We start from the raw sequence: 68,792 nt of genomic DNA on the forward strand, positions 1-68,792 counted from the left end.
TGTCAATGACCTTCTCGTCATCAGTCAAACGTGACAACCACCTGTGTCCGCCCGCCATAGCGACATGCGACAATACATGTCGGCAACAGACAAGGCATCAGTATCAGGCACTTGATACAGATGAACAGCGAAATGGAGGATCTACACACACAATTACAAGCTGGACCTGCCATTTATAAATCGCTAATGTCAGCCACTGGGACTGATCGAGGGAGAGACTGATTTATGGCCGTCGCGTGCTCTGAGGTAGTTAAACCACACCCCGGGGACTGTTTATCTGGTTGGACATTTTATTTGCAGTTTGGAAGAATTAATTGTTCACTAAATATATGACTCACTGCAATCGCTTCAAATTTCGTGTGATGTTTAGCCCCTCGTGACACCTTTGATCCCCCATTTTAAGTAATCCGTTGAGTGAGGGTGAGTGAGTTACGTTTTACGCCGCATTTTGGAATATTCACGCAATAACACGATGGAGGTCACCAGAGTTTAACGTCTCACTCAGCATTATTTCAACTCTATGACGGTGGCCTGTAAATAATCGAGTCTGGGCCAGACAATCCAGTGATTGACATCATGACGATCGATCTATACAATATGACATGCATCAACCATGTCAGCGAGCCTGACCACCCGATCCCGTTAGTCGCCTCTTACGACAAGCATAGTCGCCTTTTACTGCCATCATGGGTTGCTGAAGGCCTATTCTAACCCGGATCTTCACAGGTTGAGAACACCAGAAATGGACTTAACGCTTTGTACTCATGTGGGAAATCGAACCCTTTCCTTTGGCGTGATGAGAGAACGCTTTAACCTGTAGGCTACCCTACATTTCAGAGTTTGTTGACGAGAGACATAGATGTGCTTTACGCATTATCAGACTTGACATTATTAGATGAATATTCTACCAAACATACACCGTCTGTTTGGACGAATAACTTCGAATTGTTGAAAAAAAAGACCAATCCTGTTTACTTGAAATCGAAAGGTCGTTAAAGACGAAATAACTTTTTCATCCCAATAGGATCAATATCAGTACTGATGCTTTTTACTCGAACTATGAATAACTCGACATATATTAACGGCCCCATGACATCGAGTTTTAATATTTCGTGTTCATGAACAAAGAACACATTGAAGGAACTGTATAGCAGTGTTTTGCCAGTGTTTCCTGAATAATAGTTCATTTAATCAGTTAAAATGGGTCTTTTCGAAGTTGTACTCTGTCGACGATAGTCGGAGATCATAGACAAGACGTTATTCACACATGCCATAGCTGAACGCGTCGACACCAACAGAACATGTCCAGATACAACCACGTGTCTAACTTGACTTCGCTACAAATCAAGATGAGCTACGAGACACCTTGGAACATATGATCCCGTAATAGTGTGACTTATTTGACAGAAATTTCTCTTTTCAAAGAACCACTTATACTCATGGCTGTCCTCCGAATGTCCCTTCTGGCAACCTTTGACCTCCAAAGGGGTCGTCTAAGGTCGTCCGCCTGTTGGAGTGTGGTTAAATGGGTTATGGCTGAACAAGAACGCAGTGCAATGTTGGGTGGTGAGACGTATCTCAGCTCATTTTTCTTCTTTTTAAGTAGAGGACTTAATTTATTATGCCCGAGCATAAGGTGGACTGTGAACTATACTTGAAACGTGATTAAATATATTGCCTTGCTTAGGCCTGCGGAGATATTACCCTTGCATGAAATTGATATTAATATTATATTAATTACAACAGTAATATGTATTATATTATATGTAGGCGAAACAATTACAGTATAAGAAAATGGGTGATAATGATAAAAATCTTTGAGATAATAAAAATTCATGACGATCAAATTGCATGTTGCCTCAGATAAGTCGGTTAATATTGCGAAACGAGTGACTTTGTAACGGAAACGCCCGAGTTGATCCGAGTGGCACCTAAATATAGACCAGGAACATGTCAGTTACACAAGACAGAACACTTTATCTTCGCATTTCCTGAATAATGTCACTTTTTCATCCCCATGTGACGAATTTAAACCCCAAAAGGATGTTTGTGTGATGTCACGAAGCCTATTAACATAGTAAGGTTATAATATCGACTGCGTGTTTTTGGTTTAGTTTTGTTTGTTTGTTTGTTGTTTAACGCCGCACTCAGCAATATTTACAGCTATATGACGGCGGTCTGTAAGTAATCGAGTTTGGACCAGGCATGCCGGTGATTGACATCATGAGCATCGATCCACGCAATTCGGATACGATATGCATCAACCAAGTCTGCGAGCCTGAACACCTGATCCCTTTAGTCACCTCTTACGACAAGCAGCGTCACCTTTTACGGCAAGCATGGGTTGCTGAAGACCTATTCTACCCCATATCTTCACGGGTTGAGAACACTAGAGGAGAACTCCTGAACATTGGCATGGAGCTGAGAACTGCTGACGAACCGAGGACCACAATCCACCCAATCTGGGATTCGAACCGAGATCAACGTATTTGTATTTTCCAAACTGAAAACCTATTCCCGATACCTCGGTGTCCGGTTTAATGGAGTTCTCGATTACACAGTATATACTTTTTCTGTTCCGCAATGTATGAAACTGTATTATGATGGTGAACTGGACAGAGGTTGTCCAATAATGGGTCTTCATTACCGTACTGATGGAAAATTAACAATTTGAAGGTCTAATTAACTAATATAGGATTCTACACAAAAAAGTAGAAATACAATTTGACTATGATCTGTCGTAAAATATAATACCTGTTGACAACATCCAGTTGCTAATGAAAACGAGATGTTTGTTTCAAGATATACATTGGGTTTTCTGTGACATATTTTATTCTATTTTCTGCACCTAACAACAGCTAATCATATGTGGTCGGATACAATATCTACTGGTGACGTCATAGAACGACCTCAAGTGACTTATATACACACGCACGTCCTTTTCAGACACACGACACGCTCTGCTTCTCAACTGGACCACATATCCGTCTTTATGGATGTAGTCATCAAATATCTGTTTGTAGTTGATTTAACTGAGCTGAATGTTTGTTAAAATACACGGAAACTGCAATACAACCATCCCAAAGAACACCACAATCCCGTTCAGTATGGAAATATTGTATTCAATGCTTCAAATAGGTTTGGGTAGAATATACCTTAGGGGGTCCGTTGAAATTTCAATGGATACAAACGTCATCGTTAAATGTCCTGACAGACCCTCTTAATGGTGTAAATGTTAACACATTGAAACAGATTTTGAGTTTGAAAGACGCATTAAACATGTCAAACGAATTAAGTTTATGAAACTATAGCACAACAAGGAGCAACACCAACAATCCAAGCGTTTTGAAAATATATGTTATATATCTCGTTTCACCCATGATAGTGATTGTTGATTTTCAGAGAATAAACGACATTTACAAGTGTTTACTACCACATAATTGAAGGAACTAAGGATTTTATAAGTCATCGAACTTTTGATCTGCTCCCTAGGTGATAAGTCTTTATCGTGCTTTACGTACTGGTGTCTTCAAACTTCGACGAGCCGAAACACGTTGTTGCGTCAAATAAAAAATATATTAACTATATTTACTCGGCTAATTATATATTAGAGTAAAGTTCAGTGGAAATGTACAACCGTTCTAATATAATAAATCACTGCAAGGAATAGGGTCGATCTTACACGAATGTTATCGATGGTGACAGCAGACGACGTGTCACGTGACAGACGTCATGAATATGCATCGTCTGTTCTGTCAATGTCCCGACGCAAGGTTGGGGAATTTCTAGTCCTTCAATGTCGGCTGTTGAGTATGCCTAGAAGAGTTTGGAAAGAAGTGAGCTGGACGAGTTTTCACAGTCTACGCTGGGCGACAACAAGTAATCATTTATTCATACAGGTAATGTAATTCAAAACACATTTCTATGGTAGCGTTTGTGACACTCCATGGCGGGAGAGACTCACGTGTGACGATGTCAATCATTTGAAATGTACATCACCACACGTGATGCTTATATTTATCGATGTATATAAGCGGTGTTGTTTGTCGACAGCAGTGAAAAACAGCAGAACTATTTTTTTACCATAAGAAACACCTTTTTGTAAGTAATGTCCCACTGTTCATTGTTTGAGGTTGTCATCGGTTGAATGACAGGGACATGATATCTGAGCACAAAAGAAAGCGTTGTTATGGCAACTTGAGTTGCAGGTATCACTTGACCTTTAAACCTAGGTTTGGGGAAGAATATTTGGGTGAGGTTGTTTGGGGGTGCGGAGAAGTCGGTTTAGTTGGATGAATGTGTTAAACATGAATGATAAACTTTAATCAATAGGGCGCCGCACATTCGTAACTATACCATGAACAAGTACAACTGTGCGGATTGCTACAAATATAACCCACACAGACCGTGTATTTAATGAGAGTAACTAGTGCGATAACATAGATTAATCGCTTGACCTTTAAACACGCTCATTTTAAAAACAACGTTTAACATGAATGGAAGTTAAGTTCAATTGCATCGAATTTTTTTAGCGGCAGTGGCCTATATTTTGTTAACAAACTGGATTAAAACTTCCATTGAGACGAATTTCTATAGTTTAACTGGCAGCTGTCACTATCGTATATAAGCCGCAGTCAAGCTGAAACTACAGTAAAATCAAATTAACAAATACTGCTGTACTATTTCTTGTTGGGGTGCGAGGGATAGTGTGTGGAGTGGGGTCCAGCCCAGCCCTTTCCCGGGGGTAAATAGCCCGTCCGTTTGTATGATTCTCCTCTCATCCAAGGCCCCTTTGTCTGTCTAACAGTGTGCTGTGTGCATGTCGCCTGTACCTGTCGTTATTTAGGCTTCTTGGTGAACTTCGGCATGGGATTGGTAGGGGTCGTATTTCGTGGGAGATGTCTCGAGGTCACTGTGTGTTCTTCCGCCTCTGTTGTATGTGTGTTTGTGTTCGTTCTGTATTCTGTCACTCTCTTCTTTCAAATTGGTCTGTCCTTTTTTGCCTTTTCTTTACGATCTTGTCTTTTTCTCTATCTGGGATAGTGGCCCGCCCCAACGGACCTTCAATCACAGAGCGCAATGTAACGCGCGCGCACACACACACACACACACACACACACACCCCAACTCCTATCCTCTACACCATCATCCCACCCACCGCTACACATACGACTACTCTTGTCATTGTCATTAGAAACTGTCATCGTCTTTATGTATCGTGTGCTTTCCTCTTGGATAAAGATGACGGCCGAGATCTATTCTCCCTCTGTGGTCCATTCACATCTTGCTGACATCTATTCATAATGCGAGAAATTCTCTACGTCATAGGCCATTCCAAAGACAAATCGGGGGGACCGTATCAAAACCCCAACGAGCAATATCAATCACGAAAGTTTTACACTGTTTGTTTTTCCAGTGATAAATGCTCAGGTATATTGGTCCCGATCGATAGCGTATCGAATGGTGATCACACACAAGTATGTCGTCTAGGACAGGCAGATAGAGGTCTCATTAACATTGGAAAACCATTCATCCATTTCAATAGCTGTTGACCTTAAGAGGTCAGATTTCGTGAGCCATTCACAACTTCAACACCGGCCCGCTAAGAATGTAATGTCGGCAAGTTGTGACTGATAACGCGAACCCTTGAAAATCGAATCTCAGGAAAATGATGAATTGAAACAAGAATTCGAGAATTGTTGCACTGATATCGAGGTTCCAGCCGAATGTTTGTTTTTTTATTTCCATGTGAATAATGTATGTAATAAGACCTAGTGGTTAAAGGGTATGGTTGTCTCTACGAAGTCCCAAAATGTGAAGTCCATTATTTGCTACTTAACGCGGCGTAAAACCAGTTTCACTCACGCACTCAACCACTCACAGACAAAGCTTCTACTTTAGCCCAAAGGCATGTACCAATTAATTACCCCGTTGAGATAACTTCCTATGTGGGTCTGGGTCAAAACAGTGCCAGTACCCCGTACATGCAGAACGAGCCAGCTATATACTGATGTGTACTGATCGTGTACTGATCGTGTCTCATCGTACCCCGAAGATCGTTGGTCACGGTACTAATAACATTTGCATCTCCGGCGCGATTTCTCAAAGGTCACCGTGATATCGAATTTCGATCGAATGTTGATTTCAGCGGCGTAAAATGTCATTCATGAATGTTACAGATATCATCATACAATTTCCTAATGACTTCTGAAATTGCACATGTCTAAACACGCGTAAATCAGAGGGGTGGGGTGCAGGTCCCCACACACCCTCCCCTCCCCACACCCCATTTGTTTTGTAGGTTGTTGAAGGTTGTCACATTATCTGAAAGGTGACTTTTGATATTTTGGATAAAAATGCTGGATCTTCCCTTGGTTTTCATACGAATTTTGGGTTTGTTGACCGCTGAAGCAAATTCTATTGACAACTGACATCTGTTCGGATCCATCTGTTTCAAATCGAAACAATCTCATTCCCGAATGTCAAGATTGCATTCTGAAATCAGTGAATGTCTGAACTCGGTAGACGTCCAACACACCTGTTGAATGTTATAAGCTGGCGAATGACCAACTGGAATGTGGGCTATTGCTTGAAGTCAACCAATGAAATGCTTCTGTTCGGATCACGTGAGAGCGAATTACCACCCACAAGAATGCCAAACATCAAGCTGGATTGAGTCGGACCGAATCAGACTGGTGTGAAATATTTTAGTAATCTCCAAGTAATACACCGATCATGTGTTCAGTGATCAATATGATAAATTTTTTTTTACAATATAACACTATACGGTTTGATAACATTCGGAACACACCGCTACGATCATGGTAGACAGGATTCTTGTACTATTCGGAAACAAGCACCGAGTGTCCTTCCGCTGGGACATTTCAACTGATTCCTGGCAAGAGCCTGTTTGGCTACTTTGCTATCACGTTGGATCAGATTCCCTCCCTGCTCAGTGAGATCGTTGCCCACGTGGTGGGAAGACGGGAACAGTTAAGCCGTGGAAAGTTATATGGTTGAAGGGTGGGATTCTGGACCACAGGCTTGCACTACCGGTGTGGATGAGGGGTTAACGGACGAACTCTGGCGCCATGCATTGCTTGAATGTTGTTATTCCTCGTCATTCACGGCTCTGTATTCCTGATGCGTTAGTAGTTGATAGTAAAAAATAATCACATGGTTCTAAATTCTACCAGAAGCAATGTATATGCACTAATATATGCATATTGTTGATACGAATGATAGATCACTGTAAAATTATCATATATACTGTATACATTCCGATAAGCACACATACACAAATCATAATGCCAATACGAATAGGTGAGTATGGTTTTACGCAGCTTTTTTCATACGAATGGAAGAATCATGGTACAATAACAATTGCATTAATCATCATCATAAGTACAATGATTGTGCTATAATAATAATAATAATAATAATAATAATAATAATATAATAATAAATTAAATAATAATAATGGTGAGTGAGAGAATATGGTTTTACGTCGCTTTTTGCAATATTCCAGCAAAATCACGGCGGGGGACAACAGACAAGGGCTTAATACGTTGTGTCCCTTTCGGGAATCGGACCCGGTTCTTCCGGTAACTTATTATGATAACATATACAATGATAACAGCAGCATGATAGTGATGATGACGATATTCCACTGATGCCTGGGGTCGACATGACATACTAACAAGGCTTAACACCAATATACGGTATCCTATGCGCTATCTCCAGAATATGCTTGGCTGGCTGTAACGTTCCACGTTACTGGGTTAATTTTGTTCAAGAGCTCGAGTTACGTTTTTATGCTTTCTGAAAATAATGTGCGCAACATCTGGACTGTTTGTCGCCTCGGAGACTCGCCCGTAGTCCCCGATGTCGTGTCTACTAGGTCAGTCGTTCCACATGTCACCTGTCACTTTTTACCTGGTTAGATCGATATAGTGTACTGGCATACATGTTTAATTGTTCATACATGTGGAGATAGTGAGTGAGTGAGTGAGTGAGTGAGTATGGTTTTACGCCGCTTTTAGCAATATTCCAGCAATATCACGGCGGGGGACACCAGAAATGGGCTTCACACATTGTACCCATGTCGGGAATCGAACCCGGGTCTTCAGCGTGACGAGCGAACGCTTTAACCACTAGGCTACCCGACCGCCCTACAAGTGGAGATAAGGTAGTGATGTCTTCAGCAATATTCCAGCTACCGTATTTGACGTAATAAGCGCTCATGGAGATATTTGCTAATATATTAGCTAGTGCAGAATCCCAATTAGCACCCCTTCCAATTGATCAATGTACACAAGACTTATTTATTCGTGTATAAAGCGCACTCGTGTGTTTTATGCACCCTTAATTATGGACAATTAAATTCTGGAAAAATATATCTGTCGTATGTAAACATTTCAGGCTGTCAGCATAAACCACAATATTTACGATTTTTCAACTCTGTTTTTTTTTCTTCACCAAAATAATATTCTAATAAGAGCCCCCTATTTCTAATTTTTAGAGCCCATGGCGCTTATTACGTCGAATATCAGGGCGGTAAATTATCGAGTCTTGGACAGAACCAGTGGTAGATAGCATGAGCAACGGTTCGCGTCATGTTACAATGTTTTGTTTGTTGTTTAACGCCGAACCCAGCAACATTCCAGCTATATGACGGCTGTCTTTAAATAATTCTTCACCAGACTTGCCAGTCATTGGCATCATGAGCGTCGATCTACGCACTTGGGATACGATGGCTTGCATCAATCAACTCTGTGAGCCTGACCCCCTGATCCCGTTAGTCGACTCTTACGACAGGCATGGGTTGGTGAAGACCAATTCTAAGCCTGATCTTCACGGGTCTCAGTTTACAATGACACTGTCAGTCAGGTCACGCGTCCTCAGGGGAAACCGCGGTGCACGTCTAAGGCGTCTAAGGCGCCGCGATTCGCTGTCCCGAACGCCAGAAACCTATGATTGTTGGTTCGAATCCCGGTTCGCCCCGATTATGTTTTTATGTTTGTCAGTACCATACCAGTGCTCGTGTGTTTTATCGAAGTGGTAAACGTCTGAGACCTGCATCACTTCGGGCTTTCCTTCCACATTAAGCTGACACGCCGCGATATAACTGGAATACTGTTCACTCACTCACTCACTCACCCACTCAGGGGAAATCTATTTCAGAGATCCTATGGTCAGTCCATGGGGCATTACACATGAATAGACATTAAAGGTTAATAAAACTTATGCTATTTGTTTGGCTAAGTATAAAAGTGTTTCTATGTCATAAAATAACAGCACACAACACAGAGAAAGAAGGCACCATTCCTACTGACAAGAGAGCAATAAAACAAATATTTAGTTTTGGCACCAACTGGGTCTGATTTTCGAAACACCTATGATATTTAACATGTAAGCTAAATGCATGAATCATTTGCCCTTCACAAAATCATTTATCGCTGTAGAAAGTGCCTCCAACTGGTACTTACGAACAACATTTCGAGTTAGCCTATAAGAGACTACGTGACGTATGTACAGTCAAAAGTTTAGAAATGATACATTATAGACAATTTAATATGTAAACCTGCGTAAAAATAGAGCATTGTTTGAAAAAAGATTAAACGATATAAATAAATAATTCCCCAAACTATTTGCATATACAACTGTAATTAATGTTTACACTATAAAATTCATGCAACAACATATACAAGCTCCATAAGTATCTGGAACTTTGCCAAGACCCTGTAATATTTCCAGCAAATATTTCCTACGGATCACATGAATTGAACATTTAGTTTCAGTAAATGACTATGACGAGTGAGTTAAACCTAACACTGTCAATAATACTTATAAATAGACCATCTCCCGCCCGAAACAACATGTGGTGAGGTTTGAAGGAGAAATAGACGCACGCCTATAGATCGTGTGTGTTATTATTGGGAAGGTTTCCGGGACAATCCTGTTTCGGCCACAAAGTCCAGAAGCGGCATGCACTATGCTGCCTCCTTGCCGCACACCATTCGGTGTCTGTGTTACGCTGTGGAATGGTGCAGTTGTAATTCCAACATTTCTGTTCACGATCACGTTAAGGGAGTCGTCGTTGAAGCAGGGTCTGTGACGACATGTGCCAAGTGAGGAAACATACTATACGTTGTGTGATTGATTCGCGGACGCTGTGTCCATTGAAACAGGTAATTACTGTATCTATCACCTGATCATTTATATGGTAATATTCAACAGCATGCGTGACTGTCTGTACAGTACCGGACAATTATAAGTGTCAGGAAATGTGCCGTGGAGTTCTCCGGTCAAACGCTTGTCGTGTTATCGCTATGCGTTTCTATCCCAACGATCAACGTAACGGCACAATCTATGGATATTGTATATAGCCTATTAACGGAGTACGTGTTATGAAACTGCTTATGAACTTAAACGGTCCATTAAGTTCAGCACCGTCCATGATGTTGCGAATCGTATAATGCAGACTGGTGGTTGAAGCGTTGTTTGTCGCGCCAAAAACCTGTGTTTGATTCTTCACATGGGGATATTTCTCAAACCCTTAGGTGTCAAATTCATCATGGGAGAGACACTAACCTGAGGATCGGGTGGTTAGGCAATGTTGATTAGTTGTCATCGTACCCCGATGGCGGAAATTGTTTCTTATGCTTTCCAGTCACTGGTTTGTGTGGTCAGAATCGATTGTTATCAAGCCGCCGTGACAAAGTCTATATTCACTCACTCACTCTCAGGAGTAATAGTATGGATGGAATCTCCAAGGCAACGATTAAGTGTATCAAATACGTTACTACTAAACGAAAGAGTTAGTGAGCTTTTAGCAATATTTCAGCAATATCACGGGGACTCATTTTGGGATTCGAACCCGGGTCTTCGGCGTGACGAGCGAACACCTTAACCACTAGGCTACCCCACAGCCCCACTAAACGAAAGAGTTTATCAAAACTCTAAATGTTAATAAAAACAACAAGACATCAAAGAAATAGATCAATAGTTTCGATACAGAAGAAGTGATGTGAATATGCGAACATATATGCACGAGAGGAGACACACACGCATACAGACAAGTGAGGTCGACCGTTTGTTGAGACTACCGAGGAAGTTGTATCTTGGGAAATAACGATTTACTTGATATATATAAACACTGGCATATGGAGTGTATTTCCATCACGTGGGCGTGTTTGCTCGACAAATGAAAGCAGCATTCAGCACACAGACACTGTTGCCAGGTTCTACTGCACGTGGCAGACGTGCTGGCTACCACGTCATTGAATAATGTGTACACTGCCGGAAAGAACAACTAGATTACATAGTTACTTCCCCTTTCAATCTAATATGGTTCTGACAGGTGTCTGTTATATATCATGTTTTGGTCTTCTAATTTAATGTTTCTCGCCATTATGTATTATAATTAGCAGTATTTCTTTCTATTTAAGTTTCTCTCTGTGCATTGGGCATGTTTCACATATCTATTAACAGCTTTCTGTTATCTCCTAGTATCTATAAATTACTAGAATCTTTCTGTTATCTCCGAGTATCTATAAATTACTAGAATCCTTATGTTATCTCCTAGTATCTATAAATTACTAGAATCTTTCTGTTATCTCCTAGTATCTATAAATTACTAGAATCTTTCCGTTATCTCCTAGTATCTATAAATTACTAAAATATTTCTGTTATCTCCTAGTATCTATAAATTACTAAAATATTTCTGTTATCTCCTCGTATCTATAAATTACTAGAATCTTTCTGTTATCTCCTAGTATTTATAAATTACTAGAATCTTTCTGTTATCTCCTAGTATCTAAAAATTACTAGAATCTTTCTGTTATCTCCTAGTATCTATAAATTACTAGAATCTTTCCGTTATCTCCTAGTATCTATAAATTACTAAAATCCTTCTGTTATTCACAGGATATGTCTTTTATCTACTAGCGTCTTTGCTTTATCTACAAGCTTCTTACTCGTATCTACTTGCTTCTTTCTATTATCTACTAGAATATTTATGTTTTTTGCTAGAATCGTCTCGTTGTAAACTTTCATATTTTTGTTATTTTAAAGAATCAAGCATCTTTTATATCTTCAGGATATTTCTATTACCCATAAGAATATTTCTGGTATGTACGAGCATATTTCAAGTATCTACGAGCAAGTTACCGTTATTTTCTAGATTCTATCATCTTTCTTTTAGCTACTTAAATGTTTCTACTCTAGAAAACCTTTCTATTTATCATCTACAAGCCTATTACTGATATCAACCAACATCTTTCTGTTATATTCTATTTTATTGTTCTTTTATCTTTCTGTTGTCTGCAAGAATCTCAATATCACCTAACATTTTCAAGTATCTTCCAGCATATTTCTAACACCGTTCTATTGTCTCTTTGTATCTTTCTTATCTGGGGTGCCCCAGTCATGAAGAGTTGCGTCCCTTTGGCTCGCCATGACTGTGGGTTCAAATCCCGGTTCGCCCCGATTATGTTTCAAGGTTTGTTAGGACCGTGTACGTAGGTTTTACGAGACCTGCATCACTTCGGGCTTTTCCCCCACATTAAGCTGACACTCCAGAATATATAATGTTCAAAGCGGCGTTGAACCCAACTCTCTCACTTATCCACTCACTGTTATCTACTAATTCTGTTATCTGTTGTGATCTTACTGTTATCTAATAATCTATATTTTTTATAATCTTACTGCGTTGAAAATTACCACACTTATTGTACATTCATTACTTCAAACGAGAGCATGTATTTATACATAGACTATTTATGAATAGATTTCCAACGTAAAGTAGGAAAATGGTGAAGAATAATTACTTTACGTCGAAAATCGATGATACATACTTTCTTTGTACAACAATGTATTTAAATCGAAACTGTCAAGTTCAATCTTATATTCTGCCTGTTCCACGTTCAGAACAAGATTATTCCGTACAATAAAATTTCTGTAAAATATGACAGGGGTAACTGACCCAGTCTTCGTAACACACAAAACGCCCTCTAAAGGGAGGGGAGGTCATGAAACAAACAGACAAAGACGATTTATGGCAGCCATCTTGAATTTTTCTACACCTGAAGTCACTGCACGTCAGACTTCGAGTCTTGCCACGCTACTTTTCAGACAGCTTTGACTCTAATCTGGTCGAGTGGACGAGCCTATAAATCAAACCATACCGTTAAAACAGCTTTTTGTAAACAATTCGAAGTTCATTTGGGAACAGGTTCGCTTCTACTGATACAACGTGTGAAGAGTGGCTCTCTCGGCGTTGACGAAAAGTTTTGCCACGTGGTGCGGGACAGGTTGATATGCGTTTTATATGTTTGAGTACCCCTTAATGCCATGTCTAGAAATTGCCTTGGGATATGCAGAACGTTAATAAATATCAAAGCCTTTTCAAGTGTTGAAAGCAGGCTAGACTCAGCCCCTAGTCCGATAGACCGTGTCAAGTGAAAATCCAGAGGTGCTACAATAAGTTGTTTTCTACCAAAATCTATTTTATATAAACAATTATCAGTTAGCACAATCAATTAACCTACTTCTAACAGTCAGTTGGAACAAAAATACTTTAATTCCGTCTAGTCTAGCTTGCGCTTTGTCCAGATTAGTTGTTTGTTATTTTCAGCCTCAGACCTATACCGTGTGTGTCGACGTTCGGGGACTTGGCCTAATTTGGGGGTGTCTGTTTCGGGCCGACAGCTTGAAAAGCACTATAAGCCAAATATTTTATCATATCGAATTCCTCCGATTTCCTGTGTTATATTTCGCAAACGTAAAGGGATGAAAATCAAAGCAACTTCAGTTGGTTTAACGGAATTATGTATAATTCGTATTACCGTAAAGTTTCTTTTCTGGACATAGTAACGCCAACTGAAATAAAAAAGCATTGATCGACCATGGAGAACAACTGTAATTTTGTTTTTATTTTTTGTTTTAGTTTTTAGTGAATGAGTGATTTAATTAAAATTACAGTTTGCTTGTTTGATTGTTTAACGCCGCACTAAGCAATATTCCAGCTCTTTGACGGCGGTCTGTAAATAATCAATTCTGGACCAAACAATCCAGTGATGGACATCATGAGCATCAATCTTTGCAATTGGGATACGATGACATGCATCAACCAAGTCAGCGAGCCTGACCACCCGATCTCACCTCTTACGACAATCATATTAAAACGACAGTAATTCATTTATATCACGGCATGTCAGCGTGGGAGAAATCCCAAGTGACCCCCATCGAATAAATTTACCACCTTGATGAAACCTACGAGCAGCGATACGGTGTTGACAAACCAAGGATTATAATCAGTTAAGCAAATTATAATCGTGGGAAACTAGTTTTACATACCAGTATATACCACTGCACAGATACACCAAACTGAATCAAGTAGGTCTCGAGATCCTACTTTATATATATTGCGCGGGCAGTTTCAAAGCCTCATCATTAAAGGTATAAAAGTACTATAATAGACCATAAACTCAAACGTTGGGTTGATATACCATCTCTTGACCGTAGCTCAGTCAATAAAAGTGTCAAACAATGGTGGTGTTGGGCCGTGCACTGGAAAGTTGTGTAGCTTCAGTCGGTTCTGTGTACGAGTGAGTGAGTGACGTCACATCGGCGTTATTTCATCGACGTTCTGAGTAAGAGGACATCGTTGCATGCTGGGCTAGCCATCTTCATTTAATTGAGATTTTCTCAACTCTGATAAATTGAACCGGTTTTACTTTGCTTTTGATTGAATTAGACTTTACGGTATGTCTTTACGAGGACATTATGATGTCAGTCCTTGAATTATCTGGTCTAGACCGACCGTCATATAGCTGGAATAATACAGAGTGCGGCATCAAACAACAGATAAACGAAAACCCTTTTTTTCTGGAACTAATTTGAATTACCACTCCTCGTGGATAATAATTGTCTCCGTTCATACGAGTATTCGGTTTACCGGTATTCGTTATATCAGTAGTATAGTTGTCCTTTTGAGAGAATGTCAGTAGTTTGTTATTCCCCGAGAAAATACTCCGTTAATACGAGTATTCCTTTTACCCGTATTCGTCATATCAGTAGTATAGTTGTCCTTGTGGGAGAATGTCATTAGTTTATTATTCCCCGAGAATATGCTCCGTTAATACGAGTATTCGTTTTACCCGTATTCGTTATATCAGTAATAAAGTTGTCCTTGTGGGAGAATGTCAGTAGTTTGTTATAACCCGAGAAAGTTCTGGGTGCACAATTACTGTAGGACGAGGTTATCCCTCACGTTGATCAGAGAGACAACCATACTGGTTCTGTTGTGTTGGAATACCTGCTTGGCCCCTTCCTTATGATGAGGTCATACGTAATGTATATGTTTACCAGATGACTGAAATCTCTGTGTACATAGTGCACGGATGCGAGGTCGTACTGAAACAGGATACATCTACGTCCGCATACTCGACTTGATCATTAAATCAGTACCGTGACAAGAAGGGGTGACAAGCTACGTAATACCTAGTTCAGTCAATTGTAACACTCGCAGTGACTCGACTATTTATCGTTGCAATGTTGCCCTGGGGTTGCAAGGTCGGGAATGTAATCTTCTGATACTTGCACATGTTTGCTGTTGCCTTTCTCAAAATCCGATTGGCAGTTTGAAGCAATATGACGTTGACAAAACTATGACGCAATGAACACTTATTTTTTATGCAATGGGTACAAGTGGCGGGTGCTATCGGTAGGGCAGGACATGCTCACACTGGAACACCTGGTGTTATCACTGATTATCAGTGATCCATTCATATAATGTTCACTGCTATTTTGCCTTCTACGCCCTTTGGAATCTGTTCCGTAGACTGGTTATTCCCAGGCGTTGCCGTTGCGTATTTTATGTCATTCAGTGTTCATGACGTTACAACTTCACAACAAAAAGATTTCGATGAAATCACTGTGACGGATATTTCAAAGTATCCACACACCAAGGACGATAACTCTTTAATTCCGCGTCACAAGCCAAAGGCCCTGGTAGGATTCCCCAAAAGGGTACCATGTGTGAAAGTCTGGTGTCCCCCGCCATTATATTGCTCAAATGTTGCAAAAAACGTCGTAAAATCACACTCACTCACTATCATTAATGTGAGAAAGTTGTTTCTCAAGATGAGTGTGAAGGCATGTTGAAATGAGTGTGTCTAGGTATGTTGCATTACCTGCCCGCACGAGTCTATAATATGTTCCTTTCTGAAAACCTCCTTGATATATACGTGTTCTGACTTGTCATGTTTTTATCGATGACAATTATACAAAAGTCATGTATTTCAACCCCAATATACAAATAACATTTCAAAATCGATTTTGTGATCATAAAAGCACAACGCTTCAACATAACGTATTATAATGAAACTAGATATTCTGTTGAAAATTACTTATGCAAAATTCGGCTTATATACATTTAATTGCTGTATAAAGAGGCATGTAACTGTCAGTTGATTTCAGTTGGCAAGATACAGACGAAGAGTCAAGACAACTTCGTTCTTGTTTTAGAAAGACTGGTACAACGGGTTTGTTACGCGTCAGATTCCTGCTTTAAAATGTTGACAGAGTGACGGAATTAACTTTTTTAACTCGTCAGACGATTTCCTTCAGATAACGGAAGTCGTCTGCTACAGACATCGCTGACTCACGGGGAATTATTTTCTTCCGGTCCTTGCGATGAATAATGAATAATACATGTGAATATGTCTGAGAAAGGTGGATCGGGGCTATATTATTTACTTCAAATATTAACTCGCGACATAGACATAGACATAGGCAACCTGGTGCGTTCTGGGGTCATCTTGTTGATGTCAATGATGTGACATTTGATTAGCACCTGTTGCTTCTAGCAGCAGAGTTGCGTTGTAACACGGGTAACACAGATATTAAACTATCCAGCAGCTACAGTAGTAGTAATAGTTGTGAAGGTAGTAGTAGTGGTAGTAGTTGTGTAGTAGTAGTGGTAGTGGTGGTGGTGGTGGTGGCAGTAGTAGTGTTGGTACCAGCAGTGTAGTAGTAGTAGATAGTGGTTGTATTAGCAGCAGCTAGTGTAGTAGTAGTAGTTGTGGCAGTAGTAGTGTTGGTACCAGCAGTGTAGTAGTAGTAGATAGTGGTTGTATTAGCAGCAGCTAGTGTAGTAGTAGTAGTTGTGGCAGTAGTAGTGTTGGTACCAGCAGTGTAGTAGTAGTAGTAGATAGTGGTTGTATTAGCAGCAGCTAGTGGTAGTGGTAGTGGTGGTGGCAGTAGTAGTGTTGGTACCAGCAGTGTAGTAGTAGTAGTAGTAGTAGTAGTAGTAGTAGTAGTAGTAGTAGTAGTAGTAGATAGTGGTTGTATTAGCAGCAGCTAGTGTAGTAGTAGTGGTTGTGGCAGTAGTAGTGTTGGTACCAGCAGTGTAGTAGTAGTAGTAGTGGTAGTAGTAGTAGTAGTAGTAGTAGATAGTGGTTGTATTAGCAGCAGCTAGTGTAGTAGTAGTGGTTGTGGCAGTAGTAGTGTTGGTACCAGCAGTGTAGTAGTAGTAGTAGTAGTAGTAGTAGTAGTAGTAGTAGTAGTAGATAGTGGTTGTATTAGCAGCAGCTAGTGTAGTAGTAGTGGTGGTGGCAGTAGTAGTGTTGGTACCAGCAGTGTAGTAGTAGTAGTAGTAGTAGTAGTAGTAGTAGTAGTAGTAGTAGTAGTAGTAGATAGTGGTTGTATTAGCAGCAGCTAGTGTAGTAGTAGTGGTGGTGGCAGTAGTAGTGTTGGTACCAGCAGTGTAGTAGTAGTAGTAGTAGTAGTAGTAGTAGTAGTAGTAGTAGTAGTAGATAGTGGTTGTATTAGCAGCAGCTAGTGTAGTAGTAGTGGTTGTGGCAGTAGTTGTGTTGGTACCAGCAGTGTAGTAGTAGTAGTAGGAGTAGTAGGAGTAGTAGGAGTAGTAGTAGTAGATAGTGGTTGTATTAGCAGCAGCTAGTGTAGTAGTAGTGGTTGTGGCAGTAGTAGTGTTGGTACCAGCAGTGTAGTAGTAGTAGTAGGAGTAGTAGGAGTAGTAGGAGTAGTAGTAGTAGATAGTGGTTGTATTAGCAGCAGCTAGTGTAGTAGTAGTGGTTGTGGCAGTAGTAGTGTTGGTACCAGCAGTGTAGTAGTAGTAGTAGTAGTAGTAGTAGTAGTAGTAGTAGTAGATAGTGGTTGTATTAGCAGCAGCTAGTGTAGTAGTAGTGGTGGTGGCAGTAGTAGTGTTGGTACCAGCAGTGTAGTAGTAGTAGTAGTAGTAGTAGTAGTAGTAGTAGTAGTAGTAGTAGATAGTGGTTGTATTAGCAGCAGCTAGTGTAGTAGTAGTGGTTGTGGCAGTAGTTGTGTTGGTACCAGCAGTGTAGTAGTAGTAGTAGGAGTAGTAGGAGTAGTAGGAGTAGTAGTAGTAGATAGTGGTTGTATTAGCAGCAGCTAGTGTAGTAGTAGTGGTTGTGGCAGTAGTAGTGTTGGTACCAGCAGTGTAGTAGTAGTAGTAGGAGTAGTAGGAGTAGTAGGAGTAGTAGTAGTAGATAGTGGTTGTATTAGCAGCAGCTAGTGTAGTAGTAGTGGTTGTGGCAGTAGTAGTGTTGGTACCAGCAGTGTAGTAGTAGTAGTAGTAGTAGTAGTAGTAGTAGTAGTAGTAGTAGTAGTAGTAGTAGATAGTGGTTGTATTAGCAGCAGCTAGTGTAGTAGTAGTGGTTGTGGCAGTAGTAGTGTTGGTACCAGCAGTGTAGTAGTAGTAGTAGTAGTAGTAGTAGTAGTAGTAGTAGTAGTAGATAGTGGTTGTATTAGCAGCAGCTAGTGTAGTAGTAGTGGTTGTGGCAGTAGTTGTGTTGGTACCAGCAGTGTAGTAGTAGTAGTAGTAGTAGTAGTAGTAGTAGTAGTAGTAGTAGTAGATAGTGGTTGTATTAGCAGCAGCTAGTGTAGTAGTAGTGGTTGTGGCAGTAGTAGTGTTGGTACCAGCAGTGTAGTAGTAGTAGTAGTAGTAGTAGTAGTAGTAGTAGTAGTAGTAGATAGTGGTTGTATTAGCAGCAGCTAGTGTAGTAGTAGTGGTTGTGGCAGTAGTTGTGTTGGTACCAGCAGTGTAGTAGTAGTAGTAGTGGTAGTAGTGGTAGTGGTAGTGGTGGTGGCAGTAGTAGTGTTGGTACCAGCAGTGTAGTAGTAGTAGTAGTAGTAGCAGCCACAGCTGCAGTATGTACAGTGTAGTGGTAGCAGTACCAGTAGCTGTAGTAGTGGTAGTGGTTTTGATCAGTCTAGATTGTAATCGTTTCATCAGAAGAAGTTCGTTAATGATCTGTCATACCAGAATTCCAAATGTGAATCCATATACAAGTACACATAATTTCATATAATTTCAGATATTAAAGTGTAAAAATGGCGTTGCAGTTTTGAAGTAAATGTAGAAAGCTAGGTAGATGCTTTAGAAATATTTTACAGGTGTCTATTTCTTAAAAGGGAGAATTAGTTCATAAATGTGTGTGATAAGTTCAAGTGGTAGCTCATGTTTCCGCGGCAAGGGAGTTAACTGACTATAAAAGTCCAGTTTCCACCCTTGCCCAGCTAGGCTGGAATTTCCAGACTTGATCGTCGCGCCACTAGTCGGTATTACGAGTTATGTCCCTTCTTAGTCCATCCTATTGACAAATCAGATTCCACCTCTCATATCACTTGCATTTGCTTCAAACAAAATGCCGGAGCCCAGTCAAGACGATCTGATCGATAATGAAGATCTATGCTGTAATACAACGGTTATTATCCCGTAAGGAGCATCAAATCACATGAGCACCTTGATTAAAAACTTGAAAAGATTTGCAAACTATCTGTCGACGCCCAGATGGCGGTATTCAGGCTTTGCAAATCCTGCAGTCGACTGAAATCTGCACGACAGTCGCCATGTTGTTTACAAACCGGATTTCTAGTTCCTTACGCGATTTTGATTGAACTATTTATAGACTCGTTAGTGCGGCCAAAATGTAACTCCGGAATTCCATCCTAGTTCGGCAAGGGTGTAAACTATTATAGTCAGTTAACGCCCTTGCCTCGGGAAGATGGTATAAGGGTAAAAAGGCGAAAACAAATTCTTAGATGTTAAACGAAGCGGATTTAAAATGTGTACACGATGAACTTGCTTAATATTGAAAATGGCATCAGATATAAATTGTCATGAATTTAATTTAATCGTCGATCAAAATATCACTGCAGAATCTAGTTTCCCTGAGAAATCTAAACTATTCAATATATCTGTGTCCTCTACGAGTGTTTTAATTTCTACCGCTACAAATAGTGTTTGTCACATGCTTAGAGCCTTTCGTCAACACACGCATCTTCCTTTAATATACGAGATAGCTTGTTCCAGAATGACACGAGAAGCATGTCATTTTCTTGTGAAGGGCGGTAACTAGACACACAATAAAATATGAATGAATATGTGTACACAGATGACGCATGCCAATGCAGTTTATGTTAGTATGCCAACTTTCGCTCCATTCATCTCATAACATGTCCGATGCTCATGATGTCAATCACTGGTCCAGACTCGATTGGCATAGAAAAGGATAGTGGCCAAATATTGACACTATACTTTGTGGAGCTCATGCAACAAGACTCACATACGCTTGTGCCAGCGGAGTGACAGCTGTAACTACAAGTTGTAACTATAGGAAACTCGATTTAGGTTTTAGCATTACCATGTCCCCATGTCACGTACGTCGTATTTAATGGTCTTTGTTCCTCGTTGTGCCAACAAGCCTTTTAAAAGTTGGGAGTTACCTGCCCTAGACGTGTAATTAAATCCTAAAAACGACCGGGTGCGCCATATGTTGATAATGAAGCGGACGTAAACTATTTTGGAGCTATGTCCAATAAATGTGTAAGATTGTTTCATTAAGTGAGTGAGTAAGTTTGGTTTTACGCCGCTTTTAGCATTATTCCAGCAATGTCACGGCGGGGGACACCAGAAATGGGCTTCAAACATTGTACCCATGTCGGGAATCGAACACGGGTCTTCGGCGTGACGAGCTAACGCTTTAACCACTAGGCTACCCGACCCGACCCGACCCGACCCGCCCCGCCCCGCCCCGCCCCGCCCCGCCCCGCCCCGCCCCGCCCCGTTTAGTCATATGAGTACTGTATATGTTAAATAAAACATAGAGCAATATGTATGTTCACCGAACTCAAGGCGCCATTCCTCAAAGTCTACTTCTGTAAGTCATATTTATATATTTGCTTTGTTGAATAGCAAACCAGCCTCTGTTCCATCGCCATATCTTCCATATCCACTTTGCAGATTCTGATTTATTTCATCAGGTGTCTGATTTTGAAATTGAAAACGTTTTTATCTGACCTACTTGTGTTTTATGTTTACTTATTGGATTCCAATCAAAGCAGAGACCTTTAAATCAGATCGCTTGTCACCCTAACCGCCACGGGCAATATCGGGTTAAGGACACACGTCAGAGAATTCCACCTGTCGTTCAGTTTAGCTTCAATGTGAGGAAATAACGTTTAACCTCATATTAATCAGGAATAGTTCAGTGCGACGCCATTAACCTACTGTGATCTGTGCTATTATTTAATAATTCACAATGTTACACTTCATGTAAATCTCACAAAGGGATTTTCAGGTTCACTTGCACTGGTCCGTTAGAGCTGCATGGCCATGCTATCAAGTTTACTTGTAAGGTTGTCAAGTTCAAAAAGCTTCAGGATTTCTGAATCCTTTGAAACGTTAAAATGAGTCTGATGATTAGACATGGACGCCCATACACGTTGATATTTGTAAGTCAACAGTGTAATAATGTGCCACCTGTTACATGGCGAGACGTATTTATCAAAGTACTTGAACGTACATTTCAGTATTTATCATTACATAAAACCTTATATTGAAATTTACACTACGTCAACTGTTTCAATTAAACCAAGATACTTTCATAACACACTCGGGAAATGAGTTTAGCTTGTGAAGCCCTAACACGAAGCCTTGTTATAATGAGTGAGTGAGTGAGTATGGTTTTACGCCGCTTTTAGCAATATTCCAGCAATATCACGGCGGGGGACACCAGAAATGAGTTTCACACATTGTTCCCATGTCGGGAATCGAACCCGGGTCTTCGGCGTGACGTGCGAACGCTTTAACCACTGGGCTACCCGACCGCCCCCTTTGTTATAATGAAGATGATATTATAGATTATGTTAACGACCATACATGGCAATAATTTAAACATACACTGGCGAACCACATAAGACCATACTCGATTGTCCAGTTCACCATCATAATACAGTTCCATACATTACGGAACAGAGATAGTATATACTGGGTAATCGAGAACTCCATTAAACCGGACACCGAGGTTTCGGGAATAGGTTTTCAGTTTGGTAAATGTAGATACGTTGATCTCGGTTCGAATCCCAGATTGGGTCGATTGTGGTCCTCGGTTTGTCAGCAGTTCTCAGCTCCATGCCAATTTTCAGGAGTTCTCCAAAGGTATTGGACCTGTGAAGATCCGGGGTAGAATAGGTCTTCAGCAACCCATGCTTGTCGTTAGAGGCGACTAACGGGATCGCTGGTCAGGCTCGCTGACTTGGTTGATGCATGTCATCGTATCTCAATTGCGTGGATCGATGCTCATGGTGTTAATCATGGGATTGTCTGGTCCAGACTCGATTAATTACAGACCGCCGTCATATAGCTGGATAATTGCTGAGTGCGGCGTTAAACTACAAACAAACGAAAGAAAACATCAAAAGTCCAAGCACAGCGAAATGATCTTCCGTCTTTGTAACCTCGAATTAGTGTTTCTTTACCACAAGAGAAGCATGCTGTCATAAGATTTGTTGTGTTAAACTATCGCAAATGATTGGTTTGTTTTGACATGTACCCTGTACTACCCGAATTGTGTCGTCTCGACCTTCTCCATCCTTTTATACATTCTGAGTGACACCGATCGTTCCGAGTCAGTAACGCCACGTGATAGTACCGAAGTATGTCATGTTGGGTGTATCGTCACTTATTGCTCGCCTGATGCAGTTACACGATCACGTGGGATGCAGCTACGCGATCACGTGATATAGAGACAGTAATTAAAGGCACATGATAACATTATTTTCTATATTTTGATTATTTTTTGTATATGGAGTTGTTGGTTTTTTTAATATACACCCTCCATTTAGTTTAGAATTTAGTGCTAACGGCTCAAGACCCTGATTTTTTGACGCGCGTACTGTTCGTGACGTCACAGTTTGGGTACACATTTTGGCCAATTTATGCCATCACCGCTAACATCTCATCTCAAATTTTTGAAGCCCATCTCCAATAATCAAGTACCTGGTTGTCTTTCCCACTTGATGAGGTCAATAAAAATATGGTAGGGGTTTTGTTATTCTTTTTCGATTATAAATCATATCAAAAGAAAATTATAACTCTAATTTGAACTTTGATATAAAAATTTATATAATGCATTATGTGTGCTCTTACAATGTGCAAATGAATACGTGCCTTTTCAAAATGTTTCTTCATTTGATAGAAGATTGTGAAGATTAAAGTCTTTACTTCGCGGATGAAGAGAGATTTATGTCCCTTTGTACAACGTAAAGTGAACGTGAACTTACAAGTTAAGAACTTAAACACATGGAGTCCATGATATAGTGCGAGCAATAAACCCATGAAACCAGTTTGGACTAAGCATCGTCTATTGTAGTATCTGTCTGATACTCATCTTAGTGTTCGCTAGTTTCTCGGGTACAGGTCAACATTCTACAGATCAGCACGTCACAGAAGGTTGATGTTTACTGTAGTGTAATTCTCCACTCGACCGTCAAGCCGGTAGTGCAGTAATACTGACAGTCCTCGTTACAGCGCGAGGCACGAAGGCGTTAGTGCTGATATTGTGTCAAAATAGGGTATGGTGTGTTTTTTCGATATGTAGATATTCAATCGACATAAAAATATAAGCGAAAATCAATGCCTGTAAAGATTGTTGGTCAGTTGTCAGTGTTTTTTGTAATACGCGGAATGAGTGTTGTCCAGGTGTGCAATGCCTTTGGGGTTTGGATTTTAAATACATAAAAAGATGAATTGCACATAATTTGCTAAATACACATTCCCTAAATTGATTTTTGGCCTACACTATCCACTATGAATATTCAAACATACAAATATTCCACACGAAAAGTACTTGAATTTGATATGCTTTATCGCCATTATTATCCTTGGTAGCCTTATATCGGGGTATGTTGGTAGACATTTGGCATCTGACTTAACATTTAGCTGGGAACTTGTGGCACATTTGCCCATCATTCGCTCACTGGACGCAGAGTGGTTCGGACCTCAGATAATGGGTTACAGTGAACATCTTCAGTAACATCATTATCAGCAGCAGCATCCGTGCAAGGTAACTGCAACATGAGTAACCCTGTGTAGCCATGTCTGGTATTATTCGTGTTTGTTGCTTTATGTAAACATTGTAGTATTGATGCTAGACATGTTACGATTTCATTTTAAAATAGAATTCAAAGTGTTTCCTAAGAATTGTGATAAGAAAATATTTCTTCTGTTTTTATATGAATCTACAAGGCTAAAGTAAAATGGATTTGGATTATATAACTATGTTTGAGTTACATCAACATCAGGGAATGTGCATATTCAAGAGTCAAATGTTTGGAAATTGTACTCGAGTATCAAAGTAATGTTGTTATTTCTCGAAAAGTTAGTAAATCATTTACTGAATCACGATATGTAAAAACTGATATTTGATACGGGTATCAGACAAGACGATTCCTTAACACCAGCCGTATTTGTATCAGACAAGCTGGTATGTTAAACTCTATAATTTAGATAAGGTTATTGTCCTTATTAACTTGATGAATCTTATCACTAATACCGCCATCCCGACATCACCGAAGGTAGCATCAATACATTCCCAATAATGCCATTACCATGCTTCCTTCAGTAGAACTGTTAATGCCACCATCGTGTTAAGGGTTAAACGCCGCTTCTAACAGTACTTCAGTTATATAACGGTATATGTGCCAGGGATATGTGAGGTAAGCCCGAAATGACGCTTGTCCTAGATATGTACAACTATGCGACCCACAAATGCGGGTATGATGATAACCACACGAGACTCATAATCTGGGCGACTGTGGGATTCGAATCTATAATTTCCTTAGGTGTCATCACCGATCTTCAGTGATCCATTCATATAATTGTTACCGCCATTTTGCCTTTTACGCTCAATGGAATCTGTTTCTGTGATTAATTGAGACTGGTTATGCGCTGTCGTTGACCTTCTATACTTAGTGTATTCATTAACTACATGATGACCTTCGGATGTGGATCTCATTAAAATCAGACCTTAGTTCTCGCTACCGCTAAACAAAGATCTGAAGACATCCCATTAGGGGTCACGTCAGGACGACCTTTCATCTGACCAGTCAGAGCGTCGTTTACCAGATTATGAAAGTGACAGTCGGAAGGTGATTTCGAATCATGCAACCTCGAAAACTTCAACAGAGGGTATTCCGAACGATAGTTATGGGTTTAACTACTGAATCCATACAATCTAGACCATGTATTAGTCATTCCAGAATGTTCTTTTGTTTAGCGGTAGCGAGAACTAAGATCTGATTTTAATGAGATTGTTCGGTTGTGTTTTCGTCATCTTGGCTGCGGTAACGCACATCACTCTAGCAGCACGGCAGAGCATCGTGTCTACGTGTCTGCTAGCATCCACCATCGTTTATACATCTGCATTCATACAGAAGCTGCACGTCGGCTATTCTAGTTACTGAGAATATGTACCTTCAGCGCTGATACCACACGTTTCCGTAGCTTGCAGAAAGACATAATTATATAATGAAGTGAGGCACTGACATGGATTCTTCCTCTAGGTTCCAGGGGGTATTGTTTATACGTGAAACCTTCAGCATCGGAATAGTGACATGGGGATCCAATAGGAAATAATATAGGTGGGAATAGTAATATGTGGTCTCGATATAACTGCATCGTCATCACTTTTATAATAATTATCACAATTACTTGAATGCCGATTTCTTCTGTGATCTAGTGGTAGAGAGTCTGACCGGAGAGCGGGGGTTCGATACCAAAAGACTTTAGAAGATGGTACTTGTTGTTACCCTTCCTGGTGCTCGGCAAAACAAGGACTGGTCGGCTCGGAGTCGGTTTACTGTGTCTGAGTGGGGTATTGATGTTAAACTGCGGCATGGTATCACAGTTGGCTAGCACTATATAATCGGCACACACACACACATACACACACACACACACACATGTGTTCATCCAGATATTAACAAATACATGACGCACGCGACATTCACTATATAATCACTGTAGTGGAATTGTTTGAGGAATGAACAGTTCAAAACCATCGAGATGACCGGAGTTTCGAGAGTGAAGTGAACGAAAGTATCCGGGGAGAACCAGGGTGCCGAGTCAACAGTGTTGGACGGTAGTTATTTGTTATGTGCCAGTAAGTAAGTTCCTCCGAAAGAAGTAAAGGGTTAAATAAGGGAGACAGGGGCCACAAGAGGTCGTTTTGCGTTGTTGGATAGATGAGTTTAGACATGACCTTGACATTTCTATTCTGTTTGCAGGTTGAAGTGATATAGGAAAATAAATAGCCAACATGGAACCAGTAGAAAATGGCGAAGCAGTCCGAGACATGGGCGCGAACCGTCAGTTCACTGACCCTGACTTTGACACGACTGGTAAGTTTGTTTGTTTGTTTGTTTGTTTGTTTGTTTGTTTGTTTGTTGCATAACGCAATATTCCAGCTGACAGGGGTCTGTAATTAATCGAGTCTGGACCAGACAATCCCTTGATTAACATCATGGGCTTCGATCTACGCAATTGGGATACGATGACATGCATCAACCAAGTCATCGAGCCTGACAGACCGCCTCTTACAAGTATGGTCGCTATTTACGACAAGCAAGACCTATTACCCACCCGGATCTCCACGGGTGAAGTGGAAAGTAAATACTGCAGAGGTGTAATATATGGCTAAAATCTAAAAAAGCTGACTTTTACACAAGCGGTAAGGAAATAGATTGACAATGAGAAAATAAAACTTATTATGTAAGTATGAGAAAAAAAGCTTATTATAGATGTATGACACTGAGTAGGTCTGTCGATGTAGGTTTGTTCACGTGACAGCCTCATGAATGTAGCATGAATAGTGGTTGATAAAGCTTACTTTGAACTGCACGTGTGACGTGAACTGGTGATGCATAACACAAGATGAGATAAGCCAAGCTAAATATAACACCTTATAACGTGATATGCATACTGTGCAATGAGACACATTCAATCATTCCAGCCTTGCTGCTCCAGGTTTAGCAACGTTTTTGTCGTGAGAAGAAATAAGGGTCGCGAATTAATCATGGTATCATTCTTGACCATGAGTCCTCTGCTTGAGTTAAATAGTTTGGTGTAGGTGAAACGTTTCCACATGTGTTTTGTCTGCTCTCTGTGAAGGTTTGCTTCTTTAGTGTTGTGACGAGACTATATGTAATAAGACTCAATCCAAACAGAATGTAGACGCTTCACTAGATCCAGTTCTGTCTGTGAACATACGAGTTACTTTAACTATAAAGAAGCTTTCAGGGCCTTTTATTGTGACCATACGTTTGTGTTTATGTCTACAGAAAATCCTGTAACTAAATACAGATTTATTCAAGAAATCGACATCAATACTACCCTTGAAACATTCTACTTCTACATTCTACTTGTTATTTGTCTCCTGTGTCATGTCATTTTGACCAAGATCATTTGTAAAACTGGTCCGGCCTCAGAACACACTCAGAAGTCATCGGCCGTTTGCGGACTGTTCATCCCATTCCGCCGTCTTGGTTTAGTTTGACTTCTGTCGTGATGTAGTCAGACGGTTTCGTAAGTCTCCGCCACGCTCTCCCCAGAGCACGCCATAAGCACCTATTCTCGTGTCGAGAAGAAGAAACGACGTCATTCTATAATAACGCTAACAGGACAGTTTCACTGAAATTCCAACAAATGTCACATCATTTACTTTACACAACGCGAAAGAGTAATTCACCTAAATGATTTAACGCTGTAACCAGTACGTTTCACTGTCAAGATGACACAGTGATAAATCGCCGGCTAGTCAGTGCATAAACCTCCTAAATATTCACGTATGACTACGCCATCCCGTGTCGATAACCTCTCAGACTTCACGCCGTGGTTAATGACGTGCCTACCGTTACCCTTGGCCGACCAGACGACACTAATCTCGAACCCAGATCTCTCAAGCTTGCAGCAGAGGTTTGGTTCGAGGATACCCAGCACGTGTGTATATATCTGTTCGGAACGCAGTTTTGTACGGGGAGTATTTTCTGCACTGCAGTGACTAGCTGTATATCTCCTTCAGAGTATAGCAAGTCATGGCAGGCGGAAAGAAGTGAGGTCATCATCAAAAATAATTTTCTTTATTTCTGTTGTTTTCACTCATGACAGACAATGGTCCTGTAAGTGCCGCCAGACAGAACCTAATTAAAGCCCATCATTAGTCTGCATATATAACATGTACGAAACGAAATCAAATTATACACTTTATTCCTAATATATATCATGATTACGATATATAAACACAAAAAGGTAATACTCTCTTTCTCATTCTTAGAAGCGTTGGGACCTTGTTTTAATTGTAAGGAAAACACCAATTATGAATGTTGTGTCAAACGATTTTTGTGAAGAATCACTAAACATCGGGAAACCTATAACGTATTGGGAACATTAGACAAGTTCAACTTACTGGCTTAATGCATCGATAACACTATCTATCTTGTGGAAATTCAAAACGGAACATGTCAATTCACAATGAAACTGGTCATACACGTGATAACGTCATGAACACAAATTGGGGTATGGATACGACGCAATATAGATGCACATTGGTATTACTTGGTGTGGAAAATGATACTAAATACACCTTCCAAGACAGCATGATTCAGATGAGCACAAGGACGACAGTGAAAGTACAGTAAATTACACCGTTTACTAACTGTTTAAATGTTGGGCAGGTCGTGCGGTAACGTGTTGTACTGGCTCTGTTTCTGTACGTAAAGGCACAACTCCAACCAATCAGCACACGTGAATAAGTGTTCTTCGACGGGTTGTGTCCCTTTGTGTATTTTGTCTTAACATGAACAAGAAACAACGATATACGTCGCATCGTGGTCATTTCCACCTATATATCTACACGTATAGCTGTTTGTTTGGATACGTTTAAGAATGATCACACTTTGCAACATAAAGACAAAAGCATCATAATTTGGATTGTAGGATTTATAAATTACACATCGTATTACCCACTAGTGTCATAAACATCTCTACACCGTGATCAAGGGTGAAATGTTAAAGCAGGTGAATAACACATATAGATTCCGTTATAGTCCATTCTCAAGCATGAGTCTATACGTCATGGCTGGTACCACAGGTCACTGCATACAGGTTAACAGTTCATGGCAAAATAGTTAAAACTCACATGGGGTTTTGGTAAACGCATGAAATAGGGACTTCCGACTGCAATCGACGGTAATAACCCACCTTACATGCTGATACAAAATCTGTTATAAATTGTGACCCTTGTCTAACAGACACTGTGTCCCAGTAAGGGTAATCATTAACGGATATGGTGACACACATGATTGCACTGGAGTTCGTAGTCATACAACGTAAGTTTTGAATGACTTGACTTAACCTTGCTTAGCCTGCCAATTGACCCCGAGTCTTGTCCCTGTTTAGAAATCCTTACCATTTCTATGATAAAGGCCTAGTTACATTTCGTTTTCTTTTCTTGAAGTATTTCGTCATGTTCTGTATTCTCCATTTAACTTGAAGCAGAGTCCATATAAAAGATTTCGCTTAAAGGCAGGCATCGAACGCGTCTTACGGCGTTTAATTTCTAAGCAACGTTAAATCAATCACGAGCTCTCCTTCAAGTTCTGCTTAAATAATACTTCATCGCAGATGATTGTCCCCTTTATATGTTTTTTTTCTTCATTTGTCTTCTTCTTCCTTTCTTCTTTTCAAACCTTATTCCTCTTCTCCATCTACGATCAAAAGATTCTTCCCACACTCCCCATCATCTTAGCACTGGAAACGTGACTACAGTGCACTAAATCATGATAATTCTAAAGTTGTTTTAACAATCTAAAAACCTACTTTTGACATACACCTGTTCTGTTTCAGTTGCTGATCATCGTCATCAGTATATAGGTCTGCGCCTTCCACACAAGCCCAAACGCCCGGGGCGAAGTCACAGGCGAACAAGGGGAGAGTACAAAGTCAATGACGCAGCATCTCCAAGTGAGGACCGCTAAATATTTTTTTCTCATTTCGGTTTTGTGTGATAGCTTTGCCTAAACTGACGCTGTTATTTTTATACAAGTGTATGCTTACTTTGACTAATAGTTGAATATCTAGTTTTATGCTTTGCTGACAGAATTACTATCTTAAATACTTGTACATATCTCTAGAATTTTTGTACGCCATTTCCAGATTCTCTCCAAATTAGCTCAAGGATTTGGTGTGGCCTTTTTCTCGTGTTATTATGATACTGATATTTATTGATCTGTCGATCTTTGCGTCCTTCATTCTCTGTTATGATACCACTACCTCTTCCGTCTGTTTCCACCTGCAAAATTGCAAGGTTCCTTAAATTATCCTACTCTGTCTTTTATCCGCTTACTCTCGAACTTGCAGATGAGGATGTATATATTCCACCACAAGGTAATCGGGCTGGGTTATCACTTTATATCTCTATCTAACAATGCCACGTTTGTGAACACTCGTATATCCTCGGCAATACGACTAGATGCCGGAAATGTACGAGTATTGGCGAATGTAAAGTTCGATGATACTCACTTTACGAGAAATCATCACTAACCTCATTGGAGAATTGGTTGGTTGTGGGATATTGTTCATTCTGACCTATATCTATTGTTTGTTTACGGTGTAGCATCTTAGTTGGTCGCTTATGTGAATATTATGTTGTCATATTGTCTGTTGTTGCTCATATATTTTGATGTAGGATATTTGGAGTGGATAAGGGGAGAATGAGAAACAACATTATTTTAAACGTGTTAAATGATTAAAAACAACAAACAATTTCCTACTTGTGAGCGCTGGTACAACATTGTAATGGATGATGTGTTTAAAAATATCAATTATGTTCGGGAGGAAGTCATTTTGTTGCAGCTTTTTGTGAAAGGCATGTATATGTTGTGTGTTGGCGATTAGGTGTCCCTGGCAGTGTGGGTTCGAATCCCGGACGGGACACGACCCAAAAGAGTACAAGAAAATGTACTTACTAAGAAAGTGTTACCTAAAATATAACATTTGCTGCATGTACATGTTGGCTAATACGATGTCATAACATTACTATCAACATATTCACTTACAACCTTTTAAACTAGATATACGGAACACTTATATTCAATGTCACCACGCCATCATCCATTTTAACGTCGCATCACATTTTATCATAAAACCACACATAATCACTCATAAAATCAACCAATCCATCTTACTCGATTTATCAAGAACCGACGTTTCTTATGGCGACCTGCATTTGTTAAGTATTATATTCCGACATTACTGAATTGCGTGAGTTGGTCCAGATATTCTCAACAACGATATTGATGACTCTGATTTACCAGCGATGTCGTCAAGGACTTACTACAATCGCGAAATACCTTACTTTGGCACAGCCTTGCAATTATCGTATCTACTTTCGCTTTGTGCATGTGGGCCATGCAGGTTCTTATCACCACTGACTTGAGTGGAGTAGGGTGTTTGATTCGTATTATATTTGCATTCTTATTATATTTGATTTCTTTTATCTCAATTATCCAATGACGAATTGTCCTCCCGTTGTCACCACATTTGATTCTTCTTTCCGCTCTGTTGTAAGCATTGCCATCAACTCTGATGTTTAGAAATTGAGAAAACTGATTCCACTCTTGATCTCGTCTGCTCTTCTTGCAGCGTCCTTGACCCCGAGCGAGCAGATTCACCATCTGCTGGACGAGGTGACCGACGACGCCCACCAGACGCACGATGTGTTCTGCCAGATGGACAATCTGTACACACTGGCGGGGGAGAGTGAGTGGCGGGAAATGGCCAGGTCAGCAGACGACAATAGTCATTATATACCCAAATGTTTTAAAATCCTATTTTCATGGTAATGACAGGTTTTCAGTGTATTGATAGTTTTCAATGTCGGATTCACAGACAAAGTTAACATCAGAAAACAAACATAATGCAATTTGGTGGCATCAGAATGTAAATCTGAAAACTCAAAAGTTATTAATATTATTAAAACAAAATATGATTCATCAATACATTTCGATAATTGATACCTCGGCCCCGTTCCACAAATCGATCGTAACTCCCATACTTAAATATAGACTTACGACTGTCGTAGCACAACGATCAATTTGTTGAACGAGGCCCTGAAAGTCTGTTGACTTTGTGTAATTCCTATGTCTTAATAACAAGACCGCCACGGTAAAATTTAAGTTTCAGCGGTTTGGAATCCCACCTGAGACACCCTCCTAGGTAACGGTGGTAATGTTATGTTACAGATGGGTGAAATACGAGGAGGACGTGGAGGAGGGTGGGGAGCGGTGGTCTAAACCCCACGTGGCCTCACTATCACTCCACTCCCTGTTCGAGCTGAGGAGCAGCCTCATGAGCGGATGTGTTACCCTGGAGATGGACGCCTACCACATCACACAAGTAGCAGGTACTTACCCCCGTACAGTGCAACCTCACTAGTCCGAACCATGCCACAAAAACTTGAAAGCTCAATTATTTTTTATCTCTTTAAGTAGGACTGTAGTTTATCTGGACGATTTGGAGTTTACGGTCTGGATAAACGACACAGCGGTAATGACGAGTATTTTGTCATTCCGAATTTAGGATTTTCCGAATGATACCCTTTTGAATATGTGTTCGACTCTTTGCGTTCTAAATATATTTGAATATATCAGTAGGATAGTATAGTATCACTCACTTAAATTATTTTAAATCAAGATTTAATAAAAAAATATTTCAAATATCGAAGGCACTTTAAGGCATGCCCAAAGACCCCAAGAACATACGTCGAGATATCAGTTTTTCGAGACAACAGATGAGTCCACATGAACACAATGCCGATATGATTCTGCTTGTACCATGCCGTTACATAAACGAGATAGTGAGATAATGTCGAGTAAGCAGGTTCCATTGTACTTCGATATAAGGGTTGTTAAATTCATGCCGCTGTAAGGATCCCTTGGAGTTCGATACGTCCTTGTATATGTATATGTTCTTGTTCTAGACCTCCTGTTGGACAACCTGATTGCGTCCAAGCTGTTGGAGGAGGATTTGCGGGACGACATCCGCAACGCCATGTTGAGCCCTCATATATTTCAACACACGAAGCGTCGGAGGGCGTCGCAGGCAGACATAGACAACGCCCCTTTCCTTCGCCGGCTGTCTATGAGGAGGAGCATGTCCGACAAGTCCAGGAACATGTCCATTAAAGGACGAGGTATTGCCCTTATAGTGACATATACGTCTCAATTACGTACATATACATGTGAGAGAGTATAAAAAAATGTTTAATGCGAGTTTGAACAGTGAGTGAGTATGGATTTCGACGCTTTTAGCAATATTCCTGCAATATCACGGCGGGGAAACCAGAAATAAGCTTCACACATTGTATCCATGTGCGGAATCAAACCCGGGTCTTTGGCGTGACGAACGAACGCTTTAACCACTAGGCTTCCCCACCTCCCCCAGTTTGAACAGTATTTCAGTTATATCCATGATCAATCATTTGGGGCAATTTAGAACCAATCAAGCACGAGGAGCAGACTGGGTAGTATCATTGTTCAAACATCCTCCCATCACGCCGAAGACAGGTTCGATTCCCCATTTTGGTACAATGAGTGAAGCCACTTCTTATTACCCAGTAATATGGCTTGACTATTGCCAAAAGCTGCGCCAAATTCACTCACTCTATACTCACATTAGACAAAAAATGCATGGCCTTGCAGATGTTGTTTGTTTGTGGTTTAACGCCGCACAATATTCCAGCAAAATGACGGCGGTCTCTAAATAATCGAGTCTAGACCAGAAAATCCAGTGATTGGAATCATGAGCATCGATCTACGCAATTTAGATACGATGACATCCATCACCCAAGTCTGATAGCCTGACCACCCTATCCCTTTAGTCGCATCTTACGACAAGCATGGGTTGCTGAAGACAAATTCTAACCCTGATCTTCACGAGTGGCTTGCATATTACACTGACATCACCTGATTCCAATCCTCACCTGTTTGTTTTACCGAGGTGGTTTCATTGCAGACTCAATGGCCAACTCGAGGAATATGTCTATGAAGAGGAACCCCAATAGTAACCCCAACTTTGAGAACGCGAACGGAGACCTGACGGAATCTCCTTCTTCAGGAAAGGTAGGGAGCGCAGTGACTGATGGGATCTGCCCTTCAGACAGTTATCGTTGATGAGTCTGAAGGGTACCGTGGATAACCACAGTATGCTCTTTGTCAAGATAGCGATATGTGTTTGTTCAACGTTTATTCCACGTCTTATCTGTAAGATGAAAAATGTGAAATTTAGAAACATCCTTCTCTCGTTGAGGTGCCGAGACATCGAAAATTCACTGTCTTCTATGACTCTACTCACAATTAATAGCATAGTAACCCACATGTTGTTCTAAACTATGTTGTAACATTTCTGTGTTCTCATTTTCTTCAACATGTCGATGCTTCTGTGTCATATTAAAGAAAATGAGATCATGCCATTTTGAGCTGGTTTGCGGTTTTCTTGGAAGAAATGAGAAGAACATAAGTAATAGAATTAAACTGCCAACTGCGAAAGACTTTAATCTTGCTACTGTTGTTGTTTTCAGCTGAATCAGCAATTCATGAGGAAGATCCCCGAGGGGGCCGAGGCCGCCAACATCATGGTGGGTGAGATCGAGGGCCTCAAGTACCAGGTGGTGGCTCTGGTGAGACTGATAGAAGGGAGGTCTCTAGGTGACCTCACCGAGGTCCCCATCCCAACCCGGTTCCTCTTCTTCTTCTTCGGGCCGCCAGGCAGTCAGGCGAAGAACATAGAGATCGGCAGAGCCATCTCGACCATCATGGTAGATCAGGTAGGTGACGTTCATCTCCTGGTTTGTTTCTGTGTTGGACCAGACAAATATGTCACTGATTGTATGAGCAACGAAATATGTCGCAGCGCTCTCAGTTCGTGCTTTTGTTAGGGAGCCATACGGCTCCTTACGTGAATATTTTAGGAGCCAGACTGAGAATATGAGACAGGACACGTGTTTGAACAGGTTTCATTGGAGGAGGGACATATGTTTGCAGGGGCTTCCTTGTGTAAAGTCTCAAGATAGGTATTCAATTGTTTTAGATAGGTACACTAAGTTATAATGTAAATATTTCCTTTTGACGCAATATCATTTATGTTCATGCAAATGCAACAGGGTACAACATACCCTAGGTATTTATGATACCCCCGTAATTGTATTAACTGATTTGTCACAGCTGTGGTGTTTATGCAGGTGTTCTGGATGTCGTTTGTCACAGCTGTGGTGTTTATTCAGGTGTTCTGGATGTCGTTTGTCACAGCTGTGGTGTTTATGCAGGTGTCCTGGATATCGTTTGTCATAGCTGTGGTGTTTATGCAGGTGTCCTGGATGTCGTTTGTCATAGCTGTGGTGTTTATGCAGGTGTTCTGGATATCGTTTGTCACAGCTGTGGTGTTTATGCAGGTGTTCTGGATGTCGTTTGTCATAGCTGTGGTGTTTATGCAGGTGTTCTGGATATCGTTTGTCACAGCTGTGGTGTTTATGCAGGTGTTCTGGATATCGTTTGTCACAGCTGTGGTGTTTATGCAGGTGTTCTGGATATCGTTTGTCACAGCTGTGGTGTTTATGCAGGTGTTCTGGATATCGTTTGTCACAGCTGTGGTGTTTATGCAGGTGTTCTGGATATCGTTTGTCACAGCTGTGGTGTTTATGCAGGTGTTCCGGGAGGTGGCATACAAGGCCAGGAACCGCCAGGACATTCTGGCCGGAGTGGATGAGTTCCTTGACCAGGTCACCGCACTGCCCCCTGGCGAGTGGGACCCCAAGATTAGGATAGAACCTCCCCAGAGTGTCCCATCACAGGTAAGTGATGACATGCTTTAAAAACAGATACGCACTGTTGGAGACATATCCTCAAAGTGAACCCAAATTGATACTTTCTTTCTTGTAGAACTTGGAACTATAGTTGAAAACAGACAGACCGGCCTTGAATAATGGTTTTAATCTCCTTTTACGTACACGCTAATATAACGGGGATGTGAGGTGAGGTGAGGTGAGGTGAGGTGAAATTGGGTTTAACGTCGCGTCCAAGATTTTTACACTTATATAGCGACGTGCATGCACTTGTGTGTGTGTGTGTTTGTGTGGCTGCTTGTACTAGTCCGGACTGATGCCGATTTATAGTGCTAGCTCACTGAGATACCATGCCACAGTTTAACATGAATATCCCACTCAGACACAGTATACTGACTCCGAGCCGACCAGTCCTTGTTTTAGCCCCTTAATGCCGAGCGCCAGACAGGGTAACAGCAGGTACCATCTTTTAACGTCTTTTGGTATGACGCGGCCGGGGATAAAACCCCGGATCTTCCGCTCTCCGGGAGGACGCTCTACCACTAGACCACGGAGGCGGTCTAACGTGGAATTGACAATGGTGTCGTAGAATCAGAAGAGACTATCTTGATACAACATCTGACTATTATAGAATATGCAGTCAAAACGTTTTCTGTTCCCGAATAGGAACCCAGAAAAGTTCCAAAACCTATCGAACCGGAAGAACCAGAGGAGGAAGAGAGTCACTGTGATCCGACTCTCCAGAGGAGTGGGAGGTAAGCATGGCAATACGCACATGGTGTCAGTAATACAAAGTAATTATTCAGCAATGGTCCAAGGATAAAACATGGGGTGTTTGCTTTCAGTCTTATCATTATACAATAGGGATAGACAAAATTAAAGGCGCTATTCTTGTAGTTCGCTTGAAATGAAAGGTGAGCGAGTGAATAGTGTTTTATGCTGTAGTCGACAGCTTTTCGGGAGTCAAAAAGGCCGATCGAAGGTGTATTTGTGCACTGTTTTTATCTTAAAATCCTGAAAAAAATGTTTGGGTAAAATACCTACTCATGTTTAAATATTAGAATAAAAAGCTTCCTTAAAGCCTCTCAGCCTTTTCGACACATTTTAACCTTAATGTATTTGATGTTGTTATAAGTTTCAGGCATGCAACCGTTGAAAACAAGTCTACGGCTTATTCATTCTGATAACTTAATGATTTGAAAATGATTCTCTCATTTCTTAAAATAAGCATATGACGTGGTTATGTGTTATGTCTAGGTTGTTCGGGGGCATGATCGCAGACATCAAGCGTAAACTGCCCTGGTATGGCAGCGACTTCACGGACTGCTTCCACATACAGTGCGTGGCCTCAGTCATCTTCTTGTACCTGGCAACCCTCACCCCTAACGTTACATTTGGAGGCCTGCTCGGACAGGCTACAGATCAGTACATGGTAAGCGAGAAATAAGATAGGAACGTATGTTTCAATTCTAACAAAAAACATGGAGTTACAGTAAACTACGGTTATAACGAACTCAAAGGGACTACTAATTTGAGTTCGTTATAACCGTAGTTCGTTATAAGCATATATACAGCATATCTACAGCAAATAGTTGTGACCAAAAAAGTTATAAGCGTGTTCGCTATTACCGTAGTATTGTATTAATAAGTTAATAAATGGAAGTTAATAAATGGAAGAGTTAAGTGTATTATACATGTATTTGTTAAAAACAACAACGCTGTTTGCTTTGATTATCAACGTTTAGGACATTAGTCATTACCATATGTAATAAGATACATCGTAATCAGTGATTAAAGTAAGTATGCACATAAATATTTTGTTTACTGATCAAATTCTTTGACGATTTGATATATTGGAGGAATAATAATAAAATTTAACTTGAACAACAGGATCCCATTAAAGTGACTGGGTGCACATTAGACACACCCACAAGGTGTAGTAAGCGTTGAACTGGTTGAATGGGACTTTACACCGCCTTTAGGAATATCCGAGGGTGCCGTCGTATAAGGCAATCTTAGCGCTAAGGGGATCGTAACAATCATACCTTAACATAGACTTACGACAGTCGTAGTGCTAAGGTTATTTTGTACCACGGCACCGAGGAATACTATCAGTATAATTCATGTCGTGACGGTTTGTCTGGATCTTGAGCATGACATTCAAAGGGGTAAACTACAGTGTTACCCCAAGGTGAGGTGAGGTGAAATGGGGTTCAACGTCGCGTCCAAGATTATTGCACTTATATAGCGACGTACATGTACGTGTGTGTGTTTGTGTGGCTGCTTGTACTAGTCCGGACTGATGCCGATTTATAGTGCTATCTCACTGAGATACCATGCCGCAGTTTAACATGAATACCCCACTCAGACACATTAAATTGACTCCGAGCCGACCAGTCCTTGTTTTAGCCCCTTAATGCCGAGCGCCAGACAGGGTAACAGCAAGTACCATCTTCTTTTGGTATGACGCGGCCGGGGATCGAACCCCGGACCTTCCGCTCTCCGGCGGACGCTCTACCACTAGACCACGGAGGCGGTCTGTTACCCCAAGGACACAATTGGACAATATACTCTCGTATGGTTACTCCCTGAAGCTTTCGTCTTTTTAAGCCTCTATTACCACAGCACATTACACAAAGTCTTGAGTATGTATTGAATGTCTTCATCCTCCTTCCTCCAGGGGACCATGGAATGTATTCTGACAGCTGCCATCACCGGGGTCCTGTTTGCTCTGTTTTCTGGTCAACCGTTGAACATCCTCGGCAGTACAGGGCCTATGTTGGTTCTGGAGATGATCCTCTATCATTTCTGTCAGTAAGTCATCTGATTCAGCCTAATCCTTTTTCAGCCTTTCACACCCACTCCCTCAGTCCCCATCCAAGATAGACACAGGTACATATCAGTACGATACTGGCGGTAGGTGCTCCAAATTATCAGAAATGATCATTGAGAGTGAAACAAATGTCTTGTTTCAGTGATGTAGTTCCGTCTTTGCATGGTGACACGTGACAGCTGTGTTAAGGCGAACAATACTCCTTTGAGGGCGTACTCTTCCTGAACTGCTTTCAGTTAGTGGTAACAAAATAGGATTGTTTTATTATTGTTTTCTAAAAGATGAATTATAAGAGTGAGTAGGTATATGGAGTGAGTTTTAGTAACAGGGGCACTAAGAATAAGATTCACGTACTATGTCAACTTTGGAACGGAATCATGGTCTTGCGCCGGACAAGAGAACGCTTTTTTTAAAAAATGAACACATATCTTTGAAGTTAGTAACATGGCATTTGATCTTTTACCCTCAAATACAGTATATACACACTAAACTGTTTGTACACAATATATTATGCTCTTTTCACTGGGAGTTATATGAATGGGATATGAAACATTTTTAATTTTTTTTACATGAAAGAATTGAAACAAAATCAAGAATGTTAAATGTTTGGTCAATAAAAATCAAAAGAAATATGCGCTTACCAATATACATTCTTTTGTTGTTTTCTAGCGACAACGAACTGGATTTCTTACCATTACGTTGCTGGATTGGGCTTTGGACGGCATTCATATTGCTTCTGATCGTAGCCTTTGACCTCAGCGCCCTGGTTCGATACATCACTCGGTTCACAGAGGAGAGCTTTGCGTGTCTGATCGCCGTCATCTTCATTGCTGAGGCCTTCAAGAAGCTGGTTGGCATCCTGAAAAAGGCCCCCGTCAATACAAGGCCGGACATGGAGCTCATCTATGACTGTGAGTGTTTCCCACCCAACAGCACCAACGAAAATGGAACACTCTGGAACACGACGTTTGGTGACTTGGCCTCCTCCACGGCCATCCCCGTCACCGCCTACCGCATCGAGGATGGCATGGAAGTCCTGAACTCCTCCTTGAACGGCACGATGGACATGGTCATCAACTGGACCACTGTCACCCACGAGGAATGCACCAAGTTTGGCGGTGAATTGATAGGCGAGGGATGTGATACACCCCATTATGTCGGTGATGTCTTCTTCCTGTCCGTTCTGCTGTTCCTCGGGACCTTCGTCGTGGCTTCATCCCTCACCGGCTTCAAGAACAGCAGCTTCTTTCCCACATTTGTAAGTAGCAATTACCAGACCCAATATTACTGTTATTTTGTTGCGCTTCTTTACGTCTTCATACCATCTCCCCGTCAAATAACTTGTTTTCACATGGATGTGCACATCTACGAGAGCCAGTTAATTTCAAAGCCACAATATTACAGTTATGTCTTAGTGTGTAAGATGAATGTTTGTGAAAAGCCCAAAGTGATGTAGATCTTAGCCGATTACCACAGTAGTTAAACTAAAGAGCAGACTTATGGTCCTGAAAACCAAATATTTAATCGGTGCGAATCTATGAGTCGAATGAAGAAGAAGTGGACCTGGGAACCATGCTCCTGTTCCTGCAGGTATCCAACCGATTGTACTACGATTGTTCTACGATTGTTCTACTATCATCTGCAGGTCCGGCAGTCATGCGCTGACTTTGCTGTGCTGATCGCTATCCTGCTCATGGTTGGGATTGACGCAGCTATAGGGATACACACTCCAAAACTGGAAGTCCCAGAAAAGTTTCAGGTATGCTACTATATATTTTATACACAGGTCCGTGAGATCTCGGGTACCAACCTGTTCGGGGGTATCAGAGTAGTGCAGTGTGGTACTTAAATCACTGACAACGTTACTCAATGATTTGAAACAAAACGCATCTGTAACGCCAGTAAAAGGTTACCTGGACCTTAGATCGTTCTGATATGCTTGAACTTTTAATGTTTGTTGGTTGTTTAACGCCGCACAAAGCACTATTCCGGCTATATGACGGTGGTCTCTAAGTAAGAGAGTGTGGACCAGATAATCCAGTGATTGTTATCATGAGCATCGGTCTACGCAATTGGGATACGATCTGTTAGTCGCCTCTTATGACAGGCATAATCGCCTCTTACGACAAGCATGGGTTGCTGAAGACCTTTTCTAACTCGGATCTCACGGAACGCATCATTTTAATAAACATTTTCATATTTCAATTATGTAAATATCCCTGATCACGCGAACTCTAACGTGACTTTGTCACTGCAACTTATCTATAGCCTACACGTGATGACCGAGGATGGTTCGTCAACCCCTGGAGTGACAAGAACCCTTGGTGGATGACCATTGCTGCCGTCGTGCCAGCTCTCCTTGCCACCATCCTCATCTTCATGGATCAGCAGATCACCGCCGTTATCGTCAACAGGAAGGAGAACAAACTAAAGGTTAGCTGAAGAGAAACTCGTTTATCCGGATGGTACCGTTCACATTGAAATTGAACTTGATGAATGAGTCATTAGTGCGGCGTAATGCCCCCTTGTATATATGTCGACCTTCACACTGTGTTCAATTTGTCACTCATGGGGTGTCCAACGTTGTGTTATAACATGATGTTAATGTATGATTTAATTGGAAGAAGATATTGGGTTACAAATTATTATTATTATTATTATTATTATTATTATTGTATTAATACTATGATGATGATGATGATGATGTACAGATTAAAATAGAAAATGCAGCAAAGAGGGTTTGGGTTATGCTGGCACAGTCAGGATAATTAGGCTCATCATCAGCTCAGGGCCCTTGCCCCCTCTACACGCAGCCCAGACAGCGAATGGGACTAGTCAAACCCACCCAGAACCTTTCCGAGAAAGTGAAGACTCCCCAACACTGCAGCCTTCTGCATTACCCAGATTGTCAGAAGGGCTGTATTCCTGGTAGCAAACCCGGGTACTCTCCCAATGTCAGTCAACAGATTGGGAGGTACCAAACCTAAGACACCGAGATTAATGGGGAGTCGGACAACTTGGCACTTGGGATGCAAGAATGACATTTCGAAAGCGAGGTCCGCATATTTGCCATGTTTTTCCTCAATCTTGTCACATTAGTGTCACAAGGGACAGAAAATTCAATGATATATATGATTTCATTGGATTTATCAAAAAGGACAAGATCCGGTTTGTTGGCCTGGATAGGTCTGAGGCTGTATACGGGCCTATTCCATTTTCCATGACGCCCTCTACATATTCTGGGTCGTACCATGGATGGACCTCTGTGTCAAAACTACAAGCATGGCGAAGACAGTAATAAAAAGGATTCAGCCATTCCATAATGTCGCTTAAGATACTGTGTTTATTATTATTATTATTATTATTATTGTCATCATCATCATTATTATTATTATTATTATTATTATTATTACAGAAAGGAAGTGGGTACCATCTGGATATGTTCGTGGTGGCTGTCTGCATCACCTTGTGTTCGCTGCTGGGCCTGCCGTGGTACGTTGCTGCCACCGTCTCTGCCCTCGCTCACGTTATGAGTCTCAAGAAGGAGTCCGAGTGCACTGCCCCCGGCGAAAAACCAACTTTCCTTGGATGCAGGTGCGTGTCATGTACTCTATAAAGCTATATGGGTTTTGAGAGGGGACTTTAACATAGTCAGGCACAGTGATTGAGTGAGTTTGACTTAACGCCACTTATAGCAATATTCCAGCCTATATACCTTCAATTCCCCATGTGAGGATCGGAACCCGGTTCGTTAACCACTTTCTAATCTTCACCTCCTTTTTTAATTTTAACATTGTCTATGTACATCACTATATCATTCACAAAACATTCAGTTCAACAATCACGGAAATCGCTTCCACACAGTCTGTGCAATCAAAATCTTTATAACAATCAACCGATTTATTTATGAAAGACATAAACATATATGAGCATCTTTTAGATGATAACGGTTTATGTCTCAGGATTTATACTAAGATTCATTGTGCAAAAAAAAACGTATGTGCTAGCATGTACCGTCACTTATTTGAGGGGAGTTAAAGTGTTTGCTCGTCACTCCGAAGCCTCGAGTTCGATTCTCCACATGTGTACATTGTGTGAAGCCAATAACTGGAGTCACAGTTGGAATACTACTAGCCGGCTTTAAACCCTACTCACTCACTCACCCACAATGGATATTAGGTTACAATTACCTACGGCAATGGTTACTTCCTTCGATTTAGTCATGTATAATTTGGTTAACACATGTTGATTTGATTTCAGGGAGAGGTTATTGCCTTCGATTTAGTCATGTATGATTTGGTCAACACATGTTGATTCGGATTTCAGGGAGAGGTTATTGCCTTCGATTTAGTCATGTATGATTTGGTCAACACATGTTGATTCGGATTTCAGGGAGCAGCGAGTTACGGCTTTGATGGTCGGTATCCTCAGTGGTCTCTCCGTCCTCTTCACCACAGTTCTAAAGGTAAGTCTTCATCTTGCAACTGTACATCACTAGTTGTGTTTTACAGTTATTTTGGGGTACGTCGAGTAGCCTAGTGGTTAAAGCGTTCGCTTGTCACGCCGAAGACCGGTGTTCGAATCCTGACATGGGTACATTGTGAAGCCCATTTATGGTGCCCCCGCCGTGATATTGCTGGAATATTGCTAAAAGCGGCTTAAAACCATGTCACTAGCAGTCGAATCAATGTTAATGGTTTTGAAAATATAGCTCCTCAATATTGGATTTTGTAAGTACTTTTACAAGAAAGAAAGATTACTTGACGCAAATATCTTTACACAGTTTTCTGTTTGTTATTGCAGTTTATCCCCATGCCTGTGTTGTACGGCGTGTTCCTGTACATGGGAGTGGCTGCCCTCAAGGGTATGCAGGTGAGTAGGCCTTATATCCATCTGTTCCAGTTCAAATGAAATGGCAGTTTTACCGGGTATGGGTCTACGTACAGTAACTGGTTATATCATTTGGTTGCTCTTAATGACCAAGATTAATAACCAAGTGAGCTGTTTTTATGCCGTTTGGCATGATGGCGCGTTTCGAAAAAGGACGAGTTACATCATAGAAGATGTATAAAGCACTGCTTTAATCAAAGGGCTGTGGATAGGGTCAGGTTCAATCACGGGGCAACGCACAGTGACTAGCTTAACAAGGCTTAAACGTCCTGCGAATGTAAGTTCTGCACAAGTTAAATTAGGGTTTCGCTTCCGCTAGTTTATTTACTTCTTTCCACACATAATTTCACTTGAAGGTGTTCTTTAACCTTTGGTGTTCTCACAATCAAGGAAATTAATGTTCCTAGGGCATCCTTTCTCATAATATTGGTTATGAAGGCTGCGAGTTTCATTTCATCATTTCCAGCTGATTCTGATGGACTGTTCTTCTTTTTCAGTTCATCGACCGTCTATTGCTGGTCTTTATGCCCAAGAAATACCAACCAGATTTCACATACCTGCGTCACGTACCTACAAAGAGGGTTCATTTGTTCACCTTAATCCAAGCCTTCTGTCTTGCCGTCCTCTGGGTCATCAAGACCATCAAGTCCGTCTCAATCATTTTCCCTATAATGGTCAGTATGACAGTCTCATCGCGCAGTTAAACTTCACACCAGCAACTGTTGTCTGAGAACTTTTAGTTCACTCCCATTTGGCCAAGGAAGCGTTTCCACAACTCGGTTTCTGCATCACAACTACCGGACATGTTTGTCTAATTAAGTCCATGGGTCTTTTTTTCAAATGTGGACCTACAAACCTCGCGATTCCTTTTACATACATTGCCTGTGGGGATTCATGGTCGGAACTGTTCCCAAGCAACCTATATACCCGTAACAGGCGACTAAATGGACTAGGTGTCAGGCACAGGAACCAGGTGATAGCGTGTATAGCATAGAATATTCCTTAGAAAAAAGATCACACCCCTCTATCCATATAGTCAAGGAGTGACACCCGCAATCTTGGTCCTTATTCAAGATTTCGCACTCGGTTCGAATCACTGCACGACATCGCAAGAAATATGAATGTCACTTATTTCAGCCTATCGATACATGCTGAACAAACCCCCGGGCACACAATCATGATCAGCCGTGGTCACCTTACCTCGTATTTATTTTGAAACAACCATCGGATCTCAACCCTAAGATTCGCCGCCGAGGTAAACAAGATAATAGTGGCCGGAAATAACGTCAGTACACGGTCTTGAACGGCACCAAACTGCCGGGCTAACGAAAGTAAACTCCCATGTTAGTTGGTAGCTGAAAACAAGAAACAAACAAGAAATGGTTATTTGATGTTGATGTTTTTGATAAGTGTGTCATAGGCTGTGTTTTGGACCTTACGTTTGCAGTATTTCGGTGACTGTTTTCAACCTTGTAACGTTTAGATAGCATTTGTAATTTTGGGGACAAATCCAATTTTCAAATGTTCTTTTGCCCAGCAGTTTCGTAACTTTCCGTTTGTACCCTGGAAGACTTGTTTGTGGAGTAACCTACCTCATAACAGTCATATAAGAGGCTGAATTTGGATACCTATTTATTTTACCACAGCTTGTCAGCTATGTTTAAAAAGTGTTGGACTGAGTTTACTGATACTCTATCAACTTCTAGGTTTTAGGCACCTGTTTCGTACGTAAGGGGATGGACTACATCTTTACCCAGCACGAACTGAAATGGTTAGACGACATTATGCCCGAGGCCAACAAGAAGGCGAAGGAAGATGCCAAGAAGAAGGCTCTAGAAGAGGCTGAGGTGAGTTGCCTCCCTTGACTCTCAGTATCAGTCTAACGTAGATGAGTTATCTTTCCTTGGCTACCGACCATAGATGAGTTGTCTTGCCTGAAATATAAATATATTAATACATAGACGATAAGGCGTAAGTTAAAAACGGTGTATCTTAAACAGACACAGATGCCAACTTGTTAACGTCTCAAAAGACCTAGCTGTGTTTCCCAAAGAGTGAATTATCTCATTATTGGTGTTAATGTCATGCTTCTTTCGGACAATGGCCAAACCGTTTTGATTTAATTCGGAAGATCAACTGGGTTGTCTGGCATCAATCTCATTAAAATCCGATCTTAGTGCTTGCTACCCTACTACTTGTTTTTACTTTCAGTCAATGTCAATAGGGAATATAACTGCAGTAATGCAACGTTCATCAACATCACACGCCCACTGCATAAAATTTTAACCTTCTCCATCTGTGTTTTCAGGACCTCCTACAGAACGACTACGACGACAAGATGATGGAGGTAAAATACCACCAGACAAACCTGGGAGAAAAGTTCTCCCCAAAGACCAGGCGATTCTCCACTGACACTGACAGGGTAAATATCTCAGAAGAGATGTCCAAGACGGCTATCTGGCTCAAGATGAAACGGGATAGTGATGACCAGGGGAGGTAATCAGATTGCCCTCGGTGTCGGTTTGGTTCAACCTCTTGCTTGTGCAACCTTGTGGAATGTCCTGCTTTCCCGACGGTGCCTTCACTATCCTGCATGCTTGTGTAGAGTAGATACGTCTGTGGGAGAACAATATATCTTGTGTTTCTTATTGGTTTGGGTTGTTTACCTCCCTGTGTTCATGTGGTCCGTATCTTCATTAGCTAGGCCTTTCGACGTCCCTCTCGCACGTTTTATAGTCCAGTCCCTTGATTGACGAAATCCTTCTTAAGACGACCATGTCCAGATTCGGATTTAAAACATGCAATTCCTTTGTTGAATTGGAAGTTTATTAGGCTTGGTGTCTATATTTATTATCTCTCATTTTCAAACCTACCGGGTGTTGGGGTAGCCTTATGGTTAAAGCGATCGCTCGTCACGCCGAAGGCTCGGGTTCGATGACATCGGGTAATCGGGTACAATGTGAGAATCCGATTTCTGCTGTCACCCACCGTGATATTGCTGGAATGTTCCTAAAAAGCGGCGTAAAACTATACTCACTCACGCCGATCCTTACCACCCCTGCCTTAACCCTACGTCCATCCTCTTGAAGTAAGTTCTCACCCCTATAACCAGGGTGGTTTTATTGTATATGTGAAATGTCAGCTCCCACCCTCAACAAACCCAACTCTCAACAATTCCATCTCAGTGATGTGGACAGCTTTGTGTAAATCTCGATCTTAACTTTATTTAGGTCTGTGCAAAGATCACTGCTGTTAGTCAGTGATGTCAAGCTTGTTCCCATGGACAGTCGCCTGACGTGGGTTAAATAAATAGAAATACCTCCGCTACGCTAAGTATGCCTCCTCCGCTTCAAGCCTCCTCGGTGTCCTCCGCTTCAAGTAGTTTTGCCTTCTGCAACCTTTGCGCTTAAACATGATTAGATGTATGCCGAAATTAATGTATCCTTATCGTTAGCTTTTATGTATGGCATGCTTCAATTGGGTTTTTCTGTTGACTGCATTATGCATCGTATATTTTGCAACTATTGAACTGAATTGCCTATATTGCATATGTTTTGTTAAGAATAAAAAAAGTCACTCCTATTTATTTATTCTGAAAAACAAATGTTGGCTTCATTAGTTTAGACTTAAAAAGTAATTTCGTGTTTGAAAAATCCTAAACAATATAAACGAAAGTATCTAAAAATATTTAGGGTCACAAACATTCTTTATCATACATTTAGATATGATTATATACAAAATCAACTTTAACAAAAAATATTCTTGAAAACTAGGAGACCGCTGTTGGAAGCGAAAGAATACACGCTAGTCAAGGAACAAAAATTGCGCTGTGCGAAACGAATAGTATCGTTTGACGACTTAAATGAGAAATTTACAGTTTATAAAGTTGTTTTTTTTGGAGAGAATAACGAACGGCAAGAAGTGATATTAACAAATGACCATCTGTCATTATTTTGCCTTGGACGTCAACAGTTTGTGTAATGGCAAGACACTTACGAAAAAGGAGGGACAAATTAAGGGAAGGTAACTCTTGTGTGGCAGTAGTTGCGTCACGAATGTCATGTTAACTGCAGTGAAATGTCAAGTGCTGTGTTCACTGCAGTGAAATGTCAAGTGTTATGTTCACTGCAGTGAAATATCAAGTGTTATGTTCACTGCGGTGAAATATCAAATGTCATGTTCACTGCAATGAAAATATCCCCCTTCGCAACTTCGGAAAACCCAGTCTTTATTATCTCGGTTGTTCTATATGTGAAATCCCTCGATTGTATAGTTACTCAAAATACCGCTATTTTGTATATCGAATTTGCAGAACTATGTGAACAACTGGGCCTAAGAGGCGTTGATAAATTGCAATGATTTTAAGAATCTCTTTTTCAACTACATGTACAAGAACGCCAGCAAGAGGTATTGTTATCCGTTTCCTAAAGTTTATGGAAAATGTGCTTTACACTTAAAATTGTTGAAAAATGTTTCAATGTTTCTTTTGGTTTATAAGTAAGATAATATCCTTCCCCTCGTGTTTTATGATATTCAAAACCTTCGGAAGACGCGGGGGTTGGGGAGTGGGGGGTCATCTACACATAAAGATCTGTAATATCAATAAAACAGTTTTGTATTGTTGGTCATGTTCAGAAGGGTATAGCATTTGCGGATTACCCAGGTGTGTTTGGAAATCATGTTAAAGGTTATACAGGTTTTCAGTAAGGCGGTGTGCTTGAAGCGCGAGTGCCTATGCGTGTATTAGCTGGGTACTCTCTTGTATACAGAACCGCATCCAGGTACCCTTCAGTATCCATCCTTAAAGGGGAAGTGTACACGCAAAAATCACTTTCTTTCTTTTTCTAAACAAAACACAATTTTAGAATTAGTTAGTATCTGTGTTTGAAAATATACACTCATTTTTTTTTCACAGTGAAAGTAGGAAGCTCACAATAGTGTGAAAGTGATATGCCGTTATGAGGCCTTTGTTTTACGAGCGAAATAGGCCTGAGTTATCCCCCTTAGATTATGACGTAATTGGTGCCAATTCAACTGGGTCCCTGTCTATTCTCAACGCAAAAGATATCAAGGACCAGTTTGCGGTAAAACAACATGGTCTACGACACACTCCGGCGCAGTGGTGACTCAGCATAACACAATTCTGGCTGGCATCTGAGATGCTAGAATCACAAAACTGTACCTACACCACGTGAAGCGGCTCTAACAAAGCATGATGACGTCATAATGTTTATCAATTGGCACCAATGACGTCATATTGCAAGGGACATAAGCCATGGTGTTTTTGTTATGGAAATAGAACACTTGGAAAATGTGAAAAATATAAATCGTTTTAGTGCAAAAAATATGTTAGTTAAATATGATGTTTTTATATTTTTGTCTATGACACTTCTATGTTAACACTTTTAATGTGGAAAAAGTACAAGAAAAAAAGGTTCATTTCCGTGTGAACTTGCCCTTTAAAGACCGGTGTTGAGATGGGTTTCAAAATTCCAAATGACAACCGAATTGCGAAAGGAAGTGATGAGGGTGTGGCAGAGTCGTACGTGGTATGCATGCGTGTGATGAACCCGGATAAGTCGACGTAGTTTGATGGTTCCACTTTTATTGAGTAAATTAATTCTGTTTGAAACACCCGAATCTTCTGCAGCGATGTTAGATAGGTCTTGTTCCGTTTGGATGATTCCTGGAGTATAGTTAGATTTGTGGCCCATTGTCTTTCTGTAATCAGTGATGGATCCGGTGTTGAGTAACGGGCAAGCGACTGTACATTGTATACCTCCCATCTGGTTCTCGATCCCGACTGGTGCATCTGACGAGCGAGCCACTTGAAGAATTAGACATTACAATCATGTATTTGTTGTTGTTTTTGTTTGTTTGTTTGTTGTTTAACGCTGCACTCAGCTATATGACGGCGGTGTGTCAATAATCGAGTCTGGACCAGACAATCCGGTGATTGATGTCAAGAGCATCGATCCACGCAATTGGGATACGTTGATATGTATCAACCAGGTCAGCGAGCCTGACCTCCCGATACCGTTAGTCGCCTCTACGGCGGTTTCTGAAGACCTATTCTACCCCGGATCTTCACGGGTTTACAATCATGTATATATAAACTAATGTTGTCGTTAATTGCTTGCACAGTGCATGTTTATTTATGCATATATTTGTTTGAATCATTATGTTTAGAAAATATTGTAATAATACGCCGAGTCTTTCAAGAACACGACAATTGTTTCCATAATGAACGTCGTGCACCCGTTACTGACTTGGTTAAGCTGGACGATCCCAGTGGGAATGTAACCGTCCGGTTTATTCGGGTTTCACTGTTGATACATACTGTCTTGGATAGACATTCAGGAGTTAAGAACATGACATGAAACATTCTATAGATAACAACGTCTTTATTGTTGGTAACGGCGTATCAGAGAGTAAGTGAGTGAGTTGGGTTTAACGCCGCTTTTAACAGTATTCCAGTTATATCGCGGCGTGTCAGCTTAATGTGTGAGGAAAGCCCGAAGTGATGCAGGTCTCAGACGTTTACCACTTCGGTGAAACCCACGAGCACGGGTATGGTGCTGACAAACCTAGAAACATATTCCGGGCGAACCGGGATTCGAACAATCATAGGTTTCTGGCGTGCCCAAGGGATGCAACTCTGCACAGCGAATCGCGGCGCCTGAGACGATTGGGCCACCCGTGCCCCCGGTAACGACGTATTATGGTGAATGATGGGACAAGACGTAAACAAGAACCCGTTACAAACAAGCACGTTATCCATAAATGTTTCTTGTTTTCATAGTGATATATACTTACCGCAGCAGGGTAGACTATTTACTGACAGATATGCTATTCAGTAGTAAAGGCCAAATGGCCCACAGTACAACTAAAGTGAAGTTCAGTAAACTATGCTTGTAACGAACACGCTTATAACGAATTGACGGATATATCGAAACTAATTTTTGGTCCCGGCCATTTGTTGTATACAGTAAACTACATTTATAACGATCACCCTTATAACGAACTGACGGATATAACGAACTAAAATGTTTACTGTAGAATATTTAGATGTTACGCATAATGAACGTGTATTTTAGCAGTTCCGTGTAGAAATGTTGAAATGCTCATTGTATTTTCATATATTCGACGCGTTTGACGCATATGACGTATAACTTTCAGGTCAAAGCGCAGAAAGTCTGAGAAGAATGGACGAAATGGACAATCGAACGCCAGTAAACCTAATTTCTATATGGGAGACGAAGAGGAGGCGAAAGAAAGAGAAAGCAAGATATGAACATACACACCAACTTCAAGGAAGGCTAACAAACAACCCTAAGAGGGCCTCAATAATCTTTCACTGCGTGTCTTCCATTGGTCAAACTCGCTAGGGTTAATTCAGTGACCTTTTGACCCGACGAAAAGGTTGTCATATTTTCTCAGAAATCATATTTAAGTGCACTTCAGAACGTTACGACTGATTTCGTTGAAAGGAATAGATTTTTAGACGAAAGAAAATAGGCATTGCCCAGAACAGGCAGTATGTGTGCTTATTAACCTGATCGGCTGAGTAGATGCGTTAACATGAATTGTATATGTCCATTTTCCAGGCGAGTTGTTCAATGCGTAGGAGTATTTTCAAATGACCATAGAGACAAACCGTTTGGTCACATTTTACTAACTGTTGGGCTATACAACATAAATAATTCAGTGTAAGAGTGCAGGAATTATGTCCTTTCCTACAATGTACATATTATTTAAAATTCCCTTTGATTGACAGCTGTCACCCGCCTCAGTGAATGTACATTTCAAGACAATAACATACCAAGGTGCCTTTCACAACAATGCAAGATTCAAGATGTGTTTACTTTCTTATTTTGATGCTGAAATCGGCCTCGTGTATTTTATTACGATTGATTTGACGGTGTATAATCTATTGTATGATTCAGGCCAGATTATATATTTAGAAAAAGTAGGCAAAGAGAGCATTTATGTCTTCTCAATTCCAACACACGTGTACATAGTATCGTTGTTATTTGTAACGAAATGATCCTCTGGATTACGTTCTAATCACACAGAAACATTTTTTTGACAAATCAAAAGCGTAAAACAAAATTGGACAACCACAGCAATATTTTTTGAATGTGCATGTTTAGATTTAATTCTTTCGTTAAAATGTTTAAATTAAGTTGGTTAAACGGAAATTAATCCTAGACAGTGTTCATACAGTGATGTCGGTAGTACAAAATGTAAATATAACAATGTCTGTTTAAATATATGCTATTAAGTAATTGTATGAATTTCACATGTTAGATGTGTGGATTTCACCTATCAGGAATGACATCACATGACGCTGTGCGGAGTCTCCATACCAGCTTATGGATTTCACATGACAAGTATGGATACCAGGTTTTAAATGTGTACACACATCCAATTTCAACTGTACAGTGGTCAAGTGCTACATACACAGAATTCATATATCAGCTATGTCAATTTCATTGATCATCTGTTTGGCAGGTTTGTTTGGAATGTCATGTCCAACTGGATGGATTTCACATTCTGTTGTACGGATTTCACTGTACAACCACAGTACACGGTATCACACTGTACAGCGAAATCATCTGGGTGTTAGATTAATATCAGATCCCGAAATATATATTTACCAAAGATTGCAATGTGTTACCCGGACTCTAAACGTTGTATATATTTTGGTTAATAAAGTCATGACAAACTATTTCATGCTTCTGTTTCAAAGTTTATTCGTTATCAAATATAGAACCCCCAATTTACCGGACAGTACGTTTTCCCATGTAATCGTCTGGATAAGAACATGTCCGGACTATGAAATCCTGAATATTGAGTAATGTTAGTGAGTGAGTTGGGTTTAACGCCGCTTTTAACAGTATTACAGTTATATCACGGCGTGTCAGCTTAATGTGGGAGGAAAGCCCGAAGTGATGCAGGTCTCAGACGTTTACCACTTCGGTGAAACTCACGAGCACGGGTATGGTGCTGACAAACCTAGAAACAAAATCGGCGCGAACTGGGATTCGAACCCACAATCACAGGTTTCTGGCGTGCCCAAGGGACGCAACTGAGTAATGTTAGTGTATTGTTGACGGGGTCATTGTTGTCCGGAATGATGGGTTCTGGAAATCCATTGTCCGGATTAACGAGGTTATACTGTAAACAAAACGATGGAAAAGAGAGCTTTTCGTGTTAATATAGTCGTTATATTCAGAATGGGTACTGACATCATCAGTCTGTGTTGATTCCGGTGGATGCTGACAACCTTTTGTTTAGTGCGGGATTTATGTACACTGATCTAGGTAATCAACACCATTAAGGTTCTAATAGCTTTATACATTGATATTGCCACAGGCGGACTTTATATAACAATGGTATCTTTACAAAAATGGCTTTCATTCTCGTTAGCACAGCGTTTTGCTCCCGCGTGAGAGTAATATATTTAGACGGCTATTTTAACGTGGTTCCATTCCAGTAGGACTGAAACTGCAGCCGTTGTCGTGTGTGTGTGTTTGTGTGTGTGTCTGTGTGTGTCTGTCTGTCTGTCTCTCTGCAGTGCCGTAGCCAGCCGGGGGTGGGGGTGATTTTTTTTATAGAAGACAGTTTTATTTGAATCAAGTTGGGGACAAGTGATACTTGTACAAATATTTGAACCCTACCCACCCCCGACCCACCCCTGTCAAAATACTACGGCCTTGGTCTGTCTGTGAGAGAGATAGAGAGAGTGACCATGTCACAAGTCGAAACCAGAAGTTTATTGATAGAAGTTTATTTCAAACAAATAATCGTGTCAAAGCAAGGTGGGCATGGCCAAATCACACATTCTCTGGCTCAAGGATTGGCCTTTAATGTCATAAATTGCATGGAGAGAAAGTACAAATAAATCTCAAGCATTGTCACGGCATTGCCACTAGAGAGAGAGAGAGTAATCGATGTCAATTGTAGAATATACTGATGGAAATAAATAAGGGAACACATAGTTTTAGACACAGTAAAAGTATATGCTATCATGAGTTCCCAGCCTTGTCTATGGAAACAATGCACACAAACACAACACTTGATTGACATGTTGAATGTGTACAGTTAACCGACAGTAAAGCTTATTTCCCTATATCTACTTTGTTCTGTTATTTGTTTCCATCAGTATTCATGAATTGACAGTGTACAGTCGTTTATCTCCACGTGCATACAGTAAACTACGGTTATAACGAACTTAAAGGGACCACTAATTTTAGTTCGTTATTACCGTAATTCGTTATAAACATATATACAGATGATATACAGCAAATGGCTGGGTAAAAAAAAACAACAGTACGTTATATCCGCAGGTTCGTTATAAGCGTGTTCGTTATAAACGTAGTTTACTGTATACTGTAAAACACCTGGGAGATGCCGGGCCAGATGCTTTTCGGTTGATTTCACCTTGCACCTTTAACGTAATTGTAACATAAATATGTTTTGGCTTGTAATGTGTCCCTTAGTTGTGATAACACACGAGTTCCAGTGAAACAATTTCTTTTGAACAATCGGAACGATATACACCAACAGTGTTCCATACAAAACTACATAACGCTTACACAAAGTAAGTGCTTGTGTAGGGCAACTCAATTATTGTGTCTCGCACTGCTTCTATCGCAAGTTTTCATGAAATAAATTTCAAGAGCTGTGTACTTCTGCAAGTCTTCTTTACGTGGCACTTAAGGAGCTGTTTGAAAGGTTTGACTGAAACATTAAAACTAACCACACAAAACAAAACGTATTTCTTTAGCTTTTTTTCTTTTCTAATAAGCAGCAGACTCTCTGCACATGTACTCAAAAGACCTAATTGAAAATTAACATACCGTTTATAGCTCATGTGCTGAGACACCGGTACAAAAAAAATGCCTGAGACATTATGTTACTAAATTAATACATACATCCCCTGAATACTATTTTTATAACAATGAGTGCATTTCAGAACGTTGAAAAAATTGTTGTTTTCCCTCTATGCGAGAGACATGGTCGTCCGTGCGTTGCATTCTGTAGAATCAAAGAATTACCGGAAACGCCCATGCAGCTTTAAGTGGAGGAATTATGACTTAAGTAGCATGCATTAGGATCGGCATTGAAAGGAAACAATTTGTGTATGACGTTAAAGACCGGTTGTGTAGGTGGACACTCAAAGCATGTAAATAAGTCCCCGGCGAGGCCGAAGAACGATGAGTGCTAAAGGGGAATAAATAAGTGCTGACTTTAAACTTTATAGATGTGAGTTTCTTGTGGCGTAGCCCTTAAGTGTACCTACACTGGTTATTTTTCTAATTTAGAAAGAACTGTCCATATCCTGCGAAGAAACGCCATTCCACTCATTCAACACAAGGGAGTTTGGTTTGTTTGTTTGTTTGTTGTTCAACGCCGCACTCAGAAATATTCCAGCTATATGACGACGATATGTAAATAATCCAGTGATTGAGCATAAGCATGGATCTAAGCAATTGGGATTACATGTATCAACCAAGTCAGCGAACCTAACCACCTGATGCCGTTAGTCGCCTCTTGTGACAGGCGTAGTTGTAGTCGACAAGAATGGGTTGCTGAAGGCCTATTCTAGCCCGGATCTTCACAGGTCTCGCGAAAGTTAGCAGGACTTATAGGTAATATGTCACAACATTTATATTCCATAGTCTTCGGCATCGTGGGTCACAGTCGCGGTGCTGTGCTCCAATGATCAGGGGTGTCATTATACAAGAATAAAGTCAGAATGAAAACGGTTCACGGGTTTATTACCAACAACTAGTTGTACAGGTAGATGACAACAAAAGGACCAGATAAGACCAATCTGCGCTGACAAAGACCACTGATTAATAAAATCAGAGCAAATACACAAATGGCTCAGCTAAGCAACTGTATTACAGCAACAAGTGAGTGAGTGTGTACGGTTTTACACCGCTTTTGGCAATATTCCAGCGGGGGACACCAGAAATGGGCTTCACACATTGTACCCATGTCGGGAATCGATCCCGGGTCTTCGACGTGACGAGCGAACGCTTTAACCACTAGGCTACCTGACCGCCCCTACAGCAACAAAGTGAGAGTAGCTAAAACAACATTTTGACAAGATACAGACAAGATGCATAGACAGCCAATTAAATCGGCTGCGACCAATCAACACCTGCGTTAATTAATTCAACCCTCTAATTAGCGAATAACCTCGGCTGGGTTTAATTATGGGAAATAATATCCGTAAAATAAGTCACTTGGACAATAAAATAGACGAAAACGTTTGAATATCAAACTAGTCTAATTGATAAAAGATTCAGTCACTTTGACTGAACAAGGAAATTCTAAACTTCCAAAAAGTTAGACAATCACGGGAAGGTTGGTTATCCACGGACTAAGTTTAGCTCAATACAACAAGAGTAAGTCAGAACCATATCAAAAGTGCCCCTAACGAAACCTTAGTTTCGAGCGACCATTCAGTAGTATGCCAGTCGTTAACGATCGAACGAAGCCTCGGGTCCAGGCACACCGTCTTGAAAAAGATTAAATATATTGCGCGCGGACCTCGGAGAAGACAATCTCTCCCGGGCAGCGGGGAGTAGAATAGTCTTGGGCGCTTAGCCTAAGTGTGCAAACTAATTTCTTCAACCATACTCTTTCATGGGAAGAGTGTGCTATTAAATCCCAAGAGAACTAAATATGAGAGTCACTTATTCTCTAAATTAGAGTGCAATGACAGTGTAAGACGGCGACCGCCGGACCTTGCCGAACGGTGTCGGAAACCGGACAATTAAAGCAGGGGAGCGGTACGGTGACAAGACTGCGACACCAGCTGTTAGACAACCCGGTGACAGTCACCAGTCATGAAACTGTGTATAAAATGTCAGGGAGTCTACACACAACTCTCATACAGACTCCTTCATCACGATGATGGCTCGAGATATGAGTCATGCCATGGCCCAGTACGTTAACTCTGTTCTCACACGCGCCATTATAACGTTTGGAACATATTACATACATTTTCCAAATATTTTTGAAGTGGCACAATGGTAGCAAAAGGTGCATGATACAAAATTGCATTGAATGATATTAATTAGTTTCTATTTCAAACTAAGTATGTATTGGTAACCATAGCTCCAGTGCAGCGCGTGAGTCATTCGATACTCTACCTTCGATAGAGCTACGGAAAATAGATATCGCTGTCGGGAGCTTGCATCTGGAAAGACGACTACTCCAATTTGGATCACGAAGTTCAAGGACGTAGCGACTGATGTTTAGAAATATGAAGCTGCAATATTACAGCACTTTTTATTGAGGCCCTATCACGGTGCCATTGCCAATACAGCGTTGAAGTTCTGTACCAAGTGTGACACTTATTTCAAATATATTTTTCGCGATTCCTACACTCGGTCTTAAAGTCCCAGACCAACTCCTCCACAAAACCAAGCATTGTTTTCGCAACTCGGGGACATATTTGAGAGAATATTGCGGATGATGCTTCATGCGAATTAGACGTGATAATCAGGAGAACAATCTAGTGAATCAGGATGGAATCAAATGCTGGGGACATCGCTCGTCGATGGGTCACTTCCGTCAATTTATAATGTGACGTCACAAGGTGTAATAAAGCAGTATGTATTATTACCTTTCGCTCGTCGATGGATCACTTCCGTCAATTTATAATGTGACGTCACCAGGTGTAATAAAGCAGTATGTATTATTACCTTTCGCTCGTCGATGGATCACTTCCGTCAATGTATGATGTGACGTCACAACGTGTAATATAGCAGTATGTATTATTACCTTTCGCTCGTCGATGGATCACTTCCGTCAATGTATGATGTGACGTCACAACGTGTAATAAAGCAGTATGTATTATTACCTTTCGCTCGTCGATGGATCACTTCCGTCAATTTATAATGTGACGTCACCAGGTGTAATAAAGCAGTATGTATTATTACCTTTCGCTCGTCGATGGATCACTTCCGTCAATGTATGATGTGACGTCACAACGTGTAATATAGCAGTATGTATTATTACCTTTCGCTCGTCGATGGATCACTTCCGTCAATGTATGATGTGACGTCACAACGTGTAATAAAGCAGTATGTATTATTACCTTTCGCTCGTCGATGGATCATTTCCGTCAAGGTATAATGTGACGTCACAACGTGTAATAAAGCAGTATGTATTATTACCTTTAAAAAGGTAGGTTATACATGTATTCGTTTTATTCCCACAAAAAGTACATCCTGCCTGTATGTTACTTACTGGATTCATAATGAGTCTTAAATAAATAAAAAAACAACGTCGTATGGTTGTGTCTCGCACCTCACGTTTGCAATGCTTCGGTGACTGTTTTCAGCCTAGTAGCGTTTTGATGACATTTGTAATGCACGAGAGATTCAATTTACAACTGTACACTTTCTTATGCCCAGCGGTTTATTGTTTACACACTGGAAATATTGCTGTCGTGTTGTCGGGGACAAAACTTGTATCGTACTCAAGGCTGAAAGCACCGGCACCAAAACCGGAACCTGTTGGCTTACAATATAAACATCTAGCACGACAAGATCCGGTTATTACATTCCCGTTACTGGATCTAGTAACGGTTGTTGCATCTGTCCATGTCAAGTAGTCAACCACCTTCAAACCGGTTCCAGTTGTATCAATCTGGAATGAACCAGCCTCTTTTGCAGCGCATGATAAAGAATCACGGCAATCCACTGTACGGCCAAAATTTCCGAAAAGGCCACTGGTATTCGCGAATCTGAAGCCACCGTGAAGAAAGGAAAAGTTCCAGGGGTTAAACTTCACTTTACTGAAAGTTGTATTCCCTTCAAAGGTTCCGGACCAGGATGTCGAACATGCCCCATTATCGGTATCGAGAAAGTAGGAATAGTTCTCCCCGAACAAAGTGATATATGACTCAGGGCTGGTTGTAGCCATACCACTGCAGTATACTTTCACATACTGATAATTCGCAAGTTTTACGCGAAACCAATATTCACCGTCAGTGTAGTCGTTGTTGCAAGCCTTGAGGTCCGCGCACGTGACGACGCGCTGACAAGTGAATGTGCTCCACGACCCGTCCGACTGACACACTCGCTCCCCCAAAGGTTCGAACCCAGGCGAACAGTTGTATGAAACTGACTCGTTGATATTCCAGAAATCCAGGTTTGCACCAATCTGTTAAGGACAGAAATGCTCTGAATTATAACTCTTTACGAACGGTTGCAAGTTTCATCATTAGAGAATTCATTGTGGGTGTTTTTAATACATGAAATACCCAACTAAGTCTCAAACTGAGCTTTGGCGATACAATTTTGTCTTAACGTTTGTTCTGTGACGCCGTACTCAGCAAAATCCCAGCTATGTGACGGCGTTCTGTAAATAATCGAGTCTGGACCAGACCACCCCATTCCGTGGCATCTACGAGAGACCATTGGTATGTGGGCCCTGATTATACATGGCTGAAAAACGATACGCGGTACGTGTCTGTCTGTTGAAGATTACAAATTCTCATCCCAACAGACTAACAGTATCTAATGTGAATGTTTATTTGCTTGTTTGTTGTTTAACGCCGCACTCAGCAATGTTCCAGCTATATGACGCCCTCTATAAATAATCGATTCTGGACCACACAATCCAGTGATTGACATCATGAGCATCGATCCACGCAAATGGGATCGATGACATGCATCAACCAAGTCAGCGAGTCTGACCACCTGATCCCGTTAGTCGCCTCTTACCTCAAGCAGTCACCTTTTACGGCAAGGATGGGTTGCTGAAGACCTATTCTACCCCGGATCTTCACGGGTCTAATGTGAATGATAACATGTGAGTGACCGCACAGTGCCTCAGTCATTTAGTCTCTCCCAGTCTCACTTAATTATCTGAAGAACTGGCAACCGACCAGTCCTTGTTTTAGCCCCTAAATGCCGAGCGCCAGACAGGGTAACAACAAGTACCATCTTTTAACGTCTTTTGGTATGACGCGGGCGGGGATCGAACCCCGGACCTTCCGCTCTCCGGGAGGACGCTCTACCACTAGAAAGTCGGAAACGTTTGCTCTGGACAACTTTGAAAGGACTTGCCACTTATGTTGGTGAATCGCCAAGTCTACTAATAGCGTTATTTCTCGCACTGATATTGAGCCTTCCATGCTGGTTTATAATTCAGTCTGCAAAAAGTAGGTTTTATTTTCATATAGCAGTGCAACTAGAAATACTTTCCATACAAATCTACTTATGAACATATCATTACTGTCTTTGCGATTCTTTCTTTTTTCGTTCCCACCTCCAAATTCGAGAACCAAAGGTTTCTAACTTACCATTTCTCCTTTTGACACAGCTGGTGGCTTCCCGCAATAAACGGTCACACATTCCGAGTGGGTGCCATTCAGCTCCTCACAGACCTCAGTTTTCGAGCAGTTGTGTTCTGAGCATGCGCCAGGGCGTTTTGATAACCACACATTTATATCACTGAACACGTAGTCCTTTATATTTATCAAGTCTGTGGTTAAAGACTCATTTTTCGTTTTTTCGTTCATGATACATAGGCCGGAAACCCTGTCAAAGTTGAAGGATGCGCATCGTCGATACATTTGACACTCTTCCACACATTTAAGAAGACTTCCGGTTGATGTGTTCCGAAACTGCGCGTCAAGAAGGTAAGTTTCCTGTTCAAGTTGCGAAAAGTTTTCGAGCGATGAACATACTGTTGTTAGTCTTGTCGACACCATAAATATTTTCAGCAGTAAAAGAATTGCCAGCATGAGTTTATCCATGGCCGTCAGGACGATTTTCTATCAGAAATGTAAAGCGTCAACGTGATCTTGAAAAATCACTGATCCTGTGAATTATTTCCGCTGAACCATGCCAGGCTGTATTCCCTCTCTTTCATCACCTGTGTGCGTTTTGTGGACCGTGTAACCGCATTGCTTCTTTTGTCTGAAAACGTGTGAAGAAAAAACAATTCGCGATTCACTTGTTTGACATCATATCGATTTTGATCCAAGCTACGCCTTCTAAAACTGCCGTGTCACTTTCGCCTAATAAGAAGATAAACATGTCTTCATGTCATTCAAATCGAACCTTCGCCAAAGCCATGGTACTGAATGGGGCCAGTGTTTACATCACATTAGACAGGAGATATTGAATAACTCTAGATAAAATCAACGATGGCATACTATTCAGGACGAAACACATGATTCAGAAGGAAACACATAAGTCAGTGGGAAACACTTCATAGGAAAAACCCACGACAGTAGAAAACACACACGTCAGTAGAAAGCTCACAAGTCAGTAGAAGGCACAAGGCAGAAGAAAAAACACGTCAGTAGAAAACACACACGTCAGTGGGAAACACACACGTCAGTAGAAAGCGCACACGTCAGTAGAAAGCTCACAAGTCAGTAGAAGGCAAAAGTCAGAAGAAAACACATGTCAGTAGGAAAAACACACGTCAGTGGAAAACACACGTCAGTAGGAAAACACACGTCAGTAGGAAAAACCTGACAGTGGAAACCACATGTCAGGAAAAAAACATGTTAGAAGAAGGCACACACGTCAGAAAAAACGACACATATTAGTAGAAAAGACACAAGTCAGAAGAAAACTCATAAGTCAGTAGAAGACAAGTCAGTAGAATCATGCGTCAGTAGAAAACACACACGTCACTAGGAAACACACCAATAAGTAGTTAAGACACGTCAGTAGAAAACACAAAAAATGTCAGTATGAAACACCCAAGTTAGTAGAAAACACAAAGTCAGTAGAATACACAAAGTTAGTAGAATACACACAAAACAGTAGAAAAGACACACATCAGCAGAAATTAAAATCAGAAGAAAAAACATGTCAGTAGGAAACACACAAGTCAGAAGAAAATACACAAGTCAGGGGAAAACACAAATCAGGAGAAAAGACACGTCAGTAGAAAACACACGTCAGTAGAAAACACACACGTCAGAAGAAAATACACAAGTCAGGAGAAAACACAAATCAGGAGAAAAGACACGTCAGTAGAAAACACACTCGTCGGTAGAAAACACACACGTCAGTAGGAAACACACCAATAAGTAGTTAAGACACGTCAGTAGAAAACACAAAAAATGTCAGTATGAAACACCCAAGTTAGTAGAAAACACAAAGACAGTAGAATACACAAAGTTAGTAGAATACACACAAAACAGTAGAAAAGACACACATCAGCAGAAATTAAAATCAGAAGAAAAAACACGTCAGAAGAAAATACACAAGTCAGGGGAAAACACAAATCAGGAGAAAAGACACGTCAGCAGAAAACACACTCGTCAGTAGAAAACACACAAGTCAGAAGAAAATACACAAGTCAGAAGAAAATACACAAGTCAGGAGAAAACACAAATCAGGAGAAAAGACACGTCAGTAGAAAACACACGTCAGTAGGAAACACACAAGTCAGAAGAAAATACACAAGTCAGAAGAAAATACACAAGTCAGGAGAAAACACAAATCAGGAGAAAAGACACGTCAGTAGGAAACACACTCGTCAGTAGAAAACACACACGTCAGTAGAAAACACACAAATAAGAAAAAAACACAAAAATCAGTAGAAAACACGTCGGTAGAAAACACATATTCATTTGGATTGAACCCAAAGCTTGAGATATAATCCTCACTTTACCTTCGTGCTGTGGAGCCCCGACGTCGTGCCATTAGTGTCAGAGCATCTACACAAGTCAGAATATCTTATACTAAGACTGTTCACATGACTTTATTCTCGAGCGCGTAAAACAACCACTTCTGTCAGTGTGCACTGACGTCGACTAATAATGGATGCGTCCGTCTACAGCCTCCCTCTTTTGTTGTCTCACAAATAAGAGAATTCATTTTCCTATACGCACAAAGCTAATGAACGCGTCTACGATGAAAGCAGGGCTGAACTCCCACACTGCATAAAGGAGAAAAACCATTAACACGGTCAGTATAATACAGCGCATTAGATGGGAAGGACTGGTTATTGGTAAGAGAAGTCTTACTTCGACATTAATAAACTGTAGTACCATCACGAGTGTGGTAGACATGGCTGCTGACAGTGCAATGCATTAGGCGCGCGTTTTGCACACAACGAAAGGCTTATTTCGGGACGTTCGTTTCTGAAAAGAATTAATAAGTCACTAAAGCCATTTATTATAGTCTGCGCCAAGGGTGGAAATAACATTTGTGAGTTGGATGTCAACAACACATTTTCGACGCTATGGTTGAAGCAATCTTTTTTTTACGGACGCGAAACATGGGAATTTTGAAAAACTTTCGATCACAGAAACAATTCACCTTCGTTTTCTTAAACACTTTACGTCACTAAGAAAGAGTACTCCACAATTTTATGATAAATGGGTAACTTGGAAAATTTCATGTTTCTGACGAAGTCTAACGGTCTAAGTTGTGTAAAATATTCATGATATGGTTCAAACCTGGAAAGATTATTTCATAAATGTTTGTCCAAATTTCCAGTTTCGTATTTAGTCTGATTCGACTGCTCCATACAATGTGTGAAGCCCATTTCTGGTGTCCCCAGCTGTGATATTGCTGGAATATGCAAAAAGCGGCGTAAAACAATACTCACTCACCGACTGCTCCATCTCCCTGAGGCAAGGGCGTTACCTGACTATACAAGTCCAGTTTCCACGCTTGCCGAATTAGGATGAAAATTCCAGGCTTGATCATAGAGTCACCGGTGGCTATTACGAGTTATGTCCCTTCTTTGTCCCTCCTATTGACCAATAAGTTTCCATCTCTCATATCACATGCATGTGCTTCAAACAGATGGCGGCGTCAAGACGATCTGATCGATAAATCAAGTTCTATTTTGTAATGAAACGGGTCCAACCTCGCGAAATGCATCAAATCACTTGAGCATCTTCATTAAAAACATGAAAAGATTTGTAAAATATCTGTCGCCGGTCAGTTGGTGGTTCACATGCTTTTGCAAATCCTGCAGTCGACCGAAATCTGCGCGTTGAAATCCATGTTGTTTACGAACCGAATGTCTAGTTTGTTACGCGATTTTGACTGGACCATGCCTAGACTGGTTTGTCCAGCTAAAATGTTACTCCGGAATTCCAGGGTGGAAACTGGACCTTTATAGTCAGTTAACGCCCTTTCCTCGAGAAGATGGACTGTCCGTAAAAGATGTTTGTGACATTACAATATTCCTTTTTTTGTACATTTATTTTGTATAATCAATACTTGGATTGTACCTATAATGTCGTTGCTAGCGACCTGAGTGTGAATAACTTCAGTTCAGTTCAATTCGCATACATCCTACCATCGCTCCGCAACGCCGTGCCTTCGCTTCGTACCATGGCATCAACGTTTTGAGGCTTCGTATCCTGTCTTCATATCACGGCTTTGCGACACCGTATCATCGCATCATACATCCTATCATGGCTTCGCACAATCACATCATCGTTTTGCGCTTTCTTAACGTGTCTTCATATCATCGCTTCGCAACATCGCATCATGACATCCTGTATGATCGAATGATGGCAGTGCGTGTGTGCATCATGGAAACATGCAATCACGCAATAGGTTCGCGTCGTATAATCGCTTCGCGTCATCACATAGTATCATAGTGTCATTGTATTTTGCCTTCGTATCATCGCACGCAGACATCGCACCAAAGCTGCCTGCAGTACATCTATCCAGTAGTTATAACTGACCCTGCTTTTCAATATTAAGTGCTGTCTCTTTCAACACGGGGGGCAAGGGTGGCCCAGTCGTCTAAGGCGCCGCGAATCGCTGTGCAGAGTTGCGTCCCTTGGGCACGCCAGAAACCTATTATTGTGGGTTCGAATCCAGGTTCGCCCCGAATATGTTTCTAGGTTTGTCAGCACCATACCCGTGCCCGTGGGTTTCATCAAAGTGGTAAACGTCTGAGACCTGCATCACTTCGGCCTTTCTCCCACATTAAGCTGACACGCCGCGATATAACTGTAATACTGTTAAAAGCGGCATTAAACCCAACTCACTCACTCTTTCAACACGATGACGTATGCTGAATGTGATCAAAGATATTTTCATTCAGTGCGGAACTGGTGGTGGTGTGTTTAGCTTCCTGTATTCGGGAAAGGAACTGACTAAGATGGCTATTTCTTTTCTTTTTATAACCGTTGTAAGACCAGACTGTGAACACATGTACATGTAACAGCTGTTGAATGCCTTCAGTTGTTATTTAGATAATATAACGTTACTGTCTGAAGTCTTGGGGAAATCATTTGGTCTCGTGTAACGGATACCGGTGCTTCAAATTGGAAGACATGATCTATTATAGATCATCTCTAAGAACCGGACATTAAAAACACAAGTCTACAATCATGACCATCGTCTAATTTGGATAAATCGGGAAATATTGATTGTATTTTGTCTCTGTTTACGTGATACGCGCCTGGGAGAAGGTAAACAAACCTTGGCGTGGAACATACAATAAACACGTGTGCATCAAATAATTGATTCCACTCTCAGTTCGCTTTTTAACTAAACAAAGGGTCGATTGATATACAGCTCAGTACATGCACGTCTTTGTTGTCAGAGACATAACGTGTGGGCACGTCAGTCCAGTAATCTTTGCACAATCACATTATTACGAGGTTCTAAAATCCATACACTGTGAAAACAACGTATTGAGATTATCCCGTGGTCTTTCTTAGGTTTCTCACCGGGGCACGGGTGGCCTAGTCGTCTAAGGCGCCGCGATTCGCTGTGCAGAGTTGTGTCCCTTGGGCTCACCAGAAACCTATAATTGTGGGTTCGAATCCCGGTTCGACACAATTATGTTTCTAGGTTTGTATGTGTGCTCGTGGGTTTCACCGAAGCGGTAAACGTCCGAGACCTGAATTACTTCGGGATTTCCTCCCACATGAAGCTGATACGCCGTGATATTACTGTAATACTGTTAAAAGCGGCGATAAATCCAACTCACTCACTATGTTTCTCACGAAGTTCGCACATTCACAACATACCACCTTATTTCCTACGAAAGCCTATGATGCCACTTAAGTAGCATTAATGTATTTTTTAAATCGCCAAGTTCTCGTTATTTCAACTATGTTCTCGAAATTGCAAGTTTTTCTCTCGTTACATTGATTATTTTCTCGTTATTCATTATCGAAATATCGAGAATATAATTGAAGCATCGAGAGAAAAAAATCGATGTATTTTTTAGGTAAACTTGAAATAACGAGAACGTATTCGAAGTAACAAAAAATCCCTCGTTATTTCGAGAGAAAAAAATGAAATGACGAGAAATTTCGATTTTAAAATGATAAATTAATGCTGCATTAGGCTTTCGTAATTTTTCATCATAAATGTATTATCAATATGTTTCTATTGTGTCCTATTTGTAAAGACCAAGGAAATATCAGTTTGGGGGGGATTTGTCTTTCTCTACAGCCTCAGAAACGTTCTAAAGAATTATGTTATCATTGTAAATATGTTCAAACGTCTCTTTTGTCTCTTTTAACTTCTAAGCAGAGCGCGTTCTTCCCCTCAAGCGATTCTAGCATAAGCACGGAGATATCATGATTTAAACGTCTATTATCAATCAAAACATAGCTGTTACTTTGATGTAATACGGGACGAGTAATGGTGGTCTTCTAAAATCGACAAATTTTAACGCTTGCCTGCAAATATCAACATACTTGTATTTAAAGTAAAAACATTGTTTCTCGGCATCGGTGCGACAATTAGGGACCGATCATTTCATATTGAGGGGGAGCTGGGTTTGTATCGAAAAGAATATGCTGACCCAGAATTTGCTCCCAAAAATATATTATGCGTTACAATGTTGAAAAGATGAAGATGAAATATATCTCCACACAAAAGCCTCAAAGGTCAAGTCTTGCAAATTGTAACAAATCAAACCGTTCAAAGCTGAAACGATGTAGTTGAGTTATACATGACGTTTGGAGACAGAATTATTAGCTAGGAAAGTATTAATAGAGAAATGAATTTTCACATTTATCATCAGAATGTTTCCTGACATTTCATAGTTATCAGTGGATTGTTTCAACATTGTCGGCGATTAGTTAATGAATCATGAATGAGGTAGGACAGTTTTCATTTGTAGGACCAGGAAGTAAGTTACAAAATAGATAGAGGCATGCTCAATCTAGTTGGTAGGTTTCCGGTATAGGTATTTGTTTCCGATTACGACACACATGAGTTCATGGTCAGATCTAAATTTTATCGAATCAAACTTAAGAATTGTTACATGTGACAGAAAGGTTAGACTCGACCCCTTTAAAAAGATACGTTCAGGACTAGTAGTGGTGCGCGGTTTTGGCAGTGACTGAGGAAAGTGGACTTTGTCCAGTCCATGACGAGTCTAGCCTGTTTTGTTAAGAAGTTGTAGTTGAAGATGGACTGGAGCGTTATTAAACGTTTGTGAGTATAACCTATGTTTTGTATTTACTCCTGGTGAGTGCAAGGGTCTGTACATGAATGTTGATAGAGACAGTTCGGAGTAAGAGCCGATAGACCAATCGCTCCTTGACTAAGATGACTCGATTCTGACCAAGCGATTTGCCAAGTCATGGGTTACCTTGCCTATGACAACCCGGAACGACAATAAACTAGGTAACTGTATTAGGGCTTAGTTCACCCCAAAACGCAGTTACGACACTATGCAAAGACTCGTTAGTCCAGCCAAAATGTAACTCCGGAATTCCAGCCAAGTTCGGCAAGGGTGGAAACTGGACTTTAAGAGTCTTTTAACTCCCATGCCTCGGGAAGATGTTGTAATGGGGTGGGCAGCAGAGTTTAAGCGTGGTAGGGTGTGCCTTGAAGACTCACCTGGAAGGCTTTTGACGTCAGCAACACCAGAAATGATCCAGAGTAATCCAGAAGATGGTGATGACCGACCGGCGAATGACTGAGCTTCATATTGCTGGTTCAGTAGGCATTTCCCAGGAGACAGAAGATTCCATTATTACAGAAACTTTGGCAATGATGAAAGTATAAGGGTGTCATCATAACTATCCTCCAAAATGCCAGACAATAAACTGAGAATATCATTCGGCACCTTTAAGGCAATTCTGGAATGGAATTATAACTACAAGACGTGTGAACCTGAGATTGGGCGTTTTCTTCGAGTCATGAGCGTGGTTACAAGTGGCATCAAAGTGTGGATTGAACTATTTCAGCACCCTTTATATACTCCTGTTGTGGTTCTGTCAAACTTCCATCTGCTCCCAAAGAAAAATGTAGCCGGAACCCATTTTTTCATACTAACGACGACATCATAGCATCTGAGAAGAACTCTTTGGGCAGCCAAGACAGGACTTCTATGAAGATACAATCTCCCGACATCGTTGGCAAACGTGTATCAATGTAGAAGAGGATTATGTTGGAAAATACATCATGTAATGTCTTTAGGCAGTGGGGACCGCCTCCGTGGTCTAGTGGTAGCGCATCCGCCTGGAGAGCCGAAGGTCCGAGGTTCGATCCCCGGCCGCGTCATACCAAGAGACGTTAAAAGATGGTACTTGTTGTTACCCTGTCTGTCGCTTGGCATTTAGGGGCTAAAACAAGGACTGGTCGGCGCGGAGTCAGTGTACTGTGTCTGAGTGGGGTAGTCATGTTAACTGCGGCATGGTATGTCAGTGGGCTAGCACTATAAATCGGCATCAGTCCGGACTAGTACAAGCAGCCACACACACACCTGCAGGCACGTCGCTATATAAGTGCAATAATCTTGGACGCGGCGTTAAAACCCATTTCACCTCACCTTTCTATGTGTGGCTCAGTACTTATCAGTCATCCATCGTATTGTATATAAAGTTAATTTGTATGAGGGAGTCT

At 40.9% G+C, this 68,792-nt stretch overlaps 2 protein-coding genes across 4 annotated transcripts; one reads left to right on the forward strand and one right to left on the reverse strand.

Annotated features, from left to right (window-relative positions):
• The first annotated feature begins 3,760 nt into the window (after positions 1 to 3,760).
• Positions 3,761 to 51,655, forward strand: LOC139465735 (electroneutral sodium bicarbonate exchanger 1-like). 3 transcript variants are annotated; one of them, XM_071247566.1, is made up of 23 exons: positions 3,761 to 3,899; positions 26,614 to 26,727; positions 30,230 to 30,346; positions 30,743 to 30,769; positions 32,027 to 32,165; positions 32,626 to 32,786; positions 33,363 to 33,575; positions 34,397 to 34,503; positions 34,962 to 35,207; positions 36,084 to 36,230; positions 36,888 to 36,976; positions 37,479 to 37,653; positions 38,902 to 39,035; positions 39,724 to 40,312; positions 40,700 to 40,813; positions 41,323 to 41,487; positions 42,470 to 42,648; positions 43,447 to 43,519; positions 43,858 to 43,926; positions 44,442 to 44,618; positions 45,651 to 45,791; positions 46,253 to 46,440; positions 51,124 to 51,655. In XM_071247566.1, exons 2-23 carry the CDS (start codon positions 26,646 to 26,648, stop codon positions 51,236 to 51,238), a joined length of 3,447 nt encoding a protein of 1,148 aa, XP_071103667.1. In that variant the 5' UTR covers positions 3,761 to 3,899; positions 26,614 to 26,645; the 3' UTR covers positions 51,239 to 51,655. The 3 variants fall into 3 exon arrangements, with proteins under 3 accessions (XP_071103667.1, XP_071103666.1, XP_071103668.1); XM_071247565.1 differs by lacking the exon at positions 3,761 to 3,899 and adding an exon at positions 10,028 to 10,190; XM_071247567.1 differs by lacking the exons at positions 3,761 to 3,899; positions 30,743 to 30,769 and adding an exon at positions 10,028 to 10,190.
• A 6,734-nt stretch (positions 51,656 to 58,389) lies between these two features.
• LOC139465625 (uncharacterized) lies at positions 58,390 to 60,736 on the reverse strand. Its single transcript, XM_071247328.1, has 2 exons — positions 60,281 to 60,736; positions 58,390 to 59,136 (listed from the first exon to the last, which is right to left on the reverse strand). Exons 1-2 carry the CDS (start codon positions 60,734 to 60,736, stop codon positions 58,390 to 58,392), a joined length of 1,203 nt encoding a protein of 400 aa, XP_071103429.1.
• Positions 60,737 to 68,792: the final 8,056 nt, after the last annotated feature.

Source organism: Haliotis cracherodii, unplaced genomic scaffold (genome assembly GCF_022045235.1).
Source record: "Haliotis cracherodii isolate W230 unplaced genomic scaffold, xgHalCrac1.p SCAF_18, whole genome shotgun sequence".
Taxonomy (NCBI): Eukaryota; Metazoa; Mollusca; class Gastropoda; order Lepetellida; family Haliotidae; genus Haliotis; species Haliotis cracherodii.

Excerpts from the sequence above, each read along its gene's own strand:
- LOC139465625 (XM_071247328.1), bottom strand. The coding sequence starts at position 60,736 with ATGGATAAACTCATGCTGGCAATTCTTTTACTGCTGAAAATATTTATG. Across the intron at positions 59,137-60,280 it reads CTGTGTCAAAAGGAGAAATG|ATTGGTGCAAACCTGGATTT; the intron begins GTAAGTTAGAAA and ends TGTCCTTAACAG.
- LOC139465735 (XM_071247566.1), top strand. The coding sequence starts at position 26,646 with ATGGAACCAGTAGAAAATGGCGAAGCAGTCCGAGACATGGGCGCGAAC. Across the intron at positions 26,728-30,229 it reads CCCTGACTTTGACACGACTG|TTGCTGATCATCGTCATCAG; the intron begins GTAAGTTTGTTT and ends GTTCTGTTTCAG. Across the intron at positions 40,313-40,699 it reads GCAGCTTCTTTCCCACATTT|GTCCGGCAGTCATGCGCTGA; the intron begins GTAAGTAGCAAT and ends TATCATCTGCAG.